This window comes from Podarcis liolepis (genome assembly GCF_965112155.1).
Source record: "Podarcis liolepis genome assembly, chromosome: 2".
NCBI classification, from domain to species: domain Eukaryota; kingdom Metazoa; phylum Chordata; class Lepidosauria; order Squamata; family Lacertidae; genus Podarcis; species Podarcis liolepis.
The window spans coordinates 123215252-123276199 of NC_139555.1; the positions used below are offsets into that span (position 1 = coordinate 123215252).

General features: G+C 42.2%; 2 protein-coding genes across 2 annotated transcripts; both read right to left on the reverse strand.

The window, feature by feature from the left end:
• Positions 1 to 25027: 25027 nt before the first annotated feature.
• Positions 25028 to 50873, reverse strand: LOC310699289 (vomeronasal type-2 receptor 26-like; the record flags this gene model as incomplete). The annotated part of the gene is made up of 10 exons (XM_083486936.1): positions 25028 to 25357; positions 27234 to 27525; positions 29965 to 30093; positions 31396 to 32296; positions 33357 to 33483; positions 36645 to 36872; positions 38253 to 38480; positions 38724 to 38999; positions 40814 to 41105; positions 50812 to 50873. The coding sequence occupies 10 exons, from the start codon at positions 50871 to 50873 to the stop codon at positions 25028 to 25030; spliced, it is 2865 nt and encodes a 954-aa protein (XP_083343062.1).
• A 5819-nt stretch (positions 50874 to 56692) lies between these two features.
• LOC310699290 (vomeronasal type-2 receptor 26-like) lies at positions 56693 to 60683 on the reverse strand (the record flags this gene model as incomplete). The annotated part of the gene is made up of 4 exons (XM_083486937.1): positions 56693 to 57603; positions 58052 to 58178; positions 59344 to 59571; positions 60444 to 60683. 4 exons carry the CDS (start codon positions 60681 to 60683, stop codon positions 56693 to 56695), a joined length of 1506 nt encoding a protein of 501 aa, XP_083343063.1.
• Positions 60684 to 60948: the final 265 nt, after the last annotated feature.

Below are 60948 nucleotides of genomic sequence, written 5' to 3' on the forward strand. Positions count from 1 at the left end.
AAGCATTCTGGGAAATGACACCTGACCCGACAAGAGATGCATGGTTGGTGAAGATGATGGACTATGCCGAAATGGTGAAAATGACAGGAAAATCCGAAACCAGGAAGATAGAAACTTTAATAAGGAATGGGGGGATAGAAGTTACTTAAGAGAATACTGTAAACAACTAAAAACTTTGACAGGATTGTAATGCACAGTGGTACCTCCATGAAAACCATGGAGAGGTAGAGGAAAGTCTAAGGATTCAGGGAATCCTAAATGTTGATGATTATGATTAATGTTTGAATTCAAATGCCTAGTGTAAAACTGAATTTAAAAAATTATATTAAAAAAAAGAAAGATCTGGAGGGCACCAGAAGAAGAAGAGTTTGCATTTGGTATCCTGCCTTTCACTCACTTTAAGGAGTCTCAAAGCAGCTAACATTCTCCTTTCCCTTCCTCCCCCACAGCAAACACTCTGTGAGGTGAGTGGGGCTGAGAGACTTCACAGAAGTATGAGTAGCCCAAGGTCACCCAGCAGCTGCATGTGGAAGAGCAGAGACTTGAACCCTGTTCACCAGATTACAAGACTACTGCTCTTAACCACTACACCACACTGGCTCTCACCAGGTGGGTGAAGGTTGAAAGTAAGATCCCTGGATCCAGTCATGCTATTGTTTAGTTGTTTAGTCATGTCCGACTCTTCGTGACCCCATGGACCAGAGCACGCCAGGCCCTCCTGTCTTCCACTGCTTCCCGCAGTTTGGTCAAACTCATGCTGGTAGCTTCGAGAACACTGTCCAACCATCTTGTCCTCTGTCGTCCCCTTCTCCTTATGCCCTCCATCTTCCCCAACATCAGGGTCTTTTCCAGGGAGTCTTCTCTTCTCATGAGGTGGCCAAAGTATTGGAGCCTCAGCTTCAGGATCTGTCCTTCCAGTGAGCACTCAGGGCTGATTTCCTTAAGAATGGATAGGTTTGATCTTCTTGCAGTTGACTTACGCTATATAGCCAAGGCTCCCCCCCCCCCGCCAGAACTCATCAGAGCTCAGCTCCAGCACCTCTCAGGTGGGTGCCATTGCCATTCTAAGAAAACAAGGGAGAAGTTAATGGTGAGCTCCAACACCTCTTTTCTAGAAAAATAGCACTGGCTATAGCTAAGCATTATCTAATTGGGGGGGTTCTGTCTCGACTTCACTGGAAAGAAAGTGGAATTTTCTGCAGTTGAACTTCTCTGCCCCTCCAGGCCCCACCCTTCATACCTGTGGGATTTTGTAGACGCCTGACAAGGCTGAAATCTGTTTTGAGTTTACAGAATTGCCCCCTTCAAGAACAGCCAAAAGGTTATTCTGTCTTCCACAGTGGTAGTTGGGAATATTGATTTCCCCGCCTGAGACCAGGTCTAGCAAGGCATCAGAAGTGATCCTGGCATCAAAATAGTTATCATAGAGGTTGTAGCCCAGGGTGATGTTGGGTAAGAGCCTGGGATCACTGTTGATCTCCTGAATGGTGAACAGGAAGGACAAGATGTGCCAGTAGAACTTTTGCGTTGCTCTGTAATAAAAAGATACGTTAAAAAGTATAAAGCTGCTATTCGCCAGTACATGAAAACAAAATGTCACATCTTTTGTTTTATCAATCTAAGGGCTTTTCTGGGCAATATATAACTCTGAACAATGTGGGCACAAAAATGCGCCTTTGAGTGCTCAGTTTGTGTTCTAGAAAGGGAATAAGGATGCAATCCCAAACCCACTTGCCTGTCAGGAAACCCTGTTCAATCATTCAGACTTATTTCTCATGGATTGATTGCACTGTAAGTCAGTAAATATCACTTTCAGCCCAGCAAATTGTGAGCGGTTGAGTCCTTTGGTTTAAAAATAAAAAGATATCACGAGGCCAGAAGGACTACATTTGCTCTCACTTTGAGTCTCCTTTGTGCAAGTGAAGTCAACAGTCAGCAGAAAGTGGGCTGATACTCAGACCCAAATATATTCACCAGATGCATTGCACTTGCCTAAGCATGCAATGGGGGGGGGTGTTGTCTCAAACAGGAGAAAACTTTGTGCAACACGCATAGATAAGCTATGGAACTCACACCAACCTGGATGGTCTTAAAAGAGAATTAGACAAATTCACAGAGGAAATGGTTCTTCTGCTCAAATCCTGCTTTCTGGTTGCTCCCATCTGGTTGGCCATTGTGAAGAGTTTGGATTTGATATCTCGCTTTATCACTACCCTAAGGAGTCTCAAAGCGGCTAACAGTCTCCTTTCCCTTCCTCCCCCACAACAAACACTCTGTGAGGTGAGTGGGGCTGAGAGACGTCAGAGAAGTGTGACTGGCCCAAGGTCATCCAGCAGCTGCATGTGGAGGAGCAGGGAATCAAACCCACTTCACCAGATTACGAGTCCACCACTCTTAACCACTACACCACACTGGTGAGAGCAGGATACTGGAATATATGGAATATATGGGCTCCCGTTGGCTGATCCAGGACTATTTCAGACTGAGGAACATTTTTTAAAAAAAAATAAAAAATCACATCCCCTCCCACATTATCAGCACAAAATACTTTGTAACTAACACATCAATGAGCACTGGCTGAACTCTCACACTCCCTTCCCCTCTCTCCAAATGTTCAGTTGTACAATGCATGCAGATCTTCTTGCTATAGAATACATATAATCCACACACACATACCTTCCAACATTTCTCCAATGAAAATAGGGACGACCATTATTAGTAGTATTATTAGTATTATTAGTATTAGTTTTAGTATCATTATATTTATAAAATGACTGGGTTGCCCCAGCTACTCCGGGCAGCTTTCAACCTATATAAAAACACGGCAAAAGTTTTTAAACTTCCCTATACAGGGCTGCCTTCAGATGTCTTCTAAAGGTTGTATAGTTACTTATCTCCTTGGCTCGGGGTCGGATAATTCCATACTCTCTAGCATTTCTCTGATGAAAATTGGGACATCCTAAGGAAAAGTGGGACACTCCTGGGTCAAAACAGAAACTGAGACGTCTTGTGTAAATCCAGGACTTTCCCTGGAAAACAGAGACACTCGGATGGTCTGCACACATTCAACCACATTTGCAACCTTTGTATTAGGTAGTAATGCTGGTGATCATGGAGAAAGCTGAAATAGGGACTGTTTCCCTTGTAAATAGGAACACCTGGAGCAGAGCATGCAGAAACAAAGACACCCACCTGCACCTACTAACTTACCTCCTAACCTTCATTAATGGGGGTTGGGAAAAGTTGTATAGGTATAGAATAATTTTATTTGGAGGTGTGTTTCCACTGATGAGGAAGTCTCCAGGGCGGTAGTAAAAGTTTACATCATTTTGATCCCTGATCAGATTCAAGGGGCATTTTGTCTTCAGATGCCCACAGATTCCACGAGGCATTAGCAGCAAAAGTAGAAGCAGAACCCCCAGAGAGATCATTCTGCCTTCTGCACCTTTCTTGTGAGTGCTCCTCTCTCCTCCTCAGCTAACTGATTAGAAGCCAAAAGCTATTGGAAGACCAAAGCTGCAGTGGCAATAAATTTATGCAAGCCTTCCCCACCCACTCACCCTTTTCCCTGCTCTAAATCTTGACTCAGTCTGATGCAAGAGATATTCCGGGTTTCAACTTTTTCCCTCCCAAGGCGCAGTGCAAAAATTAACCTCAGGCTGCCTCAGATCCTAATGTGTAGGAGACCTCCAGCAATGTCTCCCAAGCTTCAGAAATAGTAATTATAAAGGCAATAATTATAATTATTATTAATTGTAATAATTATAAAGGCAAGGCAACTCGTCCCTTCAATATCCTGGAGGCAGCTGCTTGAGGGGCAGGTGTAGAGCTGGAGAAAAAAATGTATTTGTGAGAAATTGCAGATGTGGCGTCAAAGTACGATGTGAGTCGGAGTGAGGGGGGAGTTTGGCCTGAACTTTGCTGAGAGAAAACTGACAGCCCTGGTTGCAAAAGAGCAACAGCCCCCTTCTAGTGTTATTCCACAGCAATTGAGAGTTCAGGAGCCTCTGATCCTAGGATTCTTTTTCAAAACCATCTAGGTTGGTAAAAGGTAAAAGGACCCCTGACCATTAGGTCCAGTCATGACCAACTCTGGGGTTGCGGCGCTCATCTCGCTTTATTGGCCGAGGGAACCGGCATACAGCTTCCGGCATACAGCTAAGCCGTTTCTGGCGAACCAGAGCAGCACACTGAAATGCCATTTACCTTCCCGCCAGAGTGCTACCTATTTATCTACTTGCACTTTGACGCGCTTTTGAACTGCTAGGCTGGCAGGAGCAGGGACCAAGCAACGGGAGCTCACCCCATTGTGGGCATTCGAACCGCTGACCTTCTGATTGGCAAGCCCAAGGCTCAGTGGTTTAGACCACAGCGCCACTAGCGTCCCATTGTATAGGAACATACAATCAGGGGGGAAAAGCAAGGATTCAGACACAATATATGGCAAGCAAAGTACCATGAATGTATTTGTCACAGTGTACCCACTATTACAAGGCATGCAGTACATGCAAGTGGTACTCTAGAATAATCAAAATAAATACAACATTACAATAAATGTAACGGGAGCTCACCCCATCATGGGGATTCGAACCGCCGACCTTCTGATCGACAAGTCCTAGGCTCTGTGGTTTAACCCACAACGCCACCCGCGTCCCATCTAAATTGGTAGCCATCACCATAAAAGTGATTCATCTTCTCAACACACTCACACCACATGGGCTGAACACATCTTTTGACGGGATGTTTATTGTAGTACCTCTTTAAGAAACACTCGGTGTAATAATAATAATAATAATAATAATAATAATAATAATAATTTTATTATTTATACCCCACCCATCGGGATGGGTTTCCCAAGCCATTCTGGGTGGCATTTAGAAACATAGCAAAACATCATTTATTTATTTTTAAAAAAAAACTTTCAGCAAGTAGAACTAATGAAGGAACCTTTACAGTCTCTACACCAAAGGGGGGCAATTTGAATTATATGGGAGGCAATTCGAGAATGAGTTAGACCAAGTCAATGGCCTTTTAGGCTTCCTCCACATGAATAGGAGTTCACTTTTTGAATAATAAAAATTATATGTGACAGGGTGGGGCACCAGGATTTTAGAGATGCTTAGGTGGGGCATGGCCAAAAAAAAAGGTTGGGAACCACTGCTCTACTCACAAATGTCCACTAATGGGCTTCCTCTGTGTTCTGCTAGTTAACCTTGTTAACTTCACACGGTGAGTCAGCCTGTTTATGGTCTGGAAAAGTTTACACTATATTGCTTGGCTTGGGTTGCTACCATTTTCTTTTACATCATCAGCTGAAGAAGGAGTTTCTCTTCGAAACTTGGATCACCGGGCTCCAGTCATATTTGCTACAGCTGCTCTGCCACTTCCAATAATTCCTTGCATCAGAGATAATGAAAACATATCATTTATTGTAATGTTGTACTTATTTTGATTATTCTGGAGTATCACTTGCATGTACTGCAAGCCTTGTAATAGTGGGTACACTGTGACAAATACATTCATGGTACATTGCTTGCCATATATTGTGTCTGAATCCCTGCTTTTTTTCTATTTGTATGTTCCTATACAATGGGACGCGGGTGGTGCTGTGGTCTAAACCACTGAGCCTTGGGCTTGCCAATCAGAAGGTCAGCGGTTCGAATCCCCACAACGGAGTGAGCTCCCGTTGCTCGGTCCCTGCTCCTGCAAGCCTATCAGTTCAAAAGCACGTCAAAGTGCAAGTAGATAAATAGGTAGCGCTCCAGTAGGAAGGTAAGCAGCGTTTCTGTGCCCTGCTCTGGTTTTGCCAGAAGCGGCTTAGTCATGCTGGCCACATGACCCGGAAGCCGTACGCCGGCTCCCTCAGCCAGTAAAATGAGATGAGCACCGCAACCCCAGAGTCATCTGCAACTGGACCTAACATTCAGGGATCCCTTTACCTTTACCTATACAATGGAAAACTTCCCTAAACAGGGCTGCCTTCAGTAGTCTTCTAAAAGTCAGATAGTTGTTTATTTCCTTGACATCTGATGGGAGGGCGTTCCACAGGGAGGGCGCCACTACCAAGAACGCCCTCTGCCTGGTTCCCTGTAACCTCACTTCTCGCGGTGAGGGAACCACTAGAAGGCCCTCGAAGCTGGAGCTCAGTGTCTGGGTTGGACAATGGGGGTGGTCTGGTCGCCCTAACAGATGATCTCCGCAGGCAGCTGGATCGAGGCGGGTCGGGGCTGCTGATTCTTCTAGATCTGTCAGCAGCCTTTGACATGGTCGATCATGAACTCCTGGACCACCGCCTTGCCGACGTGGGGATCCAGGGCACAGTCCTTCAATGGCTGCGCTCGTTTCTCTCTGATCGGGGACAGAGGGCGGCGCTTGTGGGGGAATTGTCATCGCGTCACTCCTTGGTGTGTGGAGTGCCTCAGGGTGCAATTCTCTCCCCGATGCTTTTTAACATCTTTATGCGCCCCCTCGCCCAGCTTGTCCGGAGTTTTGGGCTGGGTTGCCATCAGTATGCTGATGACACCCAACTCTATCTGTTGATGGATGGCCATCCTAACTCGGCCCCAGACACACTGACTAGATGTCTGGAAGCTGTGGCTGGATGGTTACGTGGGAGCCGGTTGAAGTTAAATCCTTCGAAGACAGAGGTCCTCTGGTTGGGGCGGGACGATATGGGATCGAGGGGGCAACTCCCATCTCTTGCGGGAGTGCAATTAGTGCCAGCACCGTCCGTTAAGAGTTTGGGTGTAATCTTCGATACCTCCCTCTCTATGGAGGCGCAGATTACAGCTATAACAAAGGCGGCATTTTTCCATCTCCGCCAAGCTAAGCAGTTGGCCCCTTATCTCTCTCGCCCTGACCTAGCCACTGTGATCCATGCAACGGTCACCTCCAGACTGGATTATTGTAACTCGCTCTATGTGGGGCTGCCCTTGAGACTGACCCAGAAACTCCAGCGGGTGCAGAATGCCGCGGCGAGACTCCTTATGGGGTCTTCGCTGCGAGATCACATTCATCCGGTACTATACCAGCTGCACTGGCTCCCGGTGGAGTACAGGATCAGGTTTAAGGTGCTGGTTTTAACCTTTAAAGCCCTATACGGCCTAGGACCCTCGTACCTACGGGACAGCCTCTCCTGGTATGCCCCACAGAGAAACCTACGGTCTGCAAATAATAACATCCTCAAGGTCCCAGGCCTCAGAGAGGTTAGGCTGGCCTCAACTAGAGCCAGGGCCTTCTCGGCTGCGGCTCCAACCTGGTGGAATGCTCTGTCACAAGAGACTAGGGCCCTGCGGGACCTGACATCTTTCCGCAGGGCCTGCAAGACAGAGTTGTTCCGCCAGGCGTTTGGTCAGGGCGCAGCCTGACTCCCTCCTCTGGCAACCTGCACAGAATTTTGTTTAATCGGTTGCCATCAATTTGATTTTAACTAATTTTTATAATGAAATATTTTTAGAATGTGTTATTATTTGATTGTTTATTTGATTGTTGTTAGCCGCCCTGAGCCCGGCTCAGCTGGGGAGGGCGGGATATAAATAATTTTATTATTATTATTATTATTATTATTATTATTATTATTATTATTATTATCTGGACAGCCTAGGACCTCCATACCCATTTCTCAAGACTGTGACCCAGGGAGGTCACTTGGGTGCTGCTATCACAGTCGTTTGACTTCACCCCTGGAGGTGCCCTTTTTTGTCCCACTGCCCTTCCAAATATTCTGATTTCTTTCATTCCATGGAATGTTGTGAACCCCTAGGATGGAGGATGTGGGGAGTAGAATCCGGGTCCCTCCTGCACACAATTCAGCTCTGGTCCAGCAGTAGAATTTCTGCAAATTCACCAGGTTCCCTCTGAACCTCAGCCCTCTCTCCATCTTCCATTCCCAGTTGCAAGGATGGTTTTTCTCAGCATTCTTCAGCCATGAATCACAAGACCAAGATGGCCTCTTCTGGCTGTGGTGATAAACCACGAGCTGGGCATCCACATGTACTACGGCAGTGAACTGGAGCAGTTGTTGGCTGGGCTCGCATACTGCACTGTACAAACCATGCGTGGAGTGAGAGGAGGAACCTGGAAAGGAAAAAAGGAGGGGAAGGCTAAGGGGTCAAAACTAGCCTATGAATTCTCCTATATAATATCCCCCTGTACTTCCATGGGAGGTGAGTCTTTTGCTCTAATGACAGCTGAATTCTTAAGGGTGGAGGGAAAACCACCTGGAATGCCCCAAGCCCCCAAACTCTGACCATCTAACCTACATAGCTGGGGAACCTTCTACTGATAACTCCTTCATGCTCCTTGCATGATCAGTAGTCCCTGGCTGGATCTAGACACATAAAAAAACATTTCAAGAAAACACGTTGTAAACCTCATATTGGGAAGGGCCATCAGGTGTCACAGTTTTTAATGTAGCTGGCTCCCCTGTCTTCTCCTGTCTGGTGGTTAGTAAGGAAAAATAGGTATACAGTGGTACCTCGGGTTAAGTACTTAATTCGTTCTGGAGGTCCGTTCTTAACCTGAAACTGTTCTTAACCTGAAGCACCACTTTAGTTAATCGGGCCTCCTGCTGCCGCTGCACCGCCAGAGCCTGATTTCTGTTCTCATCCTGAAGCAAAGTTCTTAACCTGAAGCACTATTTTGGGTTAGCAGAGTGTGTAACCTGAAGCGTATGTAACCCGAGGTACCACTGTATAGAAGAATTCCTGGATGCCAAGATCCTTGTTTGGGCCAACTACTTTCTGGCAGTTCCCAATCCCCAGCTGAGATTTAAAATAACAAAAAAGGCAGCAAAGTAAAGTGTGGAAACATAGGTTGTTAGACTTTTAAAATATGCCTTTCTAAATTCCTTCCAAAGTACCCCTCTTTCCACATATTTGCTAAGTTAAAAAATGGTTTACTTACAAACTCTTTAAGGTCCTGTGAATATGTTTTTCCATTCAGCAGTCAGAAAACCCAGACAGTAAAACATAGGTTCCAAAGTGGTGAAAGGTTTCTAAATTATTTGTGTAGAAACACAAGGGTAAGTTGTGTAAGCCATGCAGTTTGAACTAGGGGCTACCAGCTCATAACTCTTTTTTTTAAATTTTTAATAAATTTTATTTCCAATATACACAGTTTTAAAATCACAAACATACCAAAAAAGAAAAATAAACAAATCTAAACAATAAAACATCAAGACGTAAGTATATTTCTCCAAAAGTCATTTTAACTTCCCTCCACCACGATTTGAGCTATATCACCTTTATAACCTTCTTGCAGATCCTTATTTCATCCTTTATCTTTACTTCGCAGATTCTATAATTCGCCTACTGTTATTTTAATATTGTCTAAGTTTTTTTCCATATATAATATAAATTTATTCCAATCGTTAATAAAGATTTTGTTACTCTGGTGCCTGATCTTCTGTGTCATCTTTGCTAACTCAGAGTACTCAAATAGCTTGTTTTGCCATTCACTAATAGTTGGGATATTAGATGTTTTCCAATTTTGTGCCAGCAGTATCCTGGCTGCTGCCATTGCGTACTGGAACATAATTTGATCTTCTTTCCTAATCTCCTCACCGACCATTCCTAGAAGGAATGCCTCTGGTTTTTTAGGAAATGTATATTTCAGTATCTTTTTCAGTTCGTCATAGATAGAACCCCAAAACTTCTTCACTTCTTCACATGACCACCACATATGATGGAAATCGCCCTCTTTTTTTTTACACTTCCAACATCTTTTGTCTCCAGTTTTGTACATTTTCCCCAGTTTTACAGGTGTAATATGCCAGCGATACATCATTTTTTCCATATTTTCTCGGAGGCTAACACATGCTGTAAATTTCATATCCTTAGTCCACAGTTTCACCCATCTCTCATATTCTAAATTGTATCCCAAATCTATGGCCCACTTTATCATGACCTCCTTCACCTCCTCGTCTTTGGTATCCCATTCCAGTAATTGATTATACATTTTAGATAAAAGTTTACTCTTTCCTTCTAGTATTTCCACCTGGAATTTTGAATTTTTCTCACTCATCCCTATTTTTTTATGTTCATTCCATAGGGCATTAATTTGGTGTACCTGTAGCCACCCTATTGACTTATCCTTTAATTCTTCATATGATTTAATTCTCCACCCTTTATCCGATTTAATCAAGAGGTCTTCGTAGGTCCATCTTTGGTTTCCCATGTTTAAGTTTTTGATTGATGAGATATTAACTGGTGATAACCACCAAGGTATGCCCTTTTCCAACAGTCTTTTAGTTCTATTCCAAACCTCTAGCAATGCTCCCCTCACAATATGATGGGAGAATCCCTTATGCACCCTTTCTTTTTCCTGCCATAAATAAGCATGCCAGCCAAATCTAGCATCAAATCCTTCCAGGTCTAACACATCCAGATTTTCCAGAACTATCCAATCCTTAATCCAGCACAAGCATGCAGCCTTATAATATAATTGCAGATTCGGGACGGCAAACCCCCCTCTTTCTCTCCTATCTGTAAGCAGTTTAAACTTGATTCTTGCTCTCTTCCCCTGCCAAATAAACCTGGACAAGGTCCTCTGCCAGTTCTTAAACATTGTCGTGCCTCTGATTACTGGAATATTCTGAAATAAGAATAGTATTTTTGGAAGGATGTTCAATTTTATGGCAGCCATTGGTCCCTCCCAAGAGAGTGTTAATCTACTCCAACTGTCTAAATCTTTTTTAATCTCACTCCAGGTTCTATTATAGTTATTTTCCACTAAATTTATATTTTTTGTCGTCATCCAAATGCCCAAGTACTTCACCTTTTTCACTACTTTGATCCCTGTTGGTTGTTCTAATTGAGTTCTTAAATCGTCAGCCAAATTTTTTGTCAGTATTTTTGTCTTATTTTTATTTAACTTAAACCCAGATAGCTTTCCAAACTCCTCAAGCAGCTCTAGAACTTTTCCCACACCTTTTAATGGTTCTTCTAATGATATTACTAAATCGTCGGCATATGCCTTCAATTTATATTCTTTCACTCCAAGTTTAATTCCTCTTATTTCCGGTGTTTCCCTTATTTTATTTGTGATAATTTTCCAATACCATAATAAACAGAAGGGGGGACAGAGGGCACCCCTGTCTTGTGCCTTTTGAAATCATAAAAGAATCTGTTAAGTTATTATTAATGATTAATTTAGCTCTTTGGCTCGAATAAATTGCTTTGATACCCTCCAAGAAGGGCCCCTTTATCCCTACCCTTTCCATACACTTTAAAAGAAAACACCAAGATACATTGTCGAAAGCCTTCTCGGCATCGACAAATACCAGAGCCGCAGGAATTTCATTTTTAAACTCTAGATATTCAATGATGTTAATTATATGTCTTATATTATCCTTCAACTGTCTGCCTGGCAAAAATCTGGCTTGATCTTTATGGATTGATTTCATCAGATATTTTTTCAATCTTTTTGCCATTATCTCAGCAAAAATTTTATAATCATTATTAAGTAGTGATATCGGCCTGTAGTTTTTTATGTCAAGTTTGTCCGCATCTGGTTTTGGTATTAAAGTAATATGGGCCTCTCTCCACGAGTCCGGTATCCTCCCTCCCTGCAAAATGTTGTTAAATACCTCACATAAGACAGGTGTTACGTATTCCTCCAAGACTTTATAATATTTTTGCGACAGACCGTCTGGTCCTGGGGCTTTCCCTGGTTTCATTTTTTTGATAGCCTCCTTAACCTCATCCGTCATTATTGGTTTGTTTAGATGGAATATTTCGTCTTCTGTCAGCCGCTCACCCCCATTTTTCTCCAGGTATCTTCCTATTTCTGCTGTATCTTCATCCTCCTTTCTTTTGTACAAGGTTTCATAAAACTGAAGAAACGTTCCCTTTATTTCATTTGGATCTTCTATTATATGTTCCTCTATTTTGATCTTATTAATCACCATTTGTTTTTTCCTTTTCCTTAGCTGCCATGCCAGCAATCTCCCCGTCTTATTTGCAGATTCAAAGTATTTTTGTTTCATTGATTTTATCCTCCATTCTACCTCTTGCCCTAATAATGTTGAGTATTGAATTTGCAGCACTTTAGATATTTGTTTCATCTTTTCATCCTCGGGATTTATTATTAGTTTTTCCTCACACTCTTTCAATTGTTTCACTATTTCTTCCTTTTTTGATTCTCTTAACTTCCTTCTATAACTATTCTGTTGAATCAAAAATCCCCTAAGAACTGCCTTACTTGCTTCCCAGACTACATCAATTTTAGTTTCTTTGTTTAAATTCCACTCAAAATACTCTTTCAGGGTATTTTTGGCTTTCTCAATGATCTCTTCGATTTCTAATAGGTATTCGTTCATTCTCCACCTATACTGTCCCAATGATTTACATTTTATTTCCAAACTGATTGGATTATGGTCAGAAAGTGTTCTAGGTTCTATCTCGCACTTCCTTGTTCTTAATGTAAGCTCTCTTGAGGTCCAGATCTGATCGGTTCTTCCCCAACTTTGATGTGGTTCTTAAAAATATGTAAATTGTTTTATTATTGGGTTTTTAAACCTCCAGATGTCAATCAAATCTAGGTTTTCCTGTAAGTCCTTAAAAGATTTTGGAAGTTTCCCTTGGTTCATTTTTCTTCTTTTTTCACTCCTATCCATTCCTGGGTCAGGGACTCCATTAAAGTCCCCTAATAAAATTAATTTATGATTCTCTAATTCTAGCAGCATTTTTTCCAATTTTTTTATAGAATTCTGATTTTTTTATGTTGGGGGCATAAACTGTTATTACATTAAATTTTTCTCCTTGATGGTTGATTTGAACTCCCAGAATTCTTCCCTCCTCATCCTTACATATTAACGACGGTTCCCATTTCTCTCTAACATACATCACCAGCCCTCTTTTTTTGCTGACATCTGAATTGATAAATTCCACTCCCAACTTTTTGTTAATCAGTACATGTTTATGTTTTTTAGCTATATGAGTCTCTTGGCAGCATATCACATCGTAATTTTTATTCCTCAAGACTTTCGTTATTTTATTCCTTTTGGATTTTTCATTTAAACCATTTACATTCCAGGACAAAAACTTCAGAGACATTAATAAAATCAACTTCTAGTTGCTCCTCGTTCCCTTTCTAACCTTATGGACTGAACTCATGGATTGATGTAAGGCATGGTCTGCTCAAATATAATAAGATCCTGCCTGCTAAATCAGGTCAATGGTCCATCATCATCATCATCCCACAGTCTGCTCTCACAGCAGCCAACCCAGTGCTTCATTTGAAATCTCACTACCAGCCCCTGAGCAGAACAGAATTCTCCGCTCCTAAGGTTTGCAGCAAAGTAAAGTAGAGACATCACCTTGCCAGCAAAGGTCCGTATAGTAAAAGCTATGGTTTTCCCAGTAGTGATGTATGGAAGTGAGAGCTGGGCCATAAAGAAGGCTGATCGCCAAAGAATGGATGCTTTTGAATTCTGGTGCTGGAGGAGACTCTTGAGAGTCCCATGGACTACGTGGGGCTACCTTTGAAGGTGACCCGGAAACTACAACTAATCCAGAATGCAGCAGCCAGACTGGTGACTGGGAACGGCCGCCGAGACCATATAACACTGGTCTTGAAAGACCAACATTGGCTCCCAGTACGTTTCCGAGCAGAATTCAAAGTGTTGGTGCTGACCTTTAAAGCCCTAAACGGCCTCGGTCCTGTATACCTGAAGGAGCGTCTCCACCTCCATCGTTCTACCCGGACACTGAGGTCCAGCACCAAGGGCCTTCTGGCGGTTCCCTCACTGTGAAAAGCCAAGTTACAGGGAACCAGGCAGAGGGCCTTCTCGGTAGTGGCGCCCTCCCTGTGGAACGCCCTCCCACCAGATGTCAAAGAGAACAACAACTACCAGACTTTTAGAAGACATCTGAAGGCAGCCCTGTTTAGGGAAGCTTTTAATGTTTGATGTATCATAGTATTTTAATATTCTTTTGGAAGCCGCCCAGAGTTGCTGGGGAAACCCAGCCAGATGGGCGGGGTATAAATAATAAATTATTATTATTATTATTATAATGTCAATTACCAATAAAAGCAGTGCCACCTATGACTTGATCATGGATGGGGGAATTGACCTGGCATGAGTAACCCAGGTTTGGTTGGACACAGCAGCTTGCCCTGTTCTTGCCACTGCTTGTCCGGCAGGTTTCTCTTACGCACAGCAACTCAGGTCATGTTGGTGGGGAGTGGGGTTGCAGAGATTTCTTTAGGAAGACTTTAGTTTTCACCAAGCGACCTATTAGGAGGACACAGTTTTCTGAGTGCATGTTCTGAAACTCTGGCAATAGGGGCAGTGCAGGATTCCTGTTGGTGTACCAGCCTCCCTGCTGCACCAAGGATTCCCTGCTTGAGATGCTTCAGGTTGTGCCAGATGTTCTCCTGGAAACACCTCATCTGGAGGTCCAAGGGAATTTTAACATGCATGCCGACACGATCTTACAAGGGACTGCTCAGGACTTCGTGGAAAGCATGGCCTCCATGAGGCTGTCCCTGAATAAATCTGTCCTGTGTCATCGCTGTGGACATTCCTTAGATGTGGTGTTTCCCTCTGTTGATGTGGGTGATCTGACAATTCGAATGCCCCAGCTACCCTTCTTCATGGATCCCCCCAAAATGTTTGTGTTGACACCCTAAAATAGCCCATTTGAGGATTCCTAAAGACAAGCACAATCCTAACAAGGGGTGAGACTTGCAGTGAGGAGCACTGCTTGCTTTTTGTTTGTGATACAGAGCATGTACTTTATTTTTCTTACTAGCAAAACTACTTAGGATATGATGGGACAAAATTCAGAAACAAAGAAAACTTCTCATCCCAATGTATCTGAAAAGAAATATCAAAACTCAAAGTCTAGACCTCAGATGCTCAAACATGATCATTCATGGCACTGGGGAATGGACAAGACAGACTCTCAGCAGCATAGGGGCTATTTAACACACCATGAATTATCTTACCTTGCCTTTGATTCTGATATTGGGCTGGTTTTTCTCACAGGCAGTCTTTGGCTCAATCCCTAGAGCTTTGGTTAGAGTAAGGATAATTATACGAGAGGAAACGTCACCTTGGCAACACCATAGATATTCTATGTGGCTTGAGGCGCAGGTGCAGAGGTGAAGGAAAACATGTTTATGAGAATTCACAGAAGTAGCTCCCTGGTTTTGACATGGGTCAGTGTGGGGAAAAGTCAGCTTGGCCTTGAACTAACCATGTACCTTCATAAGCGCCAGGACCAAGATATTCCTTTAGGATGTAAGTGAACACACAGACACACACAACATGAAGTAGCTACTTTGAGCTCATGAAACCAGGCCACAGTCCCTTCTGGGCAACCTTATGGGGGGGGGGCATATGCCAATGGCGGGTATTGCTAGAGGCAAAAGTGGAAAGCACAATGAACACCCCCCCCTTTGACCTTTTTTTGCTGCAGCCTAGTTCCTGCATACATATGCACTCTGTCCTCTATCCAGACAAGCAAGGAGCAATATAGGAGTTCAAGGCACTACTTCAGTCATGCAAAAACACACAAGAAGGTCACAAAGCAGGACCAGTAAGGGGCATGGCTAGGGAGGGGTATGTGGCCTACAGAGGACCAGATAGAGAGGCTTGCAGGACCACCTTTGGCCAGTGGTTCCACAGCCCTGCTTTCTCGAGTCAGAACATGGAACCATCAAGAATCAATATTGTCTGCTCTGACGAACAGGAGGTAATTGAGATCTCAAGCTGAGAAGGATCTCCCCCAACTTCTCTCCCATACCTGACCACCCCAATTACACCTCCATTTCTGGATGAACAGATTTCACTAGCCAATCACAAATGGGGGATGCAGGTACAGGTGTGACAAAGAAATCTGCTCAGCTATGGATTACCAATACTTAACATGGAATATAAATGATGCAAATGCTCCTCAAAAGAGAAAAGAGATATTTTGTTATTGGGGGGGAAACACTGAATTTGGATCAAATTTGTTTATAAGAAACACACATTAGGAAAAAGGGTATCAGATATTTGATTAAAATAGATTAGGTGAGGAATTTATCTTTGCAGGACTGAAGGGGGTAAATGGAGTTGTTCTTTATATACACATTCCCAATTCTGCCCCAAATGGATATTCTCTGATGAACAAAGTAGATATGTTGAGATGGAAGTTAATACCCAAGGAAATTAAATTTTGGTTGTAGGTATATATGCTCCCAATGAAGACAAATCAGTATAAGGGACTTATGGATAGGTTGACGGATTTTGCATCTGAAAATTGGTGCCTCGTGGAAGACAGAAATGGAGTGGACTCTTCAGTGCAGGACAGAACTTCACATAAAAATATTAAAACATCCCAGGATAAACTAAGAAAGTTTTTTCTTTAAATGATGGACAATTTGGAACTTGTTGGCATCTGGAAATATAAAAATGAGGTTGTAAAGGAATTTGCATATTTCTCTGAAAGACACAGATCTTTCTCAAGAAGAGATATGATTTGGTTGACTAAGATGCCGGGCACTGGGGTGCACAAATCTGACATATTCTATGAGCCACGCTGAGTTAGGGACTCTGGTGCATTGAGCTGACAAGACCGTCAAAAAGGTGTTTACTGCAATTGCTATAGAGGAAAACAGGGCAGGTGCGGTTCATCAACTTTGGAAGGTACAGGGAAGGTGTGAAATAATTGGTGTGAAAGAATAATTGAAGTATCCCACACTCCAGAATATATATATATACATATCTTCCAAATACGTTTTATTCTGGGATATTTTATTTATTTCACTGGATTCATATACCACTTGATTGTAATAAAATTAAAGTAGGTTACAAAAGAATAAAATGGTGAAATTAATTAAGTTCAAGGGCAGATGAAAACAACACTGAAAAACAACATGTCAACATTCTGCATGTCTGGGTGGGCAATTGCATTAGAGAACCATCTGAATTGTCTCTTCACTGGGATCAGTGTTTTCATTAGGCACCAAAAAGAGTGCAGTGAAGGCATCTACCTGATGTTTTGCTTGCTGTTTATTCCCTTGTGAGTTTCAGACTTCCTATTCTAATTTTTCACATTACCTGTTATTCTTATTTGAACTTCCTTCTCATTTGGATCACTCTGGATCCTGCATTCATCTTCCAAAACTTCCCACCTTAATCCCCAGAAGCCATTTCCTTGACTCATGCTCCTGACACCCCACTTAATATTTTGGTTAAATTGTGAAAACGGAGGGCATTTATTAAGCTTTTAAATAGTTAGAGCTTGTGGAAATTTCAGCAAGATGCAATCTGAGTTTAGGAATGATCATGTTTCATTCAGTACCGTTGGTTAATTGTTTTTATATGTCAATCAAATACAGTTTTCCATTTATAAATCGCTCCTTTATATTCATGAACACTTTCTTACATTTCAGTGATTGCCAAGTCCATATGGTTACATTACTTCTGTCCTTTTTTTCATTTTCTGTAAGTTTTATTAAGGTTTATAGAAGAAAATACAAAACCTGATATATATTCACATTTCTTTACCAAGCCAAGACTTTTATATAGATACAATAAAGACACAGAAAGGGAGAAGGAATAAAGAAGGAAAAAGAAAGAAATGTTTTAAAGAATAGAAAAGAAGTTTTAAAAGAAAGATCGATGAATAAGATTCAGAAAGAAAACTTCTGATTCTTCATCGCTTCGTCATACAAAACAATATTTATTTCATCCAACTGACTATAAACCCCACAAAGCCATTTTTATAAACAAACATTATGTTCAATCCTCAAATCCAGATGTCTTTTTTTCTCGTAAAATGTCTATGAGAAGTTACCAATCTTTAACCACTGTTAACATTAATTTTCCTTTGATTAAACATGTCAGTTTACCATCTCAGATAAGTCTGTTAGTTTTAATAGTCATTCTTCCATTGTTGGTAATGACGTGTCCTTCTATCTGTGTGCATATAAAAGTCTCACAGACGCATATATTACAAGGTTGCATAGTCTTTTCGTAATTATATATCCATACATCCCAGCAGGAAGATTTCTGGTGTCATTATTTCTGTGCTTTCATCTAAATGAATATTTCCAATTTATTTTATTTTTGTCTGACTCTGGACAAGTATGTGAGCTTTATTACTACTATGCTGAACATAAAGGGTTAAAACTGAATACTTTAAGACTCAGGTACCATCTTTAGATGTTCTTGTCAGGTAATCTTTTGTATTCAGATCAGGCCTCAATACAATAATATAACATTTTGGCATGAAGATGCAGCCCAGAAGCCCAGCACTGGAGGCTAAGATAGAGAAGACCTGCACAGCTACCATGTACTTCCCCTTGGTGCTCAGGTAGGTGGGAACAAAGGACACCCAAACACTGCAGAAGACCAGCATGCTGAAGGTGATCAGCTTAGCTTCATTGAAGGCTCCAGGAAGCTTCCTGGCTAGGAAAGCCACCGTGAAGCAGATGGCAGAAAGGAAGCCCATGTAGCCAAGGGAACCATAAAACATGGCAGCAGACCCTTCATTACATTGTAGGATGATCTGCCCAGGTTGGGAGCTCATGTCAGAGTCTGGGAATGGGGGAGAGGTTCCCAACCAGATAGCACAGATGATCACTTGGACACTGGAACAGGAAAGGACAATGGAGTTGGCCAGACTCTTCCCCAGCCATCTCCTCACCTTGTTCCCTGGCTTTGTGGCCAGAAAGGCCAGCACCACAGTGATGGTTTTGGCCAACACAGAAGAGACGGCAACTGAGAAGATGATGCTGAAGGCAGATTGCTGGAGAAGGCAGGTGGCTTTCTTTGGCCGGCCAATGAAGAGAAAGGAGGACAAAAAAGAAAGCAGGAGTGAGAGAAGGAGGATGTAGGAGAGGTCCCGGTTGTTGGCTTTGACTATGGGAGTTTCCTGGTATTTTATGAAGATCCCTAACACAAAGCCTATGGTTAAGGACAAGAAGAGGGCAAAGGAAGATAGGACAATCCCCACGTTTTCTTCATAAGTCAAGAAGGTGATGATCTTGTGGACACATTGATCTCGGGCCTTGTTTGGATGTTGATTGTTTGGACATTTGACACAACGCTCTGCATCTGCAAAAAACAAGACTAATAACAGCCTTATATCTAACGGGACCTTTTTTGCTTTAAAGAAGGAAATCTTGGAGCGGGGCATACATAATGGTATCACAATCGAGAGGTTTTTTCCTGCACACCTCACAATAACTCCATCAGTGATTTACAGCGAGAAACATAGGCTTTTGTGAATTTAGGCATTCATTCCTGCTTCTTGATGGACAGGCATTTATTGATTTATGTGTTTCTATCCTGCTTTTCAAGCAGATTGCAATATTAGCAAACAAATAAAATACTAATCTGTAAAGAAGTGGACTGCAACCCAAGTCCATCAGAAAACTCTTCCTATAGATGGTGGCTATCCAGCGTTAATCCAACTCAGAAGAGATTGTGAAAATAGACATAAGTAACCTCAGACCTATGCCCTCTTCCTGAAGGGTGGTCCTTTACACTGAAGCCACCCACCTTCCTGAGTGGAGATGGTCCCTTCTGGGCAGGGAATGCAATCATAGCAGCAAAGTGGCTTTCCTTCCTGAACCATCCTGAGGAACCCAGGGTGACATCTTTCCACACACCTGGAAGGTGGCAGAGGCTAGACGTAAAAACAAGGAGTGCCAAGGGAAATGTGTTAGAGCTAATTTATCTATTGAAATAAGGCACAGGGTTGGGAGGGATTCAATGTGGACTCCACAACCATGGTTTACCTATAAGCTGGTAAGTGTGCAAAAGTATAACAACTCCATTGCCACTTGAGGTCTGTTCAGTGCAGGGCAGCCAAATGGGGTCACAGGGCCCCAGTATTCCAAGAGCTACATTGGCTGCCTGTTTGGTATGGAACCCAATCCATGTTGCTGGAACTTGTATGAAAGGTCCTTAAATGTTCAGGACCCAAGTACTTAAATGAGATGTATAAGAGAAGCCTTGCTTGCAGTCCAGCAGACTAGCAGAACAATCTGCATGCTAACACACAACAGGGCCTTGTCTGCTGTGGCATCCTGGATGTGGGAATTCTAAGGAAGGGCAAGCTAAAAGTATAATAAATAATTATACTGCTTCCCTGTTCATTCCTGTGTCCACTTCCCTTCTTATATTGATTCTCCTGGGTCCAATATTCTAATACATGCCTGTCCTCTTATGTCAAAATAGATGTGGTCAAGGTGAACACAGTGGAAACTGCTATTTTCAAGTTTGCATTCAATAGAATATTTCATTACCTATTTTACACGCATCCTAAATAAACACATACCCCGCCCCAAGCCTCACTGTTAGATCTTGTATGTTGGCATTGGAAAGCATTTGAAGGAACACACACACACACACACACACACACACACAACCTGGTACACTTATTGGACCTTGAAGAACTGGAAAAACTGTGAAATGAAAGAGATAATTTGTCCCACCTTATTGTTCCAACTGAGCCATGCAATGGCGTTCTGAACGATGGTGAACTGTATATCTGAGGATCCCTGTCTGCTGATACTCCCAAGCTTCAATTTAGAAATGGACTTATTGGTAGACTTCATCCAGTTCACAATGTCCAGGTCAGCTGCCAACTCTCCATTCTCATCCAAGTACACTCTGTCCATGGAAGAATTGTAGAACTGGGAGTTTCCCATGAAAGGGTGGAGCTAGAATGGCAAAGAGAACAGCAGCATTTAGAAGACAGGAACCCACCTTGGCTTCTCCATTTCGCCCATTTCTTGCTTGGCTCTCCTTTGAACAGTGGCTGGCTGAGAGTTGTGTGTCCTTAAAAAGTTGGCTACATTAATTCAAGGGAACATACAGGTAAGAAAGACTAAGGCTGCCATCCTGTATATGAAGGGAAACCTGTAATTTTATTACACAGCAAGCCACAACTCTCTTCCTTCCTTCAGCATTAAATGTGGGCTGGCTGAGCTAACTGTTAGGTGTGATTGGAGCTGGTTGACTGACTGTACCAAATGAGAGCTCATTAATGGCTCCTTGTCATCTTGAAAAAAAGTGACAAGTGTCTATATTGGAAAAGGGAATACCTGCCATGGCTGTAGCCTTTGAGCTTCCAGCTTCATCGCCCTCTGCTGAGAATACGCAGCATTTATGGCATGTGCCACAGTTTGGACAGTACTGAAAATCTTGCCGCTGTCTAGAGAGAAGATTCTTTGCAGAACATCTTGTGGCAGCATCTGCAGTTTCTCTCTCTCTCTGCATCTGGTCCAGCCTTTCACTGATGGTGCATGCCTTAAATAGAGACAATTATAATCTGTCTCCACAATCTTTTTAATTACAGGGAAAAGGTGAGGGAAAATATTGTAGTTTCTCCATTCTTTTCTCATAATAAGGAAGGAAAGAAAACCATGGATATGTTGGAAAGATATGCTACTGTGCATTAAGTCCAAAGTGAGTTCCCCCATAGCTGTTGTGATCAAGACTTTCCCTGCAAGAGGTTTTATTAACATGCCAAATACAAATTGTATCGTTTGTATTCCAATTAAGATATAATTCGTGTCATAGAATCATAGAATCATAGAATCATAGAGTTGGAAGAGACCACAAGGGCCATCGAGTCCAACCCCCTGCCAAGCAGGAAACACCACCAGAGCACTCCTGACATATGGTTGTCAAGCCTCTGCTTAAAGACCTCCAAAGGAGGAGACTCCACCACACTCCTTGGCAGCAAATTCCACTGTCAAACAGCTCTTACTGTCAGGAAGTTCTTCCGAATGTTTAGGTGGAATCTTCTTTCTTGTAGTTTGGATCCATTGCTCCGTGTCCGCTTCTCTGGAGCAGCAGAAAACAACCTTTCTCCCTCCTCTATGTGACATCCTTTTATATATTTGAACATGGCTATCATATCACCCCTTAACCTCCTCTTCTCCAGGCTAAACATGCCCAGCTCCCTTAGCCGTTCCTCATAAGGCATCGTTTCCAGGCCTTTGACCATTTTGGTTGCCCTCCTCTGGACACGTTCCAGTTTGTCAGTGTCCTTCTTGAATTGTGGTGCCCAGAACTGGACACAGTACTCCAGGTGTGGTCTGACCAGAGCAGAATACAGTGGCACTATTACTTCCCTTGATCTAGATGCTATACTCCTATTGATGCAGCCCAGAATTGCATTGGCTTTTTTAGCTGCCGCGTCACACTGTTGGCTCATGTCAAGTTTGTGGTCAACCAAGACTCCTAGATCCTTTTCACATGTACTGCTCTCAAGCCAGGTGTCACCCATCTTGTATTTGTGCCTCTCATTTTTTTTGCCCAAGTGCAATACTTTACATTTCTCCCTGTTAAAATTCATCTTGTTTGTTTTTGCCCAGTTCTCTAATCTGTCAAAATCGTTTTGAAGTGTGATCCTGTCCTCTGGGGTGTTAGCCACCCCTCCCAGTTTGGTGTCATCTGCAAATTTGATCAGGATGCCCTTGAGTCCATCATCCAAGTCGTTGATAAAGATGTTGAATAAGACCGGGCCCAAGACAGAACCCTGTGGCACCCCACTAGTCACTCTTCTCCAGGATGAAGAGGAACCATTGATGAGCACCCTTTGGGTTCGGTCAGTCAGCCAGTTACAAATCCACTGAGTGGTAGCATAGTCAAGACCGCATTTTACCAGCTTCTTTACAAGAATATCATGGGGCACCTTGTCAAATGCCTTGCTGAAATCAAGGTAGGCTACATCCACTGCGTTCCCTTCATCTACCAGGCTTGTAATTCTGTCAAAAAACGAGATCAGGTTAGTCTGACATGACTTATTTTTCAGAAATCCATGCTGACTATTGGTGATCACAGCATTCCTTTCTAGGTGCTCACAGACTGTTTGCTTAATGATCTGTTCCAGAATCTTCCCTGCTATTGATGTCAGACTGACTGGGCGGTAATTATTTGGGTCCTCTCTTTTCCCCTTTTTGAAAATAGGGACAACATTTGCCCTCCTCCAGTCTGCCGGGACTTCGCCTGTTCTCCAGGAATTCTCAAAGATGACTGCCAGTGGTTCTGAGATCACATCTGCCAGTTCTTTTAATACTCTTGGATGCAGTTCATCTGGCCCTGGAGACTTGAATACATCTAATCTAACCAAATATTCTTGTACTATCTCCTTAGTTATTCTGGGCTGTGTTTCCTTTGCTGAATCATTTGCTCCAAATTCTTCAGGTCGGGCATTGTTTTCTTTATCGGAGAAGACTGAGGCAAAGAAGGCATTGAGGAGTTCAGCCCTTTCTGTGTCCCCTGTTTGCATTTCACCATCTTCTCCTCTGAGTGACCCCACTGTTTCTTTGTTCTTCTTTTTGCTACGAACATACCCATAAAAACCTTTTTTGTTGCTTTTAACCTCTCTAGCAAGCCTGAGTTCATTCTGTGCTTTAGCTTTTCTGACTTTGTGTCTACACGTGCTGGCTATTTGTTTGAATTCCTCTTTGGTGGTTTCCCCCCTTTTCCATTTTTTGTACACATCCTTTTTTAATCTTAATTCAGTTAAAAGTTCTTTAGATAGCCACCCTGGTTTCTTTAGGCACCTTCCATGTTTTCGTCTCATTGGTATTGCCTGACGTTGTGCTTTTACTATCTCCCTCTTAACAAACTCCCAGCCATCATGAACTCCCTTTCCTTTTAGTATTGCTGTCCATGGGATCTCACCCAGCACTTCCCTAAGTTTTATGAAGTCGGCTTTCTTAAAGTCAAGAAATTGAGTCCTAGTATGCTTGGCTGCTACTTTCCGCTGTATAGTAAACTTCAGAAGAGCATGATCACTCGCGCCTAATGATCCTTCCACATCTACCCCACTAACCAGGTCATCAACATTGGTTAGGACCAGATCTAAAATGGCTGTTCCTCTTGTTGCTTCTCCCACTTTCTGGACAATGAAGTTGTCTGCAAGGCCAGTGAGGAATCTGTTTGACCTTATGCTCTTGGCTGAGTTTGACGTCCAACAAATATCCGGGTAATTGAAGTCCCCCATTACTACTATCTCCCTTCCTTTTGCATACTTGGCCATCTGTTCCAGGAAGGCAGCATCTATGTCCTCCGTTTGGCTTGGGGATCTATAGTAAACTCCCACAATGAGGTCTCTGTTATTCTTCTCTCCCTTAATTTTGACCCAAATGCTCTCACTTTGGCTTTGAGGTTCTAAATCTTGGATCTCTTCACAGGTATACACATCCCTGACATATAACGCCACTCCTCCTCCTTTCTTGTCTGGTCTGTTTCTCTGAAATAGATTGTATCCCCCCATTATTACATTCCAATCGTGGGACTTATCCCACCAGGTTTCAGTGATGCCTATTATGTCATATTTAGTTTGCTGTACCAAGAGCTCAAGCTCATCTTGTTTATTTCCCATGCTTTGCGCATTAGTGTACAGACATTGAAGTCCATTAATCATTCCCCCGTGTCTCTTATTTAAGGATTTTTTCCTCCCTCCACTAGGTCCGCGTGCTGTTTGCTCCATTTGGTCTATGACATTTGGATGATCATCTTCATTAATTGATAGACTCCTACCTTCAGGAGCACTGTCTCCCTCCCCCACATTAGTCAGTTTAAAGCCCTCCTGATGAGGTTTCTGAGATTTTTGGCAAAAACATTTCTCCCAACCGTTGTGAGGTGCAGCCCATCACTTGCCAGAAGTCCATCTTCAAGAAACTGCAGTCCGTGATCTAAGAATCCAAACCGTTCCTGTTTACACCATTTGCGAAGCCAGCTGTTCACTTCCACTATTTTCCCCTCTCTCCCTGGGCCACGTCGTTCAACTGGGAGGACAGACGAGATGACAATTTGTGCATTTAGTTGCTTCAATTTCCTGCCGAGAGCCTCGTAGTCTCTTTTGATCTTCTGGAGGCTATTGTTTGCAGTGTCATTGGTTCCCACATGAACCAAGAGGAAGGGGTATTCGTCAGTGGGTTTTATGATTTTTTGCAGTCGTTCAGTTACATCTTGGATCTTAGCCCCGGGGAGACAGCACACTTCCCGAGACATCTTGTCAGGCCCACAGATCTTGCCCACAGATCTTGTCAGGCCCACAGATTACTATGTGTCCACGTAGTAAACAAATACATGGACTTGTCTCCACTTGAAGAAGGAACGGAAACTGATCACAGCGTCATTCTTATCCCCCAGTGGGATATTTTGTAAGATGCCGACACAAATCCCCCTCTCAATGAGAACAGGCATCAAGGTCTTCTTGAACCTCTCTCCATTGTCAGTTTCTGGCACAAGGAGACCAATGAACGTCCATCTGAAGTGCTGGAGCAGCGTGACAATCCCTGGGTACAGAGCTTCTTCTTTGGGGACCATCCGGTAGAAAAAAGGAAACTGCCTCTTATCATTCACACCATGAGAGACAAAAGCATAGCTGACCTGGCAAGAAAAGGAAGATGGTTGGCTTGTTTTGGCTCAAAGCCCACATATTTCTTACCCCAAATAACAAACATTTCCCATGTAGAGATAAATCTTCCCAGACCCAGAACATAGAAGCCCACTTTTATCTGTATGGATTTCTTGGATTTCTGTTTTATATGCTTTTATACTACTTTCATCTTGCATTTTTAATGTAATGATATTGTTACTGTTTTGATGTTGGGCAACACATAGATAATTTTCAAATATGAAGTGAATGGTTTTTTTAAAAAATGAAGTGGGTTATAAAAGTTTTAAATGAATAAAAATTCAGTGTTTCACTCAGAGGAAACCAGTCTACTTTCCTTAGTATTTAGAAACACAGACACCTGTACCACAATGTTTCTAGGTATCCATCTAAATCTGCAAACAAGTTCAGAAGACCCAGAGAAGCGGTGGGGTGTCTAGTTATGAAGGAGATCACAGAAAATACTTTTGTCCAGAATTCATTTACTTTGGAGCAGTCCTGCCACGCATGCCACTAGGTTATAATGTTTTGACAGCCCCTCCAGCATGAGGGGGAAGCACTCCTTTATGCAAAAGGTATCAATTGTGGTGTGAAGTACAGTGGTGCCCCGCAAGACGAATGCCTCGCAAAACGGAAAACCCGCTAGACGAAAGGGTTTTCCGTTTTTGAGCTGCTTTGCAAGACGAATTTCCCTATGGGCTTGCTTCGCAAGACGAAAACGTCTTGCGAGTGTTCCGATTTTTTTCCGCTTCACCCCCCCTTTTTCTAAGCCGCTAAGCCGCTAAGCCTTTAATAGCCGCTAATCCGCTAATAGCGCTAATGCGCTAATAGGGTTGCTTCGCAAGACGAAAAAACCGCTAGACGAAGAGACTCGCGGAACGGATTATTTTCGTCTTGCGAGGTACCACTGTACCAGCCATGTATTCTTTTCATGGAGTGTTCCCTAGTTTGAACCAAAGAATGCCTTGAAGCAGAGCTTACTCTAAATTGCTTCTTCTACATGAACTCCTCAGTTGTGTTCTTAGTATGACTACTACTATTTTAATTATCCATCTTTTTCACTGGTGAGAACTTAAGGTGGTTTCCAGATAAAATAAGAACAGCTAAAAACGTAGGAAAAAATCATTAAAACCATACAGTGGTACCTCAGGTTACCTATGCTTCAGGTTGCATATGCTTTAGGTTACAGACTCCGCTAACCCAGAAATAGTACCTCGGGTTAAGAACTTTGCTTCAGGATGAGAACAGAAATTGTGCTCCAGTCGTGCAGCGGCAGCAGGAGGCCCCATTAGCTAAAGTGGTGCTTCAGGTTAAGAACAGTTTCAGATTAAGAATGGACCTCCAGAATGAATTAAGTATTTAACCAGAGGAACCACTGTACCTATGATTTTGATTTGAAGTAGAAGTTGGATTTAATAGAATTTTTAAAGAATATAACTAAGCCTTTAATGGGGCCCAAGGAACCCATAATAATTCAAACTAATGAGATTGATTGTCTTGTAGCTTCATTTTTAATGGATACAAACAGCTAAAAACATAGGGAAAATAAGCGAGAAGAAATGAATGTAGCAGGAACCTCAAAGCCACTGAAGAGGATTGTCTCAAAGGAGTCTGCAGCACAACTATCACCAATGGGATATCATCTTGTTTATTTTAATAAAGTCAGCATTGTGGTTCTGCTACAAATTCTGAAAGAACTCCTTTGAGAAGAGATGCTCGTTCCAGAGAATCTAGATATGTGTCTGTCCACCAAGAGAAATCCCTCCCAAATCATTCTTCTGTCTCACTTTGCCCATCTCTTTTACCCCCTCTTTTAGTTCTCTGCAATGAGGCTCAGCCAGAAAATGCCATATCCCTCTCCATTCCTACCTGTGGGATTTTATAGATGCCCAATGTGCCTGAAAGCAAGATGGAGTTTTGAGAGTCAGCCATTTCCAGAACAGTCAGTAAATCATTCCGTCTTCCACATTTGTAGTTTGGAATATTTGCCTTCCCGGTAGACAGCAGGTCTAGCAAAGCGTCATAGGTCACCCTTCCATCAAAAAAGTTCTCATGGATGCTGTAGCCCAGGGTGATGTTGAAGGAGAGCCTGGCATTCTGGTTGAACTCTTGAATGGCAAGCAAGAAGGAGAGCACCTCCCAGTACTTTGTGTTTCCTTTCCTGCAAAAATATACAGATTGTGTCATCATCCTGCAGTTAGTGAAGTAGCAGATTTATCTGAGGGATTTTTAAGGCAAGCTTTAACCGGTGATATAAAAACCTGGATTTTATTTCCAGAACTTCACTTGTGCTTACACTGATTCAGAAACAAAGCCACCAGCTCAAAAGCTCACCTAATTATATATCATTGGATGAGAGAGAGAGGATAGCCTTTGTGAAGGAACTGCACTGCTACAAAGGAATAAACGTATTATATTTATTTTATTTTGGGACATTTGGGGTTGATTTGTTTTCTAGGACAAATCTTGGTTGGCAGTCATCTGACTCTTCTTTGATTTTTAGTATGTTCATGGACCTACAGTCTATAATCAAATGTAGCTCGAAGGTATGATTGTGGGGAGAAGAAATAACTCCATCCCCACAAAATATCTTACCATTTAAAGCTGGAAGAGGGAGTCCTGTTGAAGGTTTGTTCATGAAATATGGCTTTTGTGGGAGAGATGATCCCACTAATGAGGTGGTCTCCTGGCCTGTAATAGTTGAATGGGTCTATCTGACTCCTCTCCAAAGTTAATGAGCATTTTGCTTTCTGCATTTCACAGTCTGCATAAGGCAGTAGCAGCAGAAGAAGAAGAACAACAAGGAGAAGAATCACTGTCATTCTGGGACTGCCTGGAACAGCCCTCTCTGTTGTGCATTCTCCCCTCAGTTCATTAAATGAAGCCAAACCCTTCTTGTAAAGCTGATGAAGTCCAAACAAGACTTCACATCTGAAGGTATAGAAGACAAGCTCATGACTATATATTCTGACTCACCTGCCCTAAACCTCTGTCCAAGCTGTTGATGACATTTATGTCCCTGTCCTTTCCACCTTGAATGCACAATGTCACCTCACGTAGCTCTTGTTTTTGGTTTTTATTTTAATGGCATCAGATATGATCTTTGGACAAATCCCAGGAGTTTTGGTGTGTAGAAATGAGGGTCACTACGATTTTGATAATCATAAGGCAGATAAGCATTGGCTCTGCAACATCCTGCAACATGGCTCCATGCTCAGGTGCAGGGCTGGAGAAAAACATGTTTTGCAACAGCCCTCAGATGTCACTCTAGACTCTGAGATGGCGAAGGGAAGGGGCAGCTGAACATATCTAAACTTTGTGGAAAAGCACATTCACAAGAGCCAGGGTCAACATTTGGTTTTCAGACAGTGGGGAGGAAACTCTGCTCTATAGGTCTGATTAGGCCCATCATATCCCATATTTTGACCTGTATGGCTGTTATGGTCAATCTGTGTCACCCCAACAACCCTTCACTTGACATTTCTTTTCTTTCTTTCTTTTAATATGATTTTTATTAATTTCTTTTTTAACACAATATTTCAGCATACCAATAACAAAACAAATAAATTCTTTGCTCCCCTGAGCTCGTCACTTCCCTCCATCCCTTCAACCGGTTTTTAATTTTCGAATCTTTGTGTCGCACTTTATATCCTCTGCTTCAGATCTTTATATCCTTATGATCAACTCTGTCTCAATGGTCTATAAAGTTTTGAGATTTCAGTTTTTTCGTTGCAGAATTTATATCAATCCCACTTGTGTCTTCCCATTTTTACAATAGTTATTCAATATACCAAATAAATTTACTCCAATCTCTTTGAAACTTTTGCTTGTCTTGATTCTGGACCCTGCCTGTCAGTTTGGCCAATTCCGCATAGTCCATCATCTTTGTCTGCCACTCCTCAGACGTTGGTAATTCCTGCAAACCTAAGTAAATTTAAATGCTTTACTTACAGTAATCGGAAGTCTCACTCACACATTGTTCAGTGCTACAGCAGAAACAAGAAGATAATTTTGCTGCAAAATACAGAAGTTAATCTCAGCCTGAGTCTAGAGTCTGGAGCCCCTGCCTCAGATGCCTGCTCAGCTTACATGGGTCAAAAAGAAGAAAAAGAGAGGAACAGGAAACAAATACCAGTGGTACCTTGGTTCTCAAACTCAATCTGTTTGCAAACCAAGGTGCAGCTTCTGATTGGCTAATTGGCCCGGGAAACAATGCCAACAGCCGAAACAGACATTCAACTTCCAGAAATCGTTCGCAAACCGGAACACTTACTTCCAGGTTTGCGGTGTTTGGGGGCCGATTTATTCAGGATCAAAGCTGTTCAGGAACCAAGGTACCACTGTAATGCCTCCCTCCCTCCCCAAAGGAGGTGGGGGTGTCCAGGCCATGCCTCCTCTATAAATTTACAGCTCTGTGGTCCTTAACCCTTTCATGTACTAACTAGCATAGACATGCACTGTTAGGTCTGACTGAAAAATCTCCCAGTTTCCACCTCATCTTTAGTGGTGACCCTACATATAACATTTGGATTACAAAGTGAGAAGGCGGTGGTGGCAGAGGGGACAGCTGGCTCTTGGGTTGGGCAGGGGAAAGCTCCACCTTTGGTTCCTCAAAGTGATGATGACCTCTGCCTCTAACTTCTCCACCTGGACTTGGGAGGTGCCTCCTGTATCTGGGATGACAGCTTGAAGCGCACCAGCGCCCACCCTGCCCTTGTCCTCCAAAGGTCTGGATTGCAGGACAAGATGAAGAGAGGCAGGAAATGATATGAAGAGGAGTCGGTCCCTTCCTCACTCTCTTCCACTGTGGTTCCTGTGACAGCCCAGATCCCTCCTCTACCCCAATTGCAGGCCCAGTTTTAAAAAGGCCCCAATGCAATATGGTCTCCACCGGCCCTTCAGCCCACCTGCCCTCCTTGGGTCTCCACTGAAGCACATTAGGAAATCCAATGGATCTGGCACTGAATTCAGGAAAGGGGAGAATCAGAAGTGTTCTGGTGTGGCTAGGAGGATGCAGCCATCCTGTTGTTATGAAAGGCTTGTGTTCAGAGTGCGGCCAGGATTTGATACAAGATATGCCAGTATCCACAGCAACTGCATCAGTGGTTCATAGTGTACCAGAATTGGTGGACTTATCTGTAACCAGAATTGGTGGTTAGCTCTGAGCAAGCTGAACCATTAGGAAGAGAAGACCAGGAGGGGCTATGGTGCTGATGGTAGATTTGGATTGCAACCATCATCAACCACAGCCAGTGTTGCGATTTTTATGATTTATTAAATTTATTAGTCACTTTATCTTGCTCAGGACAACCCAAAACAACTTACAACCAAACAAACAAGTGAAGAAATCCCGCATAAATACATTAAAACCAAGAGGAAAAAGAAATACATTAAAACATCCCACCGACATTTAAAAGACCGCAGATAGTTAAAGAAATGAGGCCAGGTTATAGAAGAATGTTTTTGCCTGGAACATAAAGATATATAGTGATGGCACCAGGCAAGTCTCCCTGGGGACAGCATTCCACAAATGGGGAGTCACTGCAGAAAATACCTGTTCTCCTGCTGCCAACTACCAGATCTCTCATGGAGTGGGAAAACAAAGAATGGCCTCAGATGATGAGCAAAGTGTTTGGGTCAGTTATATGTGACTAGTTATTCCACAAACTGCAACTGTCATTGCAATGAAATTGAGGAGACAACAGATCACACAGGTGAGATAATGACAGGAACTCATTTTCTCTGCTTTATAAGTGGATGCAATGTTAGTTTGAGAGAACATTCCCAACTAGAAATACAGAAAAAAATCCCCACCTACCCCCCAGATCCCAGATACCCAGTTGGTATTGGCAATTGCATGGGTAGGCAGGTATAATGTATCTGGGTGATCAATTAGGTTCTGGGGAGATCTCTCACCTGCAGCATCAACCCAGTTTCCTAAGATTTCCTCCTGCACTGTTGTGCCCCTCAACAGGTGTCACTTGCAAAAGAGTAGCTGAATGAAATAAAACCTCCTGGTGTTTTGTTTCACTGTTTGGTTTTTGTTATCAGGTGCTCCTTTGTATTCAGATCAGGCCTCAGCACAATAATGTAGCACTTGGGAATGAAGATGCAGCCCAGAAGCCCAGCACTGGAGGCTAAGATAGAGAAAACCTGCACAGCTACCATGTACTTCCCCTTGGTGCTCAGGTAGGTGGGAACAAAGGACACCCAAACACTGCAGAAGACCAGCATGCTGAAGGTGATCAGCTTAGCTTCATTGAAGGCTCCAGGAAGCTTCCTGGCTAGGAAAGCCACCGTGAAGCAGATGGCAGACAGGAAACCCATGTAGCCAAGGGAACCATAAAACATGGCAGCAGACCCTTCATTACATTGCAGGATGATCTGCCCAGCTTGGGAGCTCATGTCAGAGTCTGGGAATGGGGGAGAGGTTCCCAACCAGATGGTGCAAATGATCACTTGGACACTGGAACAGGAAAGGACAATGGAGTTGGCCAGACTCTTCCCCAGCCATCTCCTCACCTTGTTCCCTGGCTTGGTGGCCAGGAAGGCCAGGACCACAGTGATTGCTTTAGCCAACAAAGAAGAGACGGCAACTGAGAAGATGATGCTGAAGGCTGTTTGTTGGAGAAGGCAGGTCACTTTCCTTGGCCGGCCAATGAACAGGAAGGAGGACAAAAAGGAAAGCAGGAGGGAGATGAGGAGGATGAAAGAGAGGTCCCGGTTGTTGGCTTTGACTATTGGAGTTTCTAGGAATTTAAGGAAGATTCCTAGCACACAGCCTGTGGTGATGGAAAAGAAGAAGGCAAAAGAAGCCAGGAGGATCCCCAAAGATTCTTCATAGGCCAGGAAAGTGATAACTTTGGGAACACATTGAACTTGACCCTTGTTTGGATACTGATCTTCTGGACATTTGGTGCAGTGTTTTGCATCTGAGGGGGAGAAAATGGGTGCCTTAGCATCATTTACATCCATTACTATCTTTGTTCTATTGCATTTTGAAAAAATATGCTGAAGTCAGGAGGCAAGAATGTGCAATAAGGAATGAACAACATTGGTTTCTTAATTGGCGTATTGTACCATTCCTTTCCCCTCAGGTGACAGGGGTGGCACATAATTTTTTCCTCAAAATTTATTGTCAGAAATTTCTTGTGACGTAGATAAAGATGAAAGGCAGTGACTGTCCGCCAGAGATGCTTCTGGTGTCTTGATTGTACAGCTTTTGCAAATGCTGAATACACACCTCTTTACCTTGACCCTTGACATTTATGGTGTTTTATTTTGTGGAGCGTAACTGTTCTACTAAACAATTCAAAGTGTTGGTGCTGACCTTTAAAGCCCTAAATGGCCTCGGTCCAGTATACCTGAAGGAGCGTCTCCACCTCCATCGTTCTGCCCAGACACTGAGGTCCAGCGCTGAGGGCCTTCTGGTGGTTCCCTCGCTGCGAGAAGCCAAGTTACAGGGAACCGGGCAGAGGGCCTTCTCGGTAATGGCACCCGCCCTGTGGAACGCCCTCCCACCAGATGTCAAAGAGAAAAATAACTAACAAACTTTTAGAAGACATCTGAAGGCAGCCCTGTTTAGGGAGGCTTTTAATGTTTAATAGGTTATTGTATTTTAGTGTTTTGTTGGAAGCTGCCCAGAGCGGCTGAGGAAACCCAGCCAGATGGGCGGGGTACAAATAATAAATTATTGTAGTTGTTGTTGTTGTTGTTGTTGTTGTTGTTAGTATTATTATTATACTGCCCTGTTCCACCTGAAACGGATTCATTTAATATAAATTATATATCTGGCCACTGAATTTTAAAACAGGGGAATAGCCCACAGTTCGCTTCCTTGAGGCCATTTGTTTCAACCTACTTCCTGTAATTTAAGAAGGTGATTAAAAATAGAGATGTCAAGAAATGATCCACATTTAAAAATATCTCTATCAGAAAATGCCTCTGAATTAATCGCTGACCTCTTTCTAGTTCTCCCTTGGAGTCACCCACCTTCCCAAGTGGAGATGGTCCCTTCCATACATGGAGCACAGCCATAGCAGCAAACTGCCTCTCCTTCTTGAACTACCTTGGCGTATCCCGGGCGACAGCTTTCAGTGCACCTGGAGCGAGGCCTGGTCTAATCATAAAGAGAAGATGCTGCGTTAAAGGGACAATAAAGGGAGTATTTGTGTCTACAGAGTTCACTTACAGAGTTTGGAAATGACCCTACAGGATCTCTTGTCCTTCTTCTCACATGCACTTTTTTCAGGGAAGCACTTTTGATGCAGAATGACATGGTAGGGAAACCTCCTGGCTGTGTTTGCTTGCTTGTTCCAAAATTATATACAGTGGTACCTTGGGTTACAGACGCTTCAGGTTACAGATGCTTCAGGTTACAGACTCCGCTAACCCAGACATAGTCCCTCGGGTTAAGAACTTTGCTTCAGGATGAGAACAGAAATCACGTGGCGGCAGCAGCAGGAGGCCCCATTAGCTAAAGTGGTGCTTCAGGTTAAGAACAGTTTCAGGTTAAGAACAGTTGCAGGTTAGGTCCTTTAATTGAAGTATGGGATAGGTATAAAAACCTTTTAGAACATAAAGTACCACACTGGTTATCTCCGTTAGAAGTTATGAGCATAAAGAAAATTAATATGAGAGGCAATTGGGTCACATATGGACAATTGTTATTTAAAGAAGGGGGAAATGGAAAATGAAACCATATGAACAGGTTAAAGAATATGTATATGATTGGTTGCATTATTTTCAGATAAATGAAATGTTTAGGAAAGATATTAAAGATGGCGGTTATGCCGACAAAGATTCAAAATTTCAGATTGAAATAATAAATAATGACCACAAAATTCTATCCAAAATGTACAAGTTGTTGTTAGAATGGAATCTGAAAGATGAGGAAGTCAAGTCGGTAATGATACATTGGGCCAGAGATGTCGGCTATAATATATACAATTTGAGGATTGGGAAAAATGATGGAAAGAAAATTTAAAATTTACAGCATGTATGACGTTAAAAGAGAATGTTATGAAAATGTTTTATAGATGGTATATAACACCGGTGAAATTAGCGAAAATGTATAAGGCATGTAATAAGTGTTGGAAATGTAAAGATAAAGAAGGTTCTTTTTATCATATGTGGTGGGAATGTAAGAAAGTGAAAGGCTTCTGGGAAAGGATATACAATGAGTTGAAGAAGATTTTAAAATATACATTTACAAAGAAACCTGAGGCCTTTCTGTTAGGAACACTAGGAAATGAGATAAAGAGAAAGGATTGTAAATTTTTCCAGTATGCAGTGACAGCAGCAAGGGTGCTGCTGGCTCAGAAATGGAAACAACAGGAAATACAGACGGTGGAAGAATGGAGAATGAAGTTGTTAGACTATGCTGAGGTGGACAAATTGACTGGGAAGATTAGATACTTAAGAGACCAAAAGTTCATCAAGGACTGGGGGAAATTTGAGGAATATCTGGAAAGCATAAGTGAGGGACAGATAACGCTAGAGGGGTTTTAAAAAGCACTGCGAAAAACTGAGAAGTATTGTCTAAAGGGAAAGAAAATGAAGGGTATAAACAATGACAATACAAACTAGGGAATGCACAATTAAAATAATGACTATGGATGATTTACGGAAAAGCTGAAGGAAGTCCAGAAAAGAAACATTTTGTGAAAAATTGGATGTGAAATTAGTATGTACGTTTTGTTTTGTTGTAAAATTAATAAAAGAAAATTATAAAAAAAGAACAGTTGCAGGTTAAGAACGGACCTCCGGAACGAATTAAGTACTTAACCCGAGGTACCACTGTATCTGACCTTCCTATCACAACCGCCAAGCGTCCCGATTTTCCAAGGACAGTGCCAAAATTACGAAAGTCTGATTTATCCTGGAATGTCCTAATTTCCCCTGCCAGTGCCACCGCTCCTGATCTCAGGGAAGAGGATGAGTCGGTGCTTATTCTGAGTGGCGGTGGCAGTGAGGGAGCATCCTGCTGCCTCTCTGTGGCCTTTCCATGGCTGCCTCTGCCAGCATCCTCCCTTTGGCAGCTCATAGTGGCTGCCACCACTGAGGCCCAGCCCTGTGTGATGCGCTGGCTCTTGCTGCAGGTAGAGGGTGGAGGTGCCCTGGGAAGGAAGGAAGTGGAAGTGGAGAGGATAATAATAATAATAATAATAATAATAATAATAATAATAATATATTTGTACCCCACCCATCTGTGGGCAGCTCCCAACAGAATATTAAAAACACGATAAAACATCAAACATTAAAAACTTTCCTAAACAGGGCTATCGTCAGATGTCTTCTAACAGTTAGATAGTTGTTTATTTCCTTGACATCTGATGGGGGGCATTCCACAGGGCAGGCGCCACTACCGAGAACATTCCCTGTAACCTCACTTCTCACAGGGAGGAAACCGCCAGAAGGCCCTCAGAGCTGGACCTTAGTGTCCGGGCTGAACGATGGGGGTGGAGATGCTCCTTCAGGTATACTGTGCTGAGGCCATTTAGGGCTTTAAAGGTCAGCACCAACACTTTTAATTGTGCTTGGTAACGTACTGGGAACCAATGTAGGTCTTTCAAGACCAGTGTTATATGGTCTCGGCGGCCACTCCCAGTCACCAGTCTAGCTGCCGCATCCTGGATTAGTTGAAGTTTCTGGGTCACCTTCAAAGCCCCACAAAGAGCGCATTGCAGTAGTCAAAAAGAAATGCCTTGTGCATCCATGTCTAATCTTGCCCCTTTCTAAAATGTATTTATTGGTGTGTGTGTGTGTTTCTTTTTGTAAATCTACCAAAGAGTAAAATAAACTAAAACATGGATTAAGGGGTTTTCTCATGATGGTGGAGGGTGTGTGCTGTGTCCTGTTGGGTGGAGACAAAGATAGGGCGGTTGAGAAGGGCCTGTTGGAGGGGAGTGAGACATGTCCCTATTTGCATCAAAGTAGAGAACAAAAGATACAAAAACAATATAGCAATCCAAGACTGCAATAACCAAACACACTTACGAAGAGCAGCAGCTAAATAAGCCATCACCTGAAGAAGTTGCCTTCTGAATTATTATTATTATTATTATTATTATTATTATTATTATTATTATCATCATCATTATACAAAAGAGTTCTGATTTGCTATATGAGGGGGCCTGCAGGTTCCAACCACTGCTCTACCTATTCAAAAGGACATACGCCCGGGTAAGTGTGCCCCGGGTTACGGTTGAACTTCCCTTGGAACTACTCGACAGGTTATTTGAGCTCAACACTTACCATGTGGCTTAAGTTGTCTCCTACCTTGTTACTACCCTTGGGCCACACAATGGCTTCTGAATTAATGGTGAACTTGAAATAAGTAGGTGTCTCTTTCTCTATATTCCCAACTTTCACTCTAAAAGAAGACTTATTGGGAAGCATGACCCAGTTCTCAATATCATAGTTGCCTGGCAGCTCCCCATTCTCGTCCAGTCTGAGGCTGCCCATGCAAGTGTTCAAAAACTGGATTTCTCTTAAGGAAGGATGAAGCTGAAATGGCAGGAAAAACACCAGCATTAAGGAAATAGAAAACCGTGTTGAATATCTCAGCCCTGTAGAATGTCATACACGAAGGCTGCATCATAATAATAAAAATCTTATTATTTATCCCACCTGACTGGGATGCCCTAGCCACTATGGGGAGCTTCCAACATATATAAAAACATAATAAAAATTACACGTTAAATTTCGCTATACAGAACTGCCTTCAGATGTCTTCTAAAGGTTATATGGTTACTCATTTCCTTGACATCTGACGGGAGGGCATTCCACAGGGTGGGTGCCACTACCAAGAAGGCCCTCTGCCTGGTTCCCTGCAGCTTCACTTCTCACAGTGAGAAGGCCCTTGGTGCTGCATCTCACAGTGGGAGTGGAGATGCTCCTTCAGGTATACTAGGCTGAGGCCATTCACAACTTGCATCTCTCTCAGGGCACCAGAGCGCAAGAACTAGATGGTAGGGGAGTGTTCTGTCATAACCAGAATAGGCAGAAAGGTTTACCTCCACCACAAGTGTCACTGTTTAGATTTTCGTCCAAAATGGGCAAAACAAAAAAAGAATATCTGACTACCAAATTTGATTCCAGAGATGGGAAAATGGATTGCAGTGGGAAAGAAAGGAAACAGCAAAGGAAAGGAAATACCTGCCCTGTAAAACTGGCTAAAATTTATAAACTAAAATCGAATGTGTTGGAGATGTAAGGTATCAGAGGGATCCTTGTATCATGTATGGTGGGGATGTGATAAAAAAAATGGGGAAATATACACGAGGAACTGGAAAAAAAATGTTTAAAACAACACTTGGTAAGAAGCCGGAAACATTCCTTTTAGGAATTATAACAAATGACATCCCAAAAGACATGAAGTGAATCCTTTTTATATGCAACAGCTGCCGCAAGGTTATGGGTTGCAAAAAATTGGAAATCAGAAGAAGTACCAACATTGAAAGATTGGCAATATAATTTTTTTGAAATGATGGCAACAATTAGAATGCAATCTAATCAAAATCTCAAACCAGAATGGAAATGTCTAGAAGAATACATGACCGAAAGATGCTCCAACAAGAACTTATTGATATGTATAGACTGATTTCACAAAGTTAAGTCAAGCTAAGCAGATACATAAGATTGAATGCTTAATTATTAAGATACAGAATTACAATCTCAATAATAAAGTTACAAAATAATAACAAGGAAGTCACGCACGGGTGGAGGGAAGACATAGGGCAAGAAATAAGAAATGGATAAATGTTGGTACATAATGAAATGTGAAAATGTGAATTTACGAATATAATGTATATGTATCAATATGTAAAGGTTTCATATATGTATTGCAACATTAATAATAAATAAATTAAGTGGGGGAGGAAATACCTGCCATGGCTGTAGCCTTTGACGTTCCAACCTGTCTCCTCCACTTGCCATCAGCATGACCTTAGATCTGGATGAATATGCAGCATTCAAAGCATGAGCCACAGCTTCGACACTGAAGTAAGTGATGTAGCTGTCTTGAGACAGGACTCTCTGCAGCTCCTCTTCAGGCACCATCTCCAGTTTCTCATTCTCTGTGCATCTTGTCCGACCTTTTACAGCCAACAAATGCTTTGAATAGAAACAATGAAATGCTTCACTCATAAACTTTTTAAGAAGGACAGAACCTGGGTTATAGAATTGATATTCTTTCTTTATTGGGGGCTTCATGACAAAGGCAAAAGAGCCATGGATGTACTGCAAGTAATCAGGGGGAAAAGCAAAATTCAAATTAATGTCCTGAAAATTTGTTGAGATCCAGACTTTTGCCCCAATTTGTTCCTCCATTTTTCTTTGTAGTATCATGATGGTTACCCATGCCAAGTGAGTGTTTTCATAGTAAACAAATACATTGACTTGTCTCCATTTGGCAAAGGGTTCACTCTGGATGAGCTTTTCTCCTGCATACTTTTCTGGTAGTCTTTTTAACAAGGCAATGCAAATTTCATGGCTGATCAGCAGAGGAGTCAAGGCACTCAAGAACCTTTCACCGTTGTCATTGTCTGAAACAAAGAGGCCAATCCACGTCCATCCGAAATAGAGGAGGAACTTGACAATCCCCCAGCACTGAGTTTCTTCTCTGGGGAGTATCTGGTAGAGAAACGGGAACTCTCTTTTATCGTCAAGAAGTTGAGTAACCAAGCCAAAACTGATCTAGTGAGGAAAGGAAGAGATTGGTGTTTTATATTGCTTCCAGGATAATGAACAGATATTTAGTAACCTGACATTATTATTATCATTGTAATACACAATTTGTCCTGGTTGGTCTGGCTGGAGTTGTAGGCTGAAAGATTTGGACGTGCAAAATAACAAAAGCATTCTGGGAAATGACACCTGACCCGACCAGAGACGAATGGTTGGTGAAGATGATGGACTATGCCGAAATGGTGAAAATGACAGGAAAATCAGAAACCAGGAAGATAGAAACTTTAATAAGGAATGGGGGGATAGAAGTTACTTAAGAGAATACTGTAAACAACTAAAAACTTTGACAGGATTGTAGTGCACAGTGGTACCTCCATGAAAACCATGGAGAGGTAGAGGAAAGTCTAAGGATTCAGGGAATCCTAAATGTTGATGATTATGATTAATGTTTGAATTCAAATGCCTAGTGTAAAACTGAATTTAAAAAGGGAGCTGGGCATGTTTAGCCTGGAGAAGAGGAGGTTAAGGGGTGATATGATAGCCATGTTCAAATATATAAAAGGATGTCACATAGAGGAGGGAGAAAGGTTGTTTTCTGCTGCTCCAGAGAAGCGGACATGGAGCAATGGATCCAAACTACAAGAAAGAAGATTCCACCTAAACATTAGGAAGAACTTCCTGACAGTAAGAGCTGTTCGACAGTGGAATTTGCTGCCAAGGAGTGTGGTGGAGTCTCCTACTTTGGAGGTCTTTAAGCAGAGGCTTGACAACCATATGTCAGGAGTGCTCTGATGGTTTTTCCTGCTTGGCAGGGGGTTGGACTCGATGGCCCTTGTGGTCTCTTCCAACTCTATGATTCTATGATTCTATGAAATTATATTAAAAAAAAGAAAGATCTGGAGGGCACCTGCCTTTCACTCCCTTTAAGGAGTCTCAAAGCAGCTAACATTCTCCTTTCCCTTTCTCCCCCACAACAAACACTCTGTGAGGTGAGTGGGGCTGAGAGACTTCAAAGAAGTGTGACTGGCCCAAGGTCACCCAGCAGCTGCATGTGGAAGAGCAGAGACTTGAACCCTGTTCACCAGATTACAAGACTACTGCTCTTAACCACTACACCACACTGGCTCTCACCAGGTGGGTGAAGGTTGAAAGTAAGATCCCTGGATCCAGTCATGCTATTGTTTAGTTGTTTAGTCATGTCCGACTCTTCATGACCCCATGGACCAGAGCACGCCAGGCCCTCCTGTCTTCCACTGCTTCCCGCAGTTTGGTCAAACTCATGCTGGTAGCTTCGAGAACACTGTCTTGTCCTCTGTCGTCCCCTTCTCCTTCTGCCCTCCATCTTTCCCAACATCAGGGTCTTTTCCAGGGAGTCTTCTCTTCTCATGAGGTGGCCAAAGTATTGGAGCCTCAGCTTCAGGATCTGTCCTTCCAGTGAGCACTCAGGGCTGATTTCCTTAAGAATGGATAGGTTTGATCTTCTTGCAGTCGTCCTATGCTATATAGCCAAGGCTCTCCCCCCCCCCCCGCCAGAACTCATCAGAGCTCAGCTCCAGCACCTCTCAGGTGGGTGCCATTGCCATTCTAAGAAAACAAGGGAGAAGTTAATGGTGAGCTCCAACACCTCTTTTCTAGAAAAATAGCACTGGCTATAGCTAAGCATTATCTAATTGGGGGGGTTCTGTCTCGACTTCACTGGAAAGAAAGTGGAATTTTCTGCAGTTGAACTTCTCTGCCCCTCCAGGCCCCACCCTTCATACCTGTGGGATTTTGTAGACGCCTGACAAGGCTGAAATCTGTTTTGAGTTTACAGAATTGCCCCCTTCAAGAACAGCCAAAAGGTTATTCTGTCTTCCACAGTGGTAGTTGGGAATATTGCTTTCCCCGCCTGAGACCAGGTCTAGCAAGGCATCAGAAGTGATCCTGGCATCAAAATAGTTATCATAGAGGTTGTAGCCCAGGGTGATGTTGGGTAAGAGCCTGGGATCACTGTTGATCTCCTGAATGGTGAACAGGAAGGACAAGATGTGCCAGTAGAACTTTGGCGTTGCTCTGTAATAAAAAGATACGTTAAAAAGTGTAAAGCTGCTATTCGCCAGTACATGAAAACAAAATGTCACATCTTTTGTTTTATCAATCTAAGGGCTTTTCTGGGCAATATATAACTCTGAACAATGTGGGCACAAAAATGCGCCTTTGAGTGCTCAGTTTGTGTTCTAGAAAGGGAATAAGGATGCAATCCCAAACCCACTTGCCTGGCAGGAAACCCTGTTCAATCATTCAGACTTATTTCTCATGGATTGATTGCACTGTAAGTCAGTAAATATCACTTTCAGCCCAGCAAATTGTGAGCGGTTGAGTCCTTTGGTTTAAAAATAAAAAGATATCACGAGGCCAGAAGGACTACATTTGCTCTCACTTTGAGTCTCCTTTGTGCAAGTGAAGTCAACAGTCAGCAGAAAGTGGGCTGATACTCAGACCCAAATATATTCACCAGATGCATTGCACTTGCCTAAGCATGCAATGGGGGGGGGGGATGTTCTCTCAAACTGACATTGCACCCAGCTATAATGGAGAGATCGGTAGAAGGAGAAAACTTTGTGCAACACACATAGATAAGCTATGGAACTCACACCAACCTGGATGGCCTTAAAAGAGAATTAGACAAATTCACGGAGCTCTTCTGCTCAAATCCTGCTTTCTGGTTGCTCCCATCTGGTTGGCCATTGTGAAGAGTTTGGATTTGATATCTCGCTTTATCACTACCCTAAGGAGTCTCAAAGCGGCTAACAGTCTCCTTTCCCTTCCTCCCCCACAACAAACACTCTGTGAGGTGAGTGGGGCTGAGAGACATCAGAGAAGCGTGACTAGCCCAAGGTCACCCAGCAGCTGCATGTGGAGGAGCGGGGAAGCGAACCCGGTTCACCAGATTACGAGTCCACCACTCTTAACCACTACACCACACTGGTGAGAGCAGGATACTGGAATATATTGAATATATGGGCTCCCGTTGGCTGATCCAGGACTATTTCAGACTGAGGAACATTTTTTTAAAAAAAATAAAAAATCACATCCCCTCCCACATTATCAGCACAAAATACTTTGTAACTAACACATCAATGAGCACTGGCTGAACTCTCACACTCCCTTCCCCTCTCTCCAAATGTTCAGTTGTACAATGCATGCAGATCTTCTTGCTATAGAATACATATAATCCACACACACATACCTTCCAACATTTCTCCAATGAAAATAGGGACGACCATTATTAGTAGTAGTATTAGTATTATTAGTATTAGTTTTAGTATCATTATATTTATAAAATGACTGGGTTGCCCCAGCTACTCCGGGCAGCTTTCAACCTATATAAAAACACGGCAAAAGTTTTTAAACTTCCCTATACAGGGCTGCCTTCAGATGTCTTCTAAAGGTTCTATAGTTACTTATCTCCTTGGCTCGGGGTCGGATAATTCCATACTCTCTAGCATTTCTCTGATGAAAATTGGGACATCCTAAGGAAAAGTGGGACACTCCTGGGTCAAAACAGAAACTGAGACGTCTTGTGTAAATCCAGGACTTTCCCTGGAAAACAGAGACACTCGGATGGTCTGCACTCATTCAACCACACTTGCAACCTTTGTATTACGTAGTAATGCTGGTGATCATGGAGAAAGCTGAAATAGGGACTGTTTCCCTTGTAAATAGGAACACCTGGAGCAGAGCATGCAGAAACAAAGACACCCACCTGCACCTACTAACTTACCTCCTAACCTTCATTAATGGGGGTTGGGAAAAGTTGTATAGGTATAGAATAATTTTATTTGGAGGTGTGTTTCCACTGATGAGGAAGTCTCCAGGGCGGTAGTAAAAGTTTACATCATTTTGATCCCTGATCAGATTCAAGGGGCATTTTGTCTTCAGATGCCCACAGATTCCACGAGGCATTAGCAGCAAAAGTAGAAGCAGAACCCCCAGAGAGATCATTCGGCCTTCTGCACCTTTCTTGTGAGTGCTCCTCTCTCCTCCTCAGCTAACTGATTAGAAGCCAAAAGCTATTGGAAGACCAAAGCTGCAGTGGCAATAAATTTATGCAAGCCTTCCCCACCCACTCACCCTTTTCCCTGCTCTAAATCTTGACTCAGTCTGATGCAAGAGATATTCCGGGTTTCAACTTTTTCCCTCCCAAGGCGCAGTGCAAAAATTAACCTCAGGCTGCCTCAGATCCTAATGTGTAGGAGACCTCCAGCAATGTCTCCCAAGCTTCAGAAATAGTAATTATAAAGGCAATAATTATAATTATTATTAATTGTAATAATTATAAAGGCAAGGCAACTCGTCCCTTCAATATCCTGGAGGCAGGTGTAGAGCTGGAGAAAAAAATGTATTTGTGAGAAATTGCAGATGTGGCGTCAAAGTACGATGTGAGTCGGAGTGAGGGGGGAGTTTGGCCTGAACTTTGCTGAGAGAAAACTGACAGCCCTGGTTGCAAAAGAGCAACAGCCCCCTTCTAGTGTTATTCCACAGCAATTGAGAGTTCAGGAGCCTCTGATCCTAGGATTCTTTTTCAAAACCATCTAGGTTGGTAAAAGGTAAAAGGACCCCTGACCATTAGGTCCAGTCATGACCGACTCTGGGGTTGCGGCGCTCATCTCGCTTTATTGGCCGAGGGAACCGGAATACAACTTCCGGCATACAGCTAAGCCGTTTCTGGCGAACCAGAGCAGCGCACTGAAATGCCATTTACCTTCCCGCCAGAGTGCTACCTATTTATCTACTTGCACTTTGACGCGCTTTTGAACTGCTAGGCTGGCAGGAGCAGGGACCAAGCAACGGGAGCTCACCCCGTTGTGGGGATTCGAACCGCTGACCTTCTGATTGGCTAGCCCAAGGCTCAGTGGTGTAGACCACAGCGCCACTAGCGTCCCATTGTATAGGAACATACAATCAGGGGGGGAAAGCAGGGATTCAGACACAATATATGGCAAGCAAAGTACCATGAATGTATTTGTCACAGTGTACCCACTATTACAAGGCATGCAGTACATGCAAGTGGTACTCTAGAATAATCAAAATAAATGCAACATTACAATAAATGTAACGGGAGCTCACCCCGTCGTGGGGATTCGAACCGCCGACCTTCTGATCGACAAGTCCTAGGCTCTGTGGTTTAACCCACAACGCCACCCGCGTCCCATCTAAATTGGTAGCCATCACCATAAAAGTGATTCATCTTCTCAACACACTCACACCACATGGGCTGAACACATCTTTTGACGGGATGTTTATTGTAGTACCTCTTTAAGAAACACTCGGTGTAATAATAATAATAATAATAATAATAATAATAATAATAATAATTTTATTATTTATACCCCACCCATCGGGATGGGTTTCCCAAGCCACTCTGGGTGGCATTTAGAAACATAGCAAAACATCATTCATTTATTTTTTAAAAAAAAAACTTTCAGCAAGTAGAACTAATGAAGGAACCTTTACAGTCTCTACACCAAAGGGGGGCAATTTGAATTATATGGGAGGCAATTCGAGAATGAGTTAGACCAAGTTAATGGCCTTTTAGGCTTCCTCCACATGAATAGTTCACTTTTTGAATAATAAAAATTATATGTGACAGGGTGGGGCACCAGGATTTCAGAGAGGCTTAGGTGGGGCATGGCCAAAAAAAAAGGTTGGGAACCACTGCTCTACTCACAAATGTCCACTAATGGGCTTCCTCTGTGTTCTGCTAGTTAACCTTGTTAACTTCACAGGGTGAGTCAGCCTGTTTATGGTCTGGAAAAGTTTACAATATATTGCTTGGCTTGGGTTGCTACCATTTTCTTTTACATCATCAGCTGAAGAAGGAGTTTCTCTTCGAAACTTGGATCACCGGGCTCCAGTCATATTTGCTACAGCTGCTCTGCCACTTCCAATAATTCCTTGCATCAGAGATAATGAAAACATATCATTTATTGTAATGTTGTACTTATTTTGATTATTCTGGAGTATTTGCATGTACTGCAAGCCTTGTAATAGTGGGTACACTGTGACAAATACATTCATGGTACATTGCTTTTTTTCTATTTGTATGTTCCTATACAATGGGACGCGGGTGGTGCTGTGGTCTAAACCACTGAGCCTTGGGCTTGCCAATCAGAAGGTCAGCGGTTCGAATCCCCACAACGGAGTGAGCTCCCGTTGCTCGGTCCCTGCTCCTGCCAGCCTATCAGTTCAAAAGCACGTCAAAGTGCAAGTAGATAAATAGGTAGCGCTCCAGTAGGAACGTAAGCAGCGTTTCTGTGCCCTGCTCTGGTATTGCCAGAAGCGGCTTAGTCATGCTGGCCACATGACCCGGAAGCCGTACGCTGGCTCCCTCAGCCAGTAAAATGAGATGAGCACCGCAACCCCAGAGTCATCTGCAACTGGACCTAACATTCAGGGATCCCTTTACCTTTACCTATACAATGGAAAACTTCCCTAAACAGGGCTGCCTTCAGTAGTCTTCTAAAAGTCAGATAGTTGTTTATTTCCTTGACATCTGATGGGAGGGCGTTCCACAGGGAGGGCGCCACTACCAAGAACGCCCTCTGCCTGGTTCCCTGTAACCTCACTTCTCGCAGTGAGGGAACCACTAGAAGGCCCTCGAAGCTGGAGCTCAGTGTCTGGGTTGGACAATGGGGGTGGAGACGCTCCTTCAGGTATACATATGGGCAACAGCAGCTTCAAAGCAGCTGAAGGGGGGACATTTTCAAAGGAATATGTGTTCTCCTCTTTCAAAGAGAAGGTAAAAGTCCAGCTGGGCTCCATGGGCCTCATAAATAGCTTTGTGTGTCCTGACTTGTGGGGACATCTTCAGGTTAGGAAACGGCTCAGGAGTAAACCCTACACAAATCCGGAGTCCCTAAGACGGATGGATGGTGTCTTGTATGCCTCCTTCCGGAAACTCCTGCAGCCAAGCTGGAACCAAAGACATTGCTCTGCTTTCCTTTGGGCCACATAAGTGAAGCCAAGAGGGTGGTCTTGTCATCTGGACAGCCTAGGACCTCCATACCCATTTCTCAAGACTGTGACCCAGGGAGGTCACTTGGGTGCTGCTATCACAGTTGTTTGACTTCACCCCTGGAGGTGCCCTTTTTTGTCCCACTGCCCTTCCAAATATTCTGATTTCTTTCATTCCATGGAATGTTGTGAACCCCTAGGATGGAGGATGTGGGGAGTAGAATCTGGGTCCCTCCTGCACACAATTCAGCTCTGGTCCGGCAGTAGACTTTCTGCAGATTCACCAGGTTCCCTCTGAACCTCAGCCCTCTCTCCATCTTCCATTCCCAGTTGCAAGGATGGTTTTTCTCAGCATTCTTCAGCCATGAATCACAAGACCAAGATGGCCTCTTCTGGCTGTGGTGATAAACCATGAGCTGGGCATCCACATGTACTACTGCAGTGAACTGGAGCAGTTGTTGGCTGGGCTCCCATACTGCACTGTACAGACCATGCGTGGAGTGAGAGGAGGAACCTGGAAAGGAAAAAAGGAGGGGAAGGCTAAGGGGTCAAAACTAGCCTATGAATTCTCCTATATAATATCCCCCTGTACTTCCATGGGAGGTGAGTCTTTTGCTCTAATGACAGCTAAAACCGCACTCAGCAAATAATAAATTATTATTATTATTATTATTATTATTATTATTATTATTATTATTATTCTTAAGGGTGGGGGGGAAACCACCTGGAATGCCCCAAGCCCCCAAACTCTGACCATCTAACCTACATAGCTGGGGAACCTTCTACTGATAACTCCTTCATGCTCCTTGCATGATCAGTAGTCCCTGGCTGGATCTAGACACATAAAAAAACATTTCCAGAAAACACGTTGTAAACCTCATATTGGGAAGGGCCATCAGGTTTCACAGTTTTTAATGTAGCTGACTCCCCTGTCTTCTCCTGTCTGGTGGTTAGTAAGGAAAAATAGGTATACAGTGGTACCTCGGGTTAAGTACTTAATTCGTTCTGGAGGTCCGTTCTTAACCTGAAACTGTTCTTAACCTGAAGCACCACTTTAGTTAATCGGGCCTCCTGCTGCCGCTGCACCGCCAGAGCCTGATTTCTGCTCTCATCCTGAAGCAAAGTTCTTAACCTGAAGCACTATTTTGGGTTAGCAGAGTGTGTAACCTGAAGCGTATGTAACCCGAGGTACCACTGTATAGAAGAATTCCTGGATGCCAAGATCCTTGTTTGGGCCAACTACTTTCTGGCAGTTCCCAATCCCCAGCTGAGATTTAAAATAACAAAAAAGGCAGCAAAGTAAAGTGTGGAAACATAGGTTGTTAGACTTTTAAAATATGCCTTTCTAAATTCCTTCCAAAGTACCCCTCTTTCCACATATTTGCTAAGTTAAAAAATGGTTTACTTACAAACTCTTTAAGGTCCTGTGAATATGTTTTTCCATTCAGCAGTCAGAAAACCCAGACAGTAAAACATAGGTTCCAAAGTGGTGAAAGGTTTCTAAATTATTTGTGTAGAAACACAAGGGTAAGTTGTGTAAGCCATGCAGTTTGAACTAGGGGCTACCAGCTCATAACTCTTTTTTTAAAAATTTTTAATAAATTTTATTTCCAATATACACAGTTTTAAAATCACAAACATACCAAAAAAGAAAAATAAACAAATCTAAACAATAAAACATCAAGACGTAAGTATATTTCTCCAAAAGTCATTTTAACTTCCCTCCACCACGATTTGAGCTATATCACCTTTATAACCTTCTTGCAGATCCTTATTTCATCCTTTATCTTTACTTCGCAGATTCTATAATTCGCCTACTGTTATTTTAATACTGTCTAAGTTTTTTTCCATATATAATATAAATTTATTCCAATCGTTAATAAAGATTTTGTTACTCTGGTGCCTGATCTTCTGTGTCATCTTTGCTAACTCAGAGTACTCAAATAGCTTGTTTTGCCATTCACTAATAGTTGGGATATTAGATGTTTTCCAATTTTGTGCCAGCAGTATCCTGGCTGCTGCCATTGCGTACTGGAACATAATTTGATCTTCTTTCCTAATCTCCTCACCGACCATTCCTAGAAGGAATGCCTCTGGTTTTTTAGGAAATGTATATTTCAGTATCTTTTTCAGTTCGTCATAGATAGAACCCCAAAACTTCTTCACTTCTTCACATGACCACCACATATGATGGAAATCGCCCTCTTTTTTTTTACACTTCCAACATCTTTTGTCTCCAGTTTTGTACATTTTCCCCAGTTTGACAGGTGTAATATGCCAGCGATACATCATTTTTTCCATATTTTCTCGGAGGCTAACACATGCTGTAAATTTCATATCCTTAGTCCACAGTTTCACCTATCTCTCATATTCTAAATTGTATCCCAAATCTATGGCCCACTTTATCATGACCTCCTTCACCTCCTCGTCTTTGGTATCCCATTCCAGTAATTGATTATACATTTTAGATAAAAGTTTACTCTTTCCTCCTAGTATTTCCACCTGGAATTTTGATTTTTTCTCACTCATCCCTATTTTTTTATGTTCATTCCATAGGGCATTAATTTGGTGTACCTGTAGCCACCCTATTGACTTATCCTTTAATTCTTCATATGATTTAATTCTCCACCCTTTATCCGATTTAATCAAGAGGTCTTCGTAGGTCCATCTTTGGTTTCCCATGTTTAAGTTTTTGATTGATGAGATATTAACTGGTGATAACCACCAAGGTATGCCCTTTTCCAACAGTCTTTTAGTTCTATTCCAAACCTCTAACAATGCTCCCCTCACAATATGATGGGAGAATCCCTTATGCACCCTTTCTTTTTCCTGCCATAAATAAGCATGCCAGCCAAATCTAGCATCAAATCCTTCCAGGTCTAACACATCCAGATTTTCCAGAACTATCCAATCCTTAATCCAGCACAAACATGCAGCCTCATAATATAATTGCAGATTCGGGACGGCAAACCCCCCCTCTTTCTCTCCTATCTGTAAGCAGTTTAAACTTGATTCCTGCTCTCTTCCCCTACCAAATAAACCTGGACAAGGTCCTCTGCCAGTTCTTAAACATTGTCGTGCCTCTGATTACTGGAATATTCTGAAATAAGAATAGTATTTTTGGAAGGATGTTCATTTTTATGGCAGCCATTCGTCCCTCCCAGGAGAGTGTTAATCTACTCCAACTGTCTAAATCTTTTTTAATCTCACTCCAGGTTCTATTATAGTTATTTTCCACTAAATTTATATTTTTTGTCGTCATCCAAATGCCCAAGTACTTCACCTTTTTCACTACTTTGATCCCTGTTGGTTGTTCTAATTGAGTTCTTAAATCGTCAGCCAAATTTTTTGTCAGTATTTTTGGCTTATTTTTATTTAACTTAAACCCACATAGCTTTCCAAACTCCTCAAGCAGCTCTAGAACTTTTCCCACACCTTTTAATGGTTCTTCTAATGATATTACTAAATCGTCAGCATATGCCTTCAATTTATATTCTTTCACTCCAAGTTTAATTCCTCTTATTTCCAGTGTTTCCCTTATTTTATTTGTGATTATCTCCAATACCATAATAAACAGAAGGGGGGACAGAGGGCACCCCTGTCTTGTGCCTTTTGAAATCATAAAAGAATCTGTTAAGTTATTATTAATGATTAATTTAGCTCTTTGGCTCGAATAAATTGCTTTGATACCCTCCAAGAAGGGCCCCTTTATCCCTACCCTTTCCATACACTTTAAAAGAAAACACCAAGATACATTGTCGAAAGCCTTCTCGGCATCGACAAATACCAGAGCCGCAGGAATTTCATTTTTAAACTCTAGATATTCAATGATGTTAATTATATGTCTTATATTATCCTTCAACTGTCTGCCTGGCAAAAATCCGGCTTGATCTTTATGGATTGATTTCATCAGATATTTTTTCAATCTTTTTGCCATTATCTCAGCAAAAATTTTATAATCATTATTAAGTAGTGATATCGGCCTGTAGTTTTTTATGTCAAGTTTGTCCGCATCTGGTTTTGGTATTAAAGTAATATGGGCCTCTCTCCACGAGTCCGGTATCCTCCCTCCCTGCAAAATGTTTTTAAATACCTCACATAAGACAGGTGTTACGTATTCCTCCAAGACTTTATAATATTTTTGCGACAGACCGTCTGGTCCTGGGGCTTTCCCTGGTTTCATTTTTTGATAGCCTCCTTAACCTCATCCGTCGTTATTGGTTTGTTTAGATGGAATATTTCGTCTTCTGTCAGCCGCTCACCCCCATTTTTCTCCAGGTATCTTCCTATTTCTGCTATATCTTCATCCTCCTTTCTTTTGTACAAGGTTTCATAAAACTGAAGAAACATTCCCTTTATTTCATTTGGATCTTCTATTATATGTTCCTCTATTTTGATCTTATTAATCACCATTTGTTTTTTCATTTTCCTTAGCTGCCATGCCAGCAATCTCCCCGTCTTATTTGCAGATTCAAAGTATTTTTGTTTCATTGATTTTATCCTCCATTCTACCTCTTGCCCTAATAATGTTGAGTATTGAATTTGCAGCACTTTAGATATTTGTTTCATCTTTTCATCCTCGGGATTTATTATTAGTTTTTCCTCACACTCTTTCAATTGTTTCACTATTTCTTCCTTTTTTGATTCTCTTAACTTCCTTCTATAACTATTCTGTTGGATCAAAAATCCCCTAAGAACTGCCTTACTTGCTTCCCAGACTACATCAATTTTAGTTTCTTTGTTTAAATTCCACTCAAAATACTCTTTCAGGGTATTTTTGGCTTTCTCAATGATCTCTTCGATTTCTAATAGGTATTCGTTCATTCTCCACCTATACTGTCCCAATGATTTACATTTTATTTCCAAACTGATTGGATTATGGTCAGAAAGTGTTCTAGGTTCTATCTCGCACTTCCTTGTTCTTAATGTAAGCTCTCTTGAGGTCCGGATCTGATCGTTTCTTCCCCAACTTTGATGTGGTTCTGAAAAGTAGGTAAATTGTTTTATTATTGGGTTTTTAAACCTCCAGATGTCAATCAAATCTAGGTTTTCCTGTAAGTCCTTAAAAGATTTTGGAAGATTCCCTTGGTTCATTTTTCTTCTTTTTTCACTCCTATCCATTCCTGGGTCAGGGACTCCATTTAAGTCCCCTAATAAAATTAATTTATGATTCTCTAATTCTAGCAGCATTTTTTCCAATTTTTTTGTAGAATTCTGATTTTTTTATGTTGGGGGCATAAACTGTTATTACATTAAATTTTTCTCCTTGATGGTTGATTTGAACTCCCAGAATTCTTCCCTCCTCATCCTTACATATTAACGACGGTTCCCATTTCTCTCTAACATACATCACCAGCCCTCTTTTTTTGCTGACATCTGAATTGATAAATTCCACTCCCAACTTTTTGTTAATCAGTACATGTTTATGTTTTTTAGCTATATGAGTCTCTTGGCAGCATATCACGTCGTAATTTTTATTCCTCAAGACTTTCGTTATTTTATTCCTTTTGGATTTTTCATTTAAACCATTTACATTCCAGGACAAAAACTTCAGAGACATTAATAAAATCAACTTCTAGTTGCTCCTCGTTCCCTTTCTAACCTTATGGACTGAACTCATGGATTGATGTAAGGCATGGTCTGCTCAAATATAATAAGATCCTGCCTGCTAAATCAGGTCAATGGTCCATCATCATCATCATCCCACAGTCTGCTCTCACAGCAGCCAACCCAGTGCTTCATTTGAAATCTCACTACCAGCCCCTGAGCAGAACAGAATTCTCCGCTCCTAAGGTTTGCAGCAAAGTAAAGTAGAGACATCACCTTGCCAGCAAAGGTCCGTATAGTAAAAGCTATGGTTTTCCCAGTAGTGATGTATGGAAGTGAGAGCTGGACCATAAAGAAGGCTGATCGCCAAAGAATGGATGCTTTTGAATTCTGGTGCTGGAGGAGACTCTTGAGAGTCCCATGGACTACGTGGGGCTACCTTTGAAGGTGACCCGGAAACTACAACTAATCCAGAATGCAGCAGCCAGACTGGTGACTGGGAACGGCCGCCGAGACCATATAACACCGGTCTTGAAAGACCTACATTGGCTCCCAGTACGTTTCCAAGCAGAATTCAAAGTGTTGGTGCTGACCTTTAAAGCCCTAAACGGCCTCGGTCCTGTATACCTGAAGGAGCGTCTCCACCTCCATCGTTCTACCCGGACACTGAGGTCCAGCACCAAGGGCCTTCTGGCGGTTCCCTCACTGCAAAAAGCCAAGTTACAGGGAACCAGGCAGAGGGCCTTCTCGGTAGTGGCGCCCCCCCTGTGGAACGCCCTCCCACCAGATGTCAAAGAGAACAACAACTACCAGACTTTTAGAAGACATCTGAAGGCAGCCCTGTTTAGGGAAGCTTTTAATGTTTGATGTATCATAGTATTTTAATATTCTTTTGGAAGCCGCCCAGAGTGGCTGGGGAAACCCAGCCAGATGGGCGGGGTATAAATAATAAATTATTATTATTATTATTATTATTATTATTATTATTATGTCAATGACCAATAAAAGCAGTGCCACCTATGACTTGATCATGGATGGGGGAATTGACCTGGCATGAGTAACCCAGGTTTGGTTGGACACAGCAGCTTGCCCTGTTCTTGCCACTGCTTGTCCGGCAGGTTTCTCTTACGCACAGCAACTCAGGTCATGTGGGGTTGCAGTGATTTTTTTAGGAAGACTTTAGTTTTCACCAAGCGACCTATTAGGAGGACACAGTTTTCTGAGTGCATGTTCTGAAACTCTGGCAATAGGGGCAGTGCAGGATTCCTGTTGGTGTACCAGCCTCCCTGCTGCACCAAGGACTCCCTGCTTGAGATGCTTCAGGTTGTGCCAGATGTTCTCCTGGAAACACCTCATCTGGAGGTCCAAGGGAATTTTAACATGCATGCCGACACGATCTTACAAGGGACTGCTCAGACTTCGTGGAAAGCATGGCCTCCATGGGGCTGTCCCTGAATAAATCTGGCCTGTGTCATCGCTGTGGACATTGCTTAGATGTGCTGCTTCCCTCTATGGATGTGGGTGATCTGACAATTCGAATGCCCCAGCTCCCCTTCTTCATGGATCCCCCCAAAATGTTTGTGTTGACACCCTAAAATAGCCCATTTGAGGATTCCTAAAGACAAGCACAATCCTAACAAGGGGTGAGACTTGCAGTGAGGAGCACTGCTTGCTTTTTGTTTGTGATACAGAGCATGTACTTTGTTTTTCTTACTAGCAAAACTACTTAGGATATGATGGGACAAAATTCAGAAACAAAGAAAACTTCTCATCCCAATGTATCTGAAAAGAAATATCAAAACTCAAAGTCTAGACCTCAGATGCTCAAACATGATCATTCATGGCACTGGGGAATGGACAAGACAGACTCTCAGCAGCATAGGGGCTATTTAACACACCATGAATTATCTGACCTTGCCTTTGATTCTGATATTGGGCTGGTTTTTCTCACAGGCAGTCTTTGGCTCAATCCCTAGAGCTTTGGTTAGAGTAAGGATAATTATACGAGAGGAAACGTCACCTTGGCAACACCATAGATATTCTATGTGGCTTGAGGCGCAGGTTCAGAGGTGAAGGAAAACATGTTTATGAGAATTCACAGAAGTAGCTCCCTGGTTTTGACATGGGTCAGTGTGGGAAAAAGTCAGCTTGGCCTTGAACTAACCATGTACCTTCATAAGCGCCAGGACCAAGATATTCCTTTAGGATGTAAGTGAACACACAGAAACACACAACATGGAGTAGCTACTTTGAGCTCATGAAACCAGGCCACAGTCCCTTCTGGGCAACCTTATGGGGGGGGGCATATGCCAATGGCGGGTATTGCTAGAGGCAAAAGTGGAAAGCACAATGAACCCCCCCCCTTTGACCTTTTTTTGCTGCAGCCTAGTTCCTGCATACATATGCACTCTGTCCTCTATCCAGACAAGCAAGGAGCAATATAGGCGTTCAAGGCACTACTTCAGTCATGCAAAAACACACAAGAATGTCACAAAGCAGGACCAGTAAGGGGCATGGCTAGGGAGGGGTATGTGGCCTACAGAGGACCAGATAGAGAGGCTTGCAGGACCACCTTTGGCCAGTGGTTCCACAGCCCTGCTTTCTCGAGTCAGAACATGGAACCATCAAGAATCAATATTGTCTGCTCTGACCAACAGGAGGTAATTGAGATCTCAAGCTGAGAAGGATCTCCCCCAACTTCTCTCCCATACCTGACCACCCCAATTACACCTCCATTTCTGGATGAACAGATTTCACTAGCAAATAACAAATGGGGGATGCAGGTACAGGTGTGACAAAGAAATCTGCTCAGCTATGGATTACCAATACTTAACATAGAATATAAATGATGCAAATGCTCCTCAAAAGAGAAAAGAGATATTTTGTTATTGGGGGGGAAACACTGAATTTGGATCAAATTTGTTTATAAGAAACACACATTAGGAAAAAGGGAATCAGATATTTGATTAAAATAGATTAGGTGAGGAATTTATCTTTGCAGGACTGAAGGGGGTAAATGGAGTTGTTCTTTATATACACATTCCCAATTCTGCCCCAAATGGATATTCTCTGATGAACAAAGTAGATATGTTGAGATGGAAGTTAATATCCAAGGAAATTAAATTTTGGTTGTAGGTATATATGCTGCCAATGAAGACAAATCAGTATAAGGGACTTATGGATAGGTTGGCGGATTTTGCATCTGAAAATTGGTGCCTCATGGAAGACAGAAATGGAGTGGACTCTTCAGTGCAGGACAGAACTTCACATAAAAATATTAAAACATCCCAGGATAAACTAAGAAAGTTTTTTCTTTAAATGATGGACAATTTGGAACTTGTTGGCATCTGGAAATATAAAAATGAGGTTGTAAAGGGAATTACATATTTCTCTGAAAGACACAGATCTTTCTCAAGAAGAGATATGATTTGGTTGACTAAGATGCTGGGCACTGGGGTGCACAAATTTGACATATTATATGAGCCACTCTGAGTTAGGGACTCTGGTGCATTGAGCTGACAAGACCGTCAAAAAGGTGTTTACTGCAATTGCTATAGAGGGAAACAGGGCAGATGCGGTTCATCAACTTTGGAAGGTACAGGGAAGGTGTGAAAGAATCGGTGTGAAAGAATAATTGAAGTATCCCACACTCCAGAATATATATATACATATCTTCCAAATACGTTTTATTCTGGGATATTTTATTTATTTCACTGGATTCATATACCACTTGATTGTAATAAAATTAAAGTAGGTTACAAAAGAATAAAATGGTGAAATTAATTAAGTTCAAGGGCAGATGAAAACAACACTGAAAAACAACATGTCAACATTCTGCATGTCTGGGTGGGCAATTGCATTAGAGAACCATCTGAATTGTCTCTTCACTGGGATCAGTGTTTTCATAAGGCACCAAAAAGAGTGCAGTGAAGGCATCTACCTGATGTTTTGCTTGCTGTTTATTCCCTTGTGAGTTTCAGACTTCCTATTCTAATTTTTCACATTACCTGTTATTCTTATTTGAACTTCCTTCTCATTTGGATCACTCTGGATCCTGCATTCATCTTCCAAAACTTCCCACCTTAATCCCCAGAAGCCATTTCCTTGACTCATCCTCCTGACACCCCACTTAATATTTTGGTTAAATTGTGAAAACGGAGGGCATTTATTAAGCTTTTAAATAGTTAGAGCTTGTGGAAATTTCAGCAAGATGCAATCTGAGCTTAGGAATGATCATGTTTCATTCAGTACCGTTGGTTAATTGTTTTTATATGCCAATCAAATACAGTTTTCCATTTATAAATCGCTCCTTTATATTCATGAACACTTTCTTACATTTCAGTGATTGCCAAGTCCATATGGTTACATTATTTCTGTGCTTTTTTCATTTTCTGTAAGTTTTATTAAGGTTTATAGAAGAAAATACAAAACCTGATATATATTCACATTTCTTTACCAAGCCAAGACTTTTATATAGATACAATAAAGATACAGAAAGGGAGGAGGAATAAAGAAGGAAAAAGAAAGAAATGTTTTAAAGAATAGAAAATAAGTTTTAAAAGAAAGATCGATGAATAAGATTCAGAAAGAAAACTTCTGATTCTTCATCGCTTCATCATACAAAACAATATTTATTTCATCCAACTGACTATAAACCCCACAAAGCCATTTTTATAAACAAACATTATGTTCAATCCTCAAATCCAGATGTCTTTTTTTCTCGTAAAATGTCTATGAGAAGTTACCAATCTTTAACCACTGTTAACATTAATTTTCCTTTGATTAAACATGTCAGTTTACCATCTCAGATAAGTCTGTTAGTTTTAATAGTCATTCTTCCATTGTTGGTAATGGCGTGTCCTTCTATCTGTGTGCATATAAAAGTCTCACAGACGCATATATTACAAGGTTGCATAGTCTTTTCGTAATTATATATCCATACATCCCAGCAGGAAGATTTCTGGTGTCATTATTTCTGTGCTTTCATCTAAATGAATATTTCCAATTTATTTTATTTTTGTCTGACTCTGGACAAGTATGTGAGCTTTATTACTACTATGCTGAACATAAAGGGTTAAAACTGAATACTTTAAGACTCAGGTACCATCTTTAGATGTTCTTGTCAGGTAATCTTTTGTATTCAGATCAGGCCTCAATACAATAATATAACATTTTGGCATGAAGATGCAGCCCAGAAGCCCAGCACTGGAGGCTAAGATAGAGAAGACCTGCACAGCTACCATGTACTTCCCCTTGGTGCTCAGGTAGGTGGGAACAAAGGACACCCAAACACTGCAGAAGACCAGCATGCTGAAGGTGATCAGCTTAGCTTCATTGAAGGCTCCAGGAAGCTTCCTGGCTAGGAAAGCCACCGTGAAGCAGATGGCAGAAAGGAAGCCCATGTAGCCAAGGGAACCATAAAACATGGCAGCAGACCCTTCATTACATTGCAGGATGATCTGCCCAGGTTGGGAGCTCATGTCAGAGTCTGGGAATGGGGGAGAGGTTCCCAACCAGATGGTGCAAATGATCACTTGGACACTGGAACAGGAAAGGACAATGGAGTTGGCCAGACTCTTCCCCAGCCATCTCCTCACCTTGTTCCCTGGCTTTGTGGCCAGAAAGGCCAGCACCACAGTGATGGTTTTGGCCAACACAGAAGAGACGGCAACTGAGAAGATGATGCTGAAGGCAGATTGCTGGAGAAGGCAGGTGGCTTTCTTTGGCCGGCCAATGAAGAGAAAGGAGGACAAAAAAGAAAGCAGGAGTGAGAGAAGGAGGATGTAGGAGAGGTCCCGGTTGTTGGCTTTGACTATGGGAGTTTCCTGGTATTTTATGAAGATCCCTAACACAAAGCCTATGGTTAAGGACAAGAAGAGGGCAAAGGAAGATAGGACAATCCCCACGTTTTCTTCATAAGTCAAGAAGGTGATGATCTTGTGGACACATTGATCTCGGGCCTTGTTTGGATGTTGATTGTTTGGACATTTGACACAACGCTCTGCATCTGCAAAAAAACAAGACTAATAACAGCCTTATATCTAACGGGACCTTTTTTGCTTTAAAGAAGGAAATCTTGGAGCGGGGCATACATAATGGTATCACAATCGAGAGGTTTTTTCCTGCACACCTCACAATAACTCCATCAGTGATTTACAGCGAGAAACATAGGCTTTTGTGAATTTAGGCATTCATTCCTGCTTCTTGATGGACAGGCATTTATTGATTTATGTGTTTCTATCCTGCTTTTCAAGCAGATTGCAATATTAGCAAACAAATAAAATACTAATCTGTAAAGAAGTGGACTGCAACCCAAGTCCATCAGAAAACTCTTCCTATAGATGGTGGCTATCCAGCGTTAATCCAACTCAGAAGAGATTGTGAAAATAGACATAAGTAACCTCAGACCTATGCCCTCTTCCTGAAGGGTGGTCCTTTACACTGAAGCCACCCACCTTCCTGAGTGGAGATGGTCCCTTCTGGGCAGGGAATGCAATCATAGCAGCAAAGTGGCTTTCCTTCCTGAACCATCCTGAGGAACCCAGGGTGACATCTTTCCACACACCTGGAAGGTGGCAGAGGCTAGACGTAAAAACAAGGAGTGCCAAGGGAAATGTGTTAGAGCTAATTTATCCATTGAAATAAGGCACAGGGTTGGGAGGGATTCAATGTGGACTCCACAACCATGGTTTACCTATAAGCTGTTAGGTGCAAAAGTATAACAGCTCCATTGCCACTTGAGGTCTGTTCAGTGCAGGGCAGCCAAATGGGGTCACAGGGCCCCAATGCTCCAAGAGCTGTATTGGCTGCCTGTTTGGTATGGAACCCAATCCATGTTGCTGGAACTTGTATGAAAGGTCCTTAAATGTTCAGGACCCAAGGACTTAAATGAGATGTATAAGAGAAGCCTTGCTTGCAGTCCAACAGACTAGCAGAACAATCTGCATGCTAACACACAACAGGGCCTTGTCTTCTGTGGCATCTTGGATGTGGGAATTCTAAGGAAGGGCAAGCTAAAAGTATAATAAATAATTATACTGCTTCCCTGTTCATTCCTGTGTCCACTTCCCTACTTCTCTTGATTCTCCTGGGTCCAATTTTATAGTGCATACCTGTCCTCTAAGGTCAAAATAGATGTGGTCAGGGTGAACACAGTGGAAACTGCTATTTTCAAGTTTGCATTCAATAGAATATTTCATTACCTATTTTACACGCATCCTAAATAAACACATACCCCACCCCAAGCCTCACTGTTAGATCTTGAATGTTGGCATTGGAAAGCATTTGAAGGAACACACTGTATCACAAACAAATTTTAAATTTATCTTAAGAAATATTGCAAAATTAATGAATGTTAAAATGTTGTGGTTATATAAAGTAAGGGATTACAGCTGTTAAAGATTAAGTAAAAGAAAAGGAAAGGAAAAAATCGGATAAAATTAAGGGGAAGGATTTGCTGAAATAATTTTGGGAATTGGAATGCAGAAAGGGGAGGTATGGGGAAGTCGATGAAGTAAGTTTAAGGGGAAAAAAGGAGTTGAAATTATACGTGTTTGTTTGTTATTGCATGTATATTTTTGTATTGTGTGTATTGTATGTGTTTTTAAAATTTGTGAAAACTTAATAAATATTTATTTTAAAAAAATGAAGGAACACACACACACACACACACACACACAACCTGGTACACTTATTAGACCTTGAAGAACTGGAAAAACTGTGAAATGAAAGAGATAATTTGTCCCACCTTATTGTTCCAATTGAGCCATGCAATGGCGTTCTGATCGATGGTGAACTGTACATCTGAGGATCCTTGTCTGCTGATACTCCCAAGCTTCAATTTAGAAATGGACATATTGGTAGACTTCATCCAGTTCACAATGTCCAGGTCAGCTGCCAACTCTCCATTCTCATCCAAGTACACTCTGTCCATGGAAGAATTGTAGAACTGGGAGTTTCCCATGAAAGGGTGGAGCTAGAATGGCAAAGAGAACAGCAGCATTTAGAAGACAGGAACCCACCTTGGCTTCTCCATTTCGCCCATTTCTTGCTTGGCTCTCCTTTGACCAGTGGCTGAGAGTTGTGTGTCCTTAAAAAGTTGGTTACATTAATTCAAGGGAACATACAGGTAAGAAAGACTAAGGCTGCCATCCTGTATATGAAGGAAAACCTGTAGTTTTATTACACAGCAAGACACAACTCTCTTCCTTCCTTCAGCATTAAATGTGGGCTGGCTGAGCTAACTGTTAGGTGTGATTGGAGCTGGTTGACTGACTGTACCAAAAGAGAGCTCACTAATGGCTCCTTGTCATCTTGGGAAAAAGTGACAAGTGTCTATATTGGAAAAGGGAATACCTGCCATGGCTGTAGCCTTTGAGCTTCCAGCTTCATCGCCCTCTGCTGAGAATACGCAGCATTTATGGCATATGCCACAGTTTGGACAGTATTGTAAATCTTGCCGCTGTCTAGAGAGAGGATTCTTTGCAGAACATCTTGCGTCAGCATCTCCAGTTTCTCTCTCTCTCTGCATCTGGTCCAGCCTTTCACTGATGATGATTGCCTTAAATAGAAACAATTATAATCTGTCTCCACAATCTTTTTCATAACAGGGAAAAGGTGAGGGAAAATATTGTAGTTTCTCCATTCTTTTCTCATAATAGGGAAGGAAAGAAAACCATGGATATGTTGGAAGGTTATGCTACTGTGCATTAAGTCCAAAGTGAGTTCCCCCATAGCTGTTGTGATCAAGACTTTCCCTGCAAGAGGTTTTATTAACATGCCAAATACAAATTGTATCATTTGTATTCCAATTAAGATATAATTCGTGTCCACGTAGTAAACAAATACATGGACTTGTCTCCACTTGAAGAAGGAAAGATAATTGATCACTGCCCCATTCTTATTCCCCAGTGGGATATTTTGTAGGATGGCAACACAAATCCCACTCTCAATGAGCACAGGCATCAAGGTCTTCTTGAACCTCTCTCCATTGTCAGTTTCTGGCACAAGGAGACCAATGAACGTCCATCTGAAGTGCTGGAGCAGCTTGACAATCCCTGGGTACAGAGCTTCTTCTTTGGGGACCATCCGGTAGAAAAACGGAAACTGCCTCTTATCATTCACACCATGAGAGACAAAAGCATAGCTGACCTAGCAAGAAAAGAAAGATGGTTGGCTTGTTTTGGCTCAAAGCCCACATATTTCTTTTTTTATATATATATAAAATATTTATTGGAAATTTTAAACAAAATAAAGGTTAACAAACATACATAATGCCATCACCATACAGTTCAGTAGAGAAAAAATAGAAAAGATTTACAGAATAAAGAAAAAGAAAAAAAAGAAAAAAGAC